The sequence below is a fragment of the Pinus tabuliformis genome, chromosome X, assembly GCF_031772625.1.
Source record: "Pinus tabuliformis cultivar Carrire ecotype Pingquan chromosome X, CPIR1, whole genome shotgun sequence".
NCBI classification, from domain to species: domain Eukaryota; kingdom Viridiplantae; phylum Streptophyta; class Pinopsida; order Pinales; family Pinaceae; genus Pinus; species Pinus tabuliformis.
Window position 1 is genome coordinate 954,999,492 of NC_142308.1, and position 72,089 is coordinate 955,071,580.

At 38.0% G+C, this 72,089-nt stretch overlaps 1 protein-coding gene across 1 annotated transcript; it reads left to right on the plus strand.

Moving 5' to 3' along the window:
- Positions 1-15,447: 15,447 nt before the first annotated feature.
- LOC149142862 (uncharacterized) lies at positions 15,448-57,631 on the plus strand. Its single transcript, XM_089448070.1, has 4 exons — positions 15,448-15,649; positions 16,400-16,587; positions 17,180-17,412; positions 57,206-57,631. The coding sequence occupies exons 2-4, from the start codon at positions 16,419-16,421 to the stop codon at positions 57,404-57,406; spliced, it is 603 nt and encodes a 200-aa protein (XP_089304196.1). The 5' UTR covers positions 15,448-15,649; positions 16,400-16,418; the 3' UTR covers positions 57,407-57,631.
- Positions 57,632-72,089: the final 14,458 nt, after the last annotated feature.

The following is a 72,089-nucleotide window of genomic DNA, read 5'->3' on the forward strand; positions in this document are numbered from 1 at the left end:
ATGCCTTCAAAATGACATCCACTTTCACCTTTATCGCCACCATTTCACTCACATGTTGCAACTCCATAACCATATAACCTTTCATTAGCCACCATTTTCATAAATATATGGGTTAGGATCCTTATTTACCAAAGTTATTTATTGTATGTGTTTAAAGTGAATTTATGATTAAAAACTAGGAAATTAACATCGTTTCATGTATCTATATATGTGGTTTGAGTTTCATGACATGTGTATGTCATTTGGAAGCTTCCAAGGCACCCTTATGTGGCCTCCAATGCTCAAATTCGAATTCCCTTCAAAGGAGATTTGGATAAAGGTCAAAGAAGGATACATGTCCTATTTGGATTGTAACTCTATGAGGTGTCTTATCATTTCTTATTTGGATTAGAACTCTATGAAACACTTAGGGAATATGTGTCTCATTATGAGTTATTTGGTTGTAACTATATGAGGTTTTAGTGGATCTTCATTAAATATGGTAGTTTCTTATGTTTTTGTATAACTAGGAGAGCCTTCTCCTTTGAAGGCATGTGTAAAGTTGGAGAAATGCTCATGTTTTTAATAGAGAATTTGGAGCTTATACTTGGAGATTTGAAGATTTAGTTTTGCTTGCATATGGAGCTTCTTCACTTGCCATCCTCATACACCATTGGAATGACCATCTAATGATTGTGAGATTTAATTGCTTTTATAGATTAAAGTTCATTTGTTTTCTTAGTATTAGTTTTAGAATGGTTGTGTAATCTTTGCTTTTCTAAAAACATTTCAATAGGGAAGATTTATGTATTTTCTAATTGGATTAAGTTTGAGGCAAGGGCTCATAGTTATTTAGTTTCCTTTCATGTTCTGTTATTTACTTTCTTATATCAAACTATCAATTCATTGTATAATTGAATAAAGGATCAAGACAAGAAGGTGACTTCAAATTGGGTGATTAAATGTTCAACTTATGCAATCATTGAGCTGTACTTTTTTTCGTGCTTTTATATTTACTTTTAAGATCCTCATTTAATTGCATTAACTGATATTCCTAAAGATCATTCTAAGAAATTGATTTAATCATATTTCAAGATTGAATGGTTGAATATTTAATACATGCAATTACTGAGTTATTTTCTGCACACTTTACTTGATTTTCTAGGACATTAAAAGTTAAAGTATAAATAGTTGCTTACACATCATCTCAAGAAGGTAACACTTCATAATTGAATGCTGGAGTAACTAAGTATATATTAGTTGTTTTTTATTTCACAAGTTAGTTGAATTTCATTTTCATTATTTGATTTCATAGATTAGATGAATTGGTTTTCATTATTTTGTAGTTACATTGATCTAAACTGAGAGATAATTTCTAGCACATACAGTGCACGCATGATTCACAAGTTTACGAAACCCCCGGGTTGACAAATTAAATGACATGCAATCACTTTGCCCCAACAATGACCCGACAAAACCATGCCACCAACATCAAGAGATCCATACGCCAACATGCAAAGCCATGCATGTCCAAACCAACTAAAAGATCAAACATGCAAAAGGTTACCTGCAAGTATTCCTGTTGACGTGTTTGATCCTGCTTTCCTTCCTTGATCCTTGCTTGCTTTCCCTTTTTCCTTTGCTTGTTTTTCCTCTCCTTTGCTTGCTTTTCCTTTCCTTTGCTTCAAAACTAAAATGGTCCAAGAAAACTCTAAGTGATCAAGGGTGAGAGAGAGAGAGTAATGAGAGAGCTCCAAACTTGAACTTGACAAAAGCCATGAACTGATCCTCAGAAGCCTTTTTATGCATGAGGCCTCTAATTTCTTCATTTTCCATTATTTTCCTTCAATTTCCTCCTCACATGCAACCTGTGACCTTTCACCTTACTTTTCTCATAATTTCCTTTATTTTCATAAATAAATGTGCCAAAAATGTCTTTTTTACCTTTTAATGTCTTTGCGAAAACACACGTCGAATGATGCCCACTGATGAGCCCCAAAAATGGATAATTATTTGGGCTCATTCAACCTCCTAATTCGACTTAATCCACCATTCTCATTAGTTTATTGCATGTTTTTTATTATATTTATGCTAATAGAGTGAATTGGGTTAGTCATTATGCCAACAAGTCTAATGTGCTTTGTGTAACCTTTTTGGTCAATTTGGAGACAAAATGAAAGGTTTAAATGAGCACTTGGCAGCCAAATTCCTGGGAGAACAAGGGAGAGGATTTGTAGGAAGGTGTCCCCTTCATTTATGGGCCCTTATCTCGAATTCTCCACCATCAGCTCGAAGTTCAAAGGCCACCAAATCAATTAACACAAGGGCAGCCAAGCAAGTCAAGTAGGACTGCTGTTAACTGCAAGTTTTGGGCAGCCGAGTCCCTAAAGTTTAGGAGGACTGTTGGGGTCCTCAATTTGCATAAATAAGAGGGCTTGGGGCCTCATTTCAGTTAGTCACTTTATAGTCATTTTGTATTCATTTTGTAGTCATTTTGTAGTTCGATTTTTAGGCAGTAGATTAGCTTTACTTTCAGTACATTTTCAAGTTCTCCTTGTGGACAGTTTTTGGAATGTAACATTTCTTTTGATTAATAAAGATGAATCCAGCTTTGCACCAGCTCTAAATCTCTGTTAGGAGGTTGTAGCTCTTGGGGTTGGGCCCATCTCAAGTGCCCAGTATCTCCTTTGTTTACTTTCATGTGTCTTTGCTGCATTCTTAGAATACAATCTGCTATTTAGATTTAAATCTTGTTTTGTTATTTAGGTTGTTTTTAATGAGTAAAATAGCTTTTCATGCTCAGATTTAGTTGATAGGTTGTTAACAGAAAAAGCTTCAAGAAAAGGTCCATCAAACATCTGTGGTTTCACCTCTCCCTCAGTGGGATCAGGAGCTGTGACTAGGATGACTTTGCTACCCACAAAAAGACTGATTTTGCTTTGCCATGCAATCACTAGTGTTTGATCTTCATGTGTAGAAGTTGGTTACAAGTTCAGACTTTCGTTTGCTTAGTTGCATGAGTTTAAATACATGGTTTCATTGCAGGTCACACTTCTGTTCTTTCTCTTTACTGACAGCTAGCAAATTAGGTCAACGTAACTAGGTCTTTGAATTTACAAGTCTTTGTTGGTTCAGATTGGAAAAACGACTTGCAGAGCACCTGTACCACTCCTTCATCTACTTATTCTCCATCAGCACCATCCACTCCACCCTCTACTTAGAATCCTTACCTCACGTTTGCCACATTTTCTCACATAACCCTAGTTTTTGTACATCATTGTTTCAGCCTTCTTTGAGCCAACTTAGCTATTTACACCTTCTCACCACTCCATCCATCAGTCCCTGGGCCACTTCAGACCCCTATCCTACCTCCATATCCATTCATGCATCTTCCCTCACTCACCCATCCTCCAAATTCCAATTTTTAAACATCTTGTAGAAATTTCTGAACATCCTGTAGAAATTCCTGAAACATCCTGTAGAACCCCTGCAGACTTCCTGTAGAAGCTCATGAATGAGATTTCTTGATAGCCAAACTCTGTGAAACTCTTTGGAAGGGTGTTAGGGACCCCTTAGGCCCTCTCTGAACCTTCCCGACCTCTTCCACGCATTTCCTCTCGCCAATCCACCTCTGCACAGTCAAAAATAGTTAAATTGTATGCATGATAATTGTGACAACTTATTCAAAAATACAAAAAGATGTTTTCTTCAGATAGTGATAACTTAGACACATGCATTTTACCTTCCTAGAAGTCAATGGCATCTCTTTCAGTAGCTTGCATCCTCTTTTTAGCATCAGTAGGGCTAGCTGGTAAAATTAGGGTTTGCTAGGGTTTGCATTTCCTTTCCGCTTTCCAATTTCTTTCTGCAAGTAAATTAACCCCTTTGAGTTAGCTTTCATTCATCAATTAAAAAGCTTCTTCTAAGAGCTCATAGAAGTTGGCTTAAGCTCCTAGTGGACTTGTGCCAGTTGACCAAGTGACGGTTGCGGCAAGAGCTAGTACTTGTGCATACAGCACCGTCGCTTCCAAGTTTGTTACGAACTACCGGGTTGATAAAATTAAAGAAGGGAGTTCCAGGAGTTGCAACATTATTGCTGCAATACTGGGGCCCACCATCTTTTTGGCGTCGTTTCCAGGGAAGCGTCAGAGTATTGGTGATTGCTGTTTTTCTTCTATGTTCTACTACAACCTTCTGCTAAGTAGTTTATTTCATTTCCATTCTGCAATTTCATTTCCGCAAAAGTAGATTAGACATTTCCTGCTTTCATAGATTAGCATTTCAATTCCGCAATTTCAATTCTGCAAGCGTAGACTAGCATTTCATTCCTGCAATTTCATTTGAGCAAAATAGATTAGTTCTTTCCTGCTTTCATTTCAATTCCGCATTTTCATTTCAGCAAGATAGTTAGTTTCAGTTCAATCTATTTTAGTTCTGCAGGTACAAGAAGAAAAAAAGCAAAAATCAACCAAAAAGATTTCCTTTCATGCCTTGTAGGAGTAGAGATAATTCAGAAAAATGATTGCACAACGCCCCCACTGCTTCACACAGCCAACCTTCTCTCTTCTTCGATGGCTGTGATTAAAGAACCCTTAGGTGGACAATAAGACATATCTGAAGAACCTCAAGGGAAGAAGAAGAAGAAACCATTCCTCTGGAGTGAATGGCTACAAGCAGAAATGTTGGGAGCAGTACCTTATCCAAAAATGAATTTGAAAATCAGATGGAAGATTTCAAGAGCGAGGTAAGACAGTTTCTTGCCATGCAACTGGATACCTTGCGGATCCAAAAGAAGCAAGAGGAAGCCAAGAGGGCTTTGGTCATCTTTTGTCCCAGGTGCACTAGAAAGCATCCTAGGAACGAATGTCCATTGCACTCCATAGAAGTGTGTTTTGTTTGTGAATAATACCATCCTACGAATCAGTTCCCTTCCTTGCTTGGACTTAAAGCTGCATACCAGAGAGCCAAAGAAGCCACTGAATCACTCTATTATATGAACCAAAGGAGGCCACATGAACCTAGATCTTACCAGCAGGAACTGCAAGGGACATTCGAGACCTATTATGACCCCTATCAAGCCACTTTCATGCCTTCTTGGGGTCCCCCTGCTCATCCTTCCTGGTTCACACCTTCTCCTTGTTCCTTCACAGATCCATATTATGCCCAACCAGTTGCTCATTCGTTTCACTCTTATGCTCAGCCACAGCCTCAGTGGAATGCACCTCATTAGGGGTGGAGGCCCCAATACAACACTCCTCTCGCTCATTTTCCTCCACCACTTGCTCATCCACAACCATCGCCTCCTACTCCACCAAGGCAACCCCAAATGCCTGCCCAACCACAACCCCATCCACATCCATCTCAAATATACACCCCCACTCAGCTACCCATATCACCATTTCCAAACTTGTCCATTGGAGTAGCTCAACAAAATTGCAATGCTGAGACACAACATGTCCAAATGATTCCTCTTGAGCTCAATGATCTTCACCATAGCTCAGGAAGAGTGTTGCAAAGCAGGGATTACATTGACAACATTGAAGGACCAAAGGCAAAAGAAGATTCAAAAGAGGAAATCAAAGCACCATGGGCTGCACTTGATGAAGAGAAAACATCAGAAGCAGAAATCAAGAAAGCTCCCTCATGGCTACCATCAACCCCTCCATGTAGTCAAGAGAAAAATCAGCACAAAGAGGAAGATGTGAAGGTCATGATAGAAGAAGATATGGAGAATGATCCAGATCAGCAAAAGGACCAAGGATATCAGAGCTATATTGAGATATGGTTTCAGACGGTCACTAAGTTGCAGCAGTACTCTCTTCCTCAGCTATGTTTGATCCCTTCAAAGTCAGATCATTTTGTCTCTGAAATCCGGATAGCTGTCAAAGCATGCATTTCAAGCCGCCACATCATTTTATCTCTAATCTCGATGTGCACATGGCTCCATTGGAAGTATTCTTATACTTGAAAAGAATTTTATTTTTCAAGTAGGGTAAGGTAGAAAAAAAAATGAAAAAAAAAATGAAAATAAGATGAAAATAAAAATCTAAGGTGAAAACCTCATCGAAGGCACCTTAGATTGGCTCATTGATTGAAAACCTCCATGAGGCGGTCAATGGGTTGGGAAAAAAGAGAAAAGAGAATAAGATCTCTAGGTGAAAACCTCCCTTGGAGGCGCCCAGGGCAGGCAATTAGGGTGAAAACCTCCATGAGGTGCCCTAGTTGTTTTTCAAAAAAAAAAAGAAGAGAAAAATAAAAATAAAGCTAATTTCCAATGAATACTTGCAGGTTGCAAGAAGGACATTGCAGGTCAGGAGGATCGCTCAAAACAAAGACAAAGGAAGTTCTATGCCTTCTACAGGAAGTTCTATGTCTTCTACAGGGAGTTTTGTGTCTTCTACAAGAAGCCTACAAACGAGCCAAAATTGATCTCTGAAGAGGACCTGAAGGCCGAGAACCTGTCGATGAGGCCTGAAAGCATCTATGTTTCCATCCCTCACCCTTCTCCATCAATTTTTCCATCTCATTGTGCTTCTTTCCTCAAAACTGTGTGTTCTACAGGAAGTTCCTGTAGAAATTACAGGATTTCTACAGGAAGCTAGAAATGGATTTGAAAAAGGTCTTTTGGCAAACATGAGAGCTTCCTCAAGGGGTTAGAAGTCCTCCTGCAATCTTCAAACTCCCCCTCCATCATCTCCATGCCTGCATCACAACCCAAGCTCAGTTTTTCTTACCATGCAAAAACTTGCAGAATGCTTTGAAGAAAAAAATACATAGAACATAATTTGTTTTTGCCCTAACTTGAAAACCATGCATCCATTTGAAAAACCGTTTTACAGGGAATTGTATAGGGATGATGGCAACATGCCCGAGCAGTTTCAGCCCATTCCAATGCACGGTTTCCAAGAAATCCGCCTCCATCACCGTCAGCCATTTTTGCATTTTCTCCATATCCGTGCATCCATTTCAAAACCTGTTTCATGGGGAGATGCATATGGGTGATAGTAACCTACCCAAGCAGTTTCAGCTGATTCTGATGCACGGTTTCCGAGAAACTGATCTCTGAAATCTTCAGTCATTTTCCATTTTTCTCGAAATCTGTGCATCCATTGATCTCAATTTTGCTATGGGAGGTGCATCATGATGATAGGAACATGCTCAACAAGTTTCAGATCGATCTGATCTATCGTTCGGGAGCAATGGCGAAAACAAGTTTTGGTCCTGTGAAAATTCAGCAGCAGCAGCTTGAGGGTGCAGATCTGAACGTGGAAACGAACTCCTGCAGCTTAGATCCGGCTAGAGGATACCTGCACAAGCAAAATAACCACACATAAGACAGCAAAGAGCTTATAGCACAAAGGATCCATCATGCAACCACCGAAATAGATGCATGCAGCAGCAAAAAGCACCTCATAGCAACCATTTGACTTCAGGTACGTGACTAAAACTTGTTCCTCTATTGCATGAATCTAATTGAAGAACTGCATGAACGAATGGAATGGTGGGGTAAGCCATGAATCTAGCAAGGTTAAGCTGATTGCCTTCTCTAGCACTCAGCCGGAAGTCATGCAGTACACGTGGACAACTGACTCACGTGAAAATTAAAGCAACCAGGAGTGTTGGCCGTTTAAACCTCAGTTCAATTGACGGCAGTGATTACAGGGGGAAAACACACAGTTCAGGAACAACACTTCCAGTTGCATGTGGCCACGTACACCTGGCCACTTCACTCCCTCACCACAAATCACGCTGAAATTAAATGATGCTCGGCTGAAATTCTCACCACCCTCTGTTCAACTGCGGTCAACTGGAGCACGCGTCCACCACGTCCAGATCAGTTAACCGGTGGTCCTCTGCAAGATTCCTACCTGGTTTCTCGAGATTTCTGCCGTTTCTTAAAAAATTCCCGCCTGTCGCGCTCTACAGGTGTTTCTACAGGAAACACAGAAAACAGCCTTCCAGAGTAGAAAAGCCTGGATTTTTCTTCGACAAATGGGAGTTTCGAAGAGAGGTAGGCTCAAAAAATGCCATACCCGTGCATGAAATTTCAAAAGGTGGTAAATTAAATTGTTTGGAGTAGGGGAATTCGAGACAAGTCTGCCATGAGTCAAAAACAACAGTTTTCCTGTGTTGCATGGAATTTCTCGGTTGCAGGAACACAATGCAGAAAGGAGGCCTCCCAACACAAGGACAAGGGCCCCTACCAAGTTACCAGGCATCCTCACATCCACTCCCTCCATGAACACTCATTTTTTCAGGGTTCGGACACAATCTGGTCATGGTTCAACCTTCTACAGGAAGCTACAGGACTTTCTATAGGAAGTTTTGTATTTCTACCAGAAACATCCTGTAGAGCCTTTGGGCAGGCCAGAATCGATTACGGAGAGGGATTTGAAGCTTGAAGTCTGTTGAGGAAGCATGCAACCACTCTTTTCTTCCATCCTCCACTTGTTTCATCTCCTCTCACCACCATTGCCACCATCTAGTTGAATATACCTGCACCGTCATACCAGAACCCTGTTTTCTCAGATAGAAATTTGTTTTTTAAGTGAAAAATAAAGCATGTAGAGGCCCACGCACCTTACCTGTCATCCATGAATGCAACTTTGTTTGTTTCAGCATGCACCCCAGGAGGAGAAATGACTACAGGATGTCCTACAGGAATCCTGTAGTAGCTGATCCGGCTGGAGCACATACCATGGAGACACCAGCAGCTCACATGAAATGAAGCCAGTGCATGCAGCATTCACCACTAGAGAGTCGGGTCTCAAGGTCTTGGAACCAGCATCAGCCAATGGAAGAAGAGCACCAGCACCTAGAAACCAACTCTCAGGCCCTGTTAGAGTACATGGATCGGCAGGCTCAGGCCATAGCACACTTCGAGGATATGGAGCGACTATTGGGGGACAATTGTGTTCATGCTTGCACCTGTAGGTGGAACACATTGTCCCATAGCCTCAAAATCAGGGAATACCACACTCCAACTAGAATGAGGGAGGCCTTGGCATGAGTGTCTCCCCACAAAAAGTCTATGCAGAATCTCCATGCCAGCTGGATAGGCCTCAAGTTAAGTTCCCCTTTGCTTTTGGGATTGTTAGAAGGAGGCACAAAAGAAGAAGAGTATAAGCAGTGGGAAGAGGAAACCACAGCAAAATTGAAGAAGAAGACACCCCCAGCCATGCAAGCCAAATTAGGGAAAACTGTTTCTACAGGAAGACAGAAAACTGCTTCTACAGGACTTTCTATAGGAAGTCCGGGGAAAGGGCTGCAGAAGGAGAAATTGGCCGAGATTTTAGCTAGGGAGGCAGCAGTTGTGTTGGCCACCCTAAGCACATCCCCCAAGCAGAAGGAGAAGTGAAAGAGGGAGCCTTCCATGTATTTTAAGGCGAGAAGGAGCACACGGATCAAAGTGGGCAGACCCAAACCACAGACAAAGGAGAAAATTGTCATTAAGGACACAAAAGCTAAACAAAAGGAGGAGCCTCCTTCAAGGATGTCCATCACCTATGAATGAGGAAGCCAAAAACCTTCACTTGGAGAGAGAGAATTCAGATAATGGACTCAAAGACAGTTCTACAGGATGCTGAGACAGTTCTACAGGAAGTTGAGAATTCTCTAGGAAAAGAAGCACAGGCAGTGGGAAGGAGCAGAGAGAAAAGCATGGTTTCATGACTGAGAAGAGGACATCACTTCAAAAGCTTGGCATGACAGGGAGGCCACCAGGGCCATCAAAGACGAGGAGATAGATTGGTTGCTCAGAGGATGAGCAACACTTTCAGTAACGGGGTGATGATGAGCCCCAAAAATGGATAATTATTTGGGCTCATTCAACCTCCTAATTCGACTTAATCCACCATTCTCATTAGTTTATTGCATGTTTTTTATTATATTTATGATAATAGAGTGAATTGGGTTAGTCATTATGCCAACAAGTCTAATGTGTGCTTTGTGTAGCCTTTTTGGTCAATTTGGAGACAAAATCAAAGGTTTAAATGAGCACTTGGCAGCGAAATTCGTGGGAGAACAAGGGAGAGGATTTGTAGGAAGGTGTCCCCTTCATTTATGGGCCCTTATCTCGAATTCTCCACCATCAGCTCGGAGTTCAAGGGCCACCAAATCAATTAACACAAGGGAAGCCAAGCAAGTCAAGTAGGACTGCTGTTAACTGCAAGTTTTGGGCAGTCGAGTCCCTAAAGTTTAGGAGGACTGTTGGGGTCCTCAATTTGTATAAATAAGAGGGCTTAGGGCCTCATTTCAGTTAGTCACTTTATAATAATTTTGTATTCATTTTGTAGTCATTTTGTAGTTCGATTTTTAGGCAGTAGATTAGCTTTGCTTTCAACACATTTTCAAGTTCTCCTTGTGGACAGTTTTTGGAATGTAACATTTCTTTTGATCAATAAAGATGAATCCAGCTTTGCACCAGCTCTAAATCTCCGTTAGGAGGCTGTAGCTCTTGGGGTTGGGCCCATCTCAAGTGCCCAATACCTCCTTTGTTTACTTTCATGTGTCTTTGCTGCATTCTTAGAATACAATCTGCTATTTAGATTTAAATCTTGTTTTGTTATTTAGGTTGTTTTTGATGAGTAAAATAGCTTTTCATCCTCAGATTTAGTTGATAGGTTGTTAACAAAAAAAGCTTCAAGAAAAGGGCCATCAAACATCTGTGGTTTCACCTCTCCCTCAGTGGGATCAAGAGCTGTGACTAGGATGACTTTGCTGCCCACAAAAACATTGATTTTGCTTTGCCATGCAATCACTAGTGTTTGATCTTCATGTGTAGAAGTTGGTTATAAGTTCAGACTTTCGTTTGCTTAGTTGCATGAGTTTAAATACATGGTTTCATTACAGGTCACACTTCTGTTCATTCTCTTTACTGACAGCTAGCAAATTAGGTCAACGTAACTAGGTCTTTGAATTTACAAGTCTTTGTTGGTTCAGATTGGAAAAACGACTTGCAGAGCACCTGTACCACTCCTTCATCTGCTTATTCTCCATCAGCACCATCCAATCCACCCTCTACTTAGAATCCTTATCTCACGTTTGCCACATTTGCTCACATAACCCTAGTTTTTGTACATCATTGTTTCAGCCTTCTTTGAGCCAACTTAGCTATTTACACCTTCTCACCACTCCATCCACCAGTCCCTGGGCCACTTCAGACCCCTATCCTACCTCCATATCCATTCATGCATCTTCCCTCACTCACCCATCCTCCAAATTCCAATTTTTAAACATCCTGTAGAAATTTCTGAACATCCTGTAGAAATTCCTGAAACATCCTGTAGAACCCCTGCAGACTTCCTGTAGAAGCTCACGAATGAGGTTTCTTGATAGCCAAACTCTGTGAAACTCTCTGGAAGGGTGTTAGGGACCCCTTAGGCCTTCTCTGAACCTTCCCAACCTCTTTCAAGCATTTCCTCTCGCCAATCCACTTCTGCACAGTCAAAAATAGTTAAATTGTATGCATGATAATTGTGACAACTTATTCAAAAATACAAAAAGATGTTTTCTTCAGATAGTGATAACTTAGACACATGCATTTTACCTTCCTAGAAGTCAATGGCATCTCTTTCAGTAGCTTGCATCCTCTTTTTCGCATCAGTAGGGCTAGCTGGTAAAATTAGGGTTTGCTAGGGTTTGCATTTCCTTTCCGCTTTCCAGTTTCTTTCTGCAAGTAAATTAGCCCCTTTGAGTTAGCTTTCATTCATCAGTTAAAAAGCTTCTTCTAAGAGCTCATAGAAGTTGGCTTAAGCTCCTAGCGGACTTGTGCCAGCTGACCAAGTGACAGCTACGGCAAGAGCTAGTACTTGTGCATACAACACCGTCGCTTCCAAGTTTGTTACGAACTACCGGGTTGATAAAATTAAAGAAGGGAGTTCCAGGAGTTGCAGCATTATTGCTGCAATACTGGGGCCCACCACCCACTAGGATATATTTGCCCAACATTAGGCTTGGAATAAGTGTCCCTTAACCGTGGTCTTATTTTGCCTTTATTAACTTTTATTACATGAACTTTTCACCGGGGTTGTTAGATTATAATCATGAACACATTTCTTAAGCAATGAAATGAGGAATACATCATGTGTTTTGATATTAGGAGGTAAGGAAAGCCTATCTGCCACCAGTCCAACTTCCTATAGAATCTCAAACAATCCACATTAGTGGGGTGCTAATTTGGTATAAGTTCCCATTCTCAAGGAACTTCTTTTGGGCTTGAACCAAAGATACAAATGATCTCCTATTGATCAAGGTGGATATTAGTGGCCACCCACCTCTTTCACTAACTCAATGATTCTCTATCTTGGTACTTTTTCTATGGTTTTTTGTGTCCCAAACTTACGAGGCCATTTTGAGGCCCTAAATGATGTTTTTTGGCCATTTAGGGGGTTAGGTTTGACATGGCATACCCTAGCCCTAACCAAAAGTTTTAATCCTTAGATAGTTCTTACAAACAGGCTACTATGCACCACAAATAGACGTTAATGCAAAAGTTGCGCCCTCGGGAGGTTGATGTACAAACTAACAATCTCAAAGCCTGTAAACATTTTGGCGCTTCATCTTCTAGGGTTTGGGTTTTGGACCTCTACGATTCTTTCTTTATGTTAAAAGGCCATTCATTTGGCCTCTTGTAATAACTTTTGGAAATGCATGTAGCCATCATCTCTCTCTCCCTTCATATACATATACCACCATTCTAACCAGTTTATGTTCTACAATATTATATTATTTTATTTATCAATAGAAGTTGTGTTTTCACTATATTTCTATGCTCTCTGTGATATTTCTATATGTGTGTGTGTTCCATTTCCTTCTTTCCTTTCATTTCATTCCTTGTACAACCTGGATCACCTATCTTAAATTCTTTCTGGGTTCTATTTTTATCTGCATAATTCTTTTGGCGGTTATGGGATGCTTTAAACTTTTGTTCGATATATAAGACTTCTTGTTCCATTTCCTTTAGTAGATTAGGTCCAACTTTAATCTGATTCATTGGATGGTCGCAAGTAATTGGGGTATTATGCTTCTAGCCATATAGGACCTCAAACAAGCTCATCTTCAAGGATTCTTGGTAGCTGTTATTATATGCAAACTCTAATGGTATATACTCTTCCCATTTAGCAAGTTTACCCATATCTTCTAGGACTTGATTTGCTCTCTTTGTTTTCCCATCTATCTAGGGATGGCGGGCAATACTAAATGTTAATTATGTTCCAATTACTTAAAATAAGAGTTTCCAAAATCTTGAGGTGAACTTTGCATCTTGAATCTTGACTAGACACTATTACTTTTGGCATACCATGCAATCTAAAAATTTCTTTAATGAAAATCTCAACAATATTAATTGCCTTGTGACTAGATTCCACTAGAATGGAATGAGCATCTTTGCTTAACTTGTCCACCACTACCATTATTGCATCATGTTGCCTTGCAATCTTCACTTCAATGATGCCAAATTCACTTCACATTTCTAGAAATCTTTATTTGCAGACTTTGGGATGATTGTTGTGGTTTTCTTTATATTTCATAACAATCAATAGATGTGAAAATTCTAATTTTGCATTGATTTCCCGCGGTTAGAATTTTTTACAACCACATGGGAGGCATTAGACTTTCTGTTTATCCCTATAATTAGAATAGGTAGTTAGCCTAGCCATGATAACAAGTCTCAAGTATTAGTACTAGTGTCTGACACCAACTTCTCCTTTGTCTCAAACGACTATCATGTATTAAAAGTGTAGCAATCACCTCTTTTATTTAGCAGGACCTCTTTGAAAGCCATAATCTAAGCCACTTGATTTGATTAACGATATGCGTATTTGCTATTTATAATAAAAACAAATCTAGGACTTAGCGAGATAATGATGGTATATTGAGCCAAAAATACTTTGATTTTCATATAAATATCTAACCTCAAAATTCCACTCACGAATACAAAGGAAAACTTACCTTTATGAGCATAATACATTTGAGAGAGGCTTATATTGATGACCCAATCCAACGTTCATGCCACTGTTATGGATATAAACACTAGACTTATTTCTATAACCTTCCACGGAGAACTTGTAGTCATATGCTCTTCATGTATCCAACTATTTGCATTTGTCAACAATGGAAACCACATCCTTGAAATGCCTTAGTTCCTCACATATTTCATTTGTGCGAAACTTGATGTAGAGTCCACCTAAATATTGCGTGTTATGCAAGCCTCGTCTATTTCTAAAATCTTTGTGATGTAGACCAAAGGCCATAAATTCTCCACTACCTTTATGTCTTCGATCAGGTTCTTGTCAGAGGCTTCTCACATGGATTGTCAATTATCCTCCATGAAACAATGAATGAGTTTATGAGTGGGAATCTCCTCAATAATTCTAAAGAATCCTACTCTACCATATTCATATGATACACACTTTACATTAATAATACATCATATGCATTATGCAAAATGGCTTGGAAAACTTCTTTCTTTTTTGTTATAATCCAACAAATTTAAAAATCTAGAAAGAACATTATTTCATGCTATTTAAGTATTTTATGAAGTTTTGCATCATTCTCAAAGCCCAAAAAGAGAAGAAAAACTATACTATCGAAATTTTAACCATAAAACTATGTTGAATACCCCTATTTTATTTTTACTAGATTTTTTTTTTTTGGTAGGTAAGCACCCACAGGGGATTTGAACCAGTGACCTATCGCAAGGAGTGCTTTAACAGTGCACCCATTCACCGTCAATCCAAAGCCCCGTGGACTTATTTTTACTAGATTCACTACCTATGACACGTTGTAAAAAAAACATAATTAGCTTGTTTTATTCCACATCATATTCTTAAAACATCTTAACCATAATTTGACACTGTTCTTCTTGATATAAGTTTCTGGATATATGTTGTGTGCCAGTTTACTAATGTCCTACATTTTGAGTGGTGTCACCACCCATCATCAAGGACTCAAGTAAGCTTTAATTGAGTCCTCATCACCCATCATCGGGGACTCAAGTAGAGTCAAACAAATACTATACATCTATATATATGAGTCAACTCTATTTACTAGTATAGCCCATGAAACCAAAGTGAGAGGAAGATGAATATTTTTGGATGGTGAGCTACCTTGCTCTCAAATGGAAAGAAAAAGAGCTTTGTGAGTGTATATTTCCACAACTAGTAGTCATGTTGATATAAATTTCTGGATATATACTTTGTGCGAGTTTACTAATATCCTATGTTTCGAGTGGTCTCACCACCCATCATCAAACTCAAATAAATTTATATCAACATGACTACAAGGTGCGGAAATATACACTCACAAAACTCATTTTCATTCTATTTAACAACAAAATAGCTCACCATCCAAAAATAATCATCTTCCTCTCGTGTTTGTTTCATGGGATATTCCAGTGAATAGAAGTGACTCATATATATATAGTATTCGTTTGACCATAGGGGTTTTGCAAACAACTTTTCACGATGAAAGACTTTAAATGTGTAATGTATACTAACGTTGGTAATGGTTTTGATTTAATTGAGCCGATCGACATACCACGTGCGTTTACACAGAGTAGCGAGAAGTCCATTCTATGGTATATATGATTCCGATACCAGAGGCATTTTAATTGGGCTATCGGCGGTCGAAATTGCACACCAATCTGTATCTTAAATTGCAGAGTTGCAGGGTAAGAATTCTCCGCGTTTTGTTGTATTCTATGGACTATGAGGATGTTGTAATTTTTTCAAATCAAATCTGTTTACCATGCAAACATTGAACGTCAATCCCCATGGGCATTTCCGGTTTATGTTCATGCACTTTCCCTCCACTTTTTCCCTTTGGGTTTTTATCAAGGGGCTTTTGTTTCATCCTGCAGCATTTAGGCCTCACCATTGTCAGAAAAATTAGTTTTCTGGGTCGTTTTGGTAATTGTAAATGTAAAAGCTAGTATGTGTTTAATGCGAAGAATTAGATTTTCATGCCGAGGGCTTCGAAACGTTCCTTCATGTTTAATGTCTCACATAACTCATTTAGGTGGGGCAGAACAGTTGGGGTCGATGAATTTTAGTAAATGTTTGACGGAGTGTCACCACGTTTCGCTTAGATGTTTTATTTCTACACATTGATTATTTGTCCGCCTAACCAGTCTTTGGCCTTTTCTGAATTTTAGCAGTTGAGTAGGCTTCAATACTGGGTGGTTTTTCTGTTAGGGTTTCACGGAGTTCAGATGGGTTTTGTGGCAATATGGAATCATATATCTGGTTTTGATATGCCGAAGGGAGTCCACATGAGTTTTATTCGAGTTTCATGGACTCGAGATGGGTTTCGTGATGATCAATTTGCTCTATGGTTTTTTAAAATTTAGGCAACAGTATTTTTGATTCAATGACATTCTATCCTCGCTTGACTGTTGTGGAAATTGGGTGCAAATGAACAGTATTAGGGCCCTATTTGCCATGAAGGGAGCACGACCCTGGAATGCTATGGATCCCCTCTCTTCCCTTTCCAGTGACGAAGATGGGGATTCTTCCAGTTCGGATTCAGAGCAGGATGACAAATCAGAAGGAAACCAGACGATCAAGAAAGCAAGGGGGAAAACAGCTCAAGGAGCACTTTCAACTGCTGGTATGTTTTAAGTTTATTAATCTCCTTCAGTGCATTTTCGCTTATAATTCAACTGTGAAACGAACGAAAGTGCCAGCAAGATCCTTCAGAATTTGCTGAGGCTTTGGTTTCCATTTATTGGGTTATCACAGGTGCTAGGGACTGTTACCCATGAAAGTGAAACAATGCAATGTGATTTAATGTGGTGACAATTTTGTTTTCAAGTGCTACCAAACAACCACCTGATTCAAAACCATATCTTGAACTCCTATAGATCTTTACTATGCTCAGAAAGATGCAGGTTTGAGAAAATGGGTCATATGCATAGCCTTCTCAGAAGAACTATTCTGTATTTTGCAACTATGCATAATTTTCTTATACAATCTTTAAATTCCTCCATCTATCCAATGCATTTTGATTCATTGACAAATTTTGTAGAACATGATAACCACTTATCTTAACATTTTTCTGTACCCTAATACCATTGTTTTTCTTGTTTGATCTCTTTGCGTAGTAGGAGTATTGAATTGTCTTGTGTTATTGAAATTGTACATCAGTTAGTTTTTGAAGTAAGTGCCAAGCCTTACACTCTACAAGGTCTTGTCTGTTTCAGGTAAGCATGAAGGAGAGGGAAGAAAATCCACCGTAGACTATGAAGCATTAAGTAGGCATGGATACTATGGTGGGCCTTCAGTTTTAAACGTTCCTCCTCCAAGGGCAAAGGAACCTGTAGAACAGGATTGGTCCTGGTCTGGAGGAAAGCGAAAAGGTGATACGAATCACGAAGAAGAATCCTATGAAGAACGGGAACAAACTCGACGTGCTGTTACTGAGGGTGCAACATTGGTAGGTTTCATCTTTGTAAGAGCTTATTATAATTGCTGATTTATTGATGCAATTTCTTTGAGTGTTTCTATGCTTATGCTTTATGGGTAGATATCTTGCCTATGTGAGAAAAATAAGATCAAACATCAAACGAAAATATAAATTTTAAGACCTACTAGCATAACTAAATCAAAGCAATGAAAACATGCAGTTATAAGTTATGACTAATAGCCTTCTTCCTATAAGAGATTTTTTACTAATTGAGATTTATGCTTGCTAAATTGTGTCCTTCCAATAAGAAAAAATCTATGTTGCATGAGTTTCTGGAACGTGGGAATGTTGGGAACTTGGGTATGGGTGTTGGGAATGGTTAGAGGCTTCCCAAAAATTTACAGGAAAGGGCTAATCGGGAGCGGTAATATTATATAATAAAAAAATTAAAAATAAAAAAATAAAAAAATATTTTTTTAATTATATAATTTACATAATAATCAAAATTAATATCGAATCAAAATATTCAAATATTAAAATCAATTTAAATATATAAATAATAAATATATAATCTCTCTTATATATAAATATATTCTTTGGGTGTCTCTCTCCCTGAGTCTCTCCCTTTTATATATATGCAATATTAAAATGTCAAATTCATTACGACACATGGTGAGTCTTTGAAACAATCTGGCTTAAAAATACAAAGGAACAATTTTACATATGTTTCTCTAGTTATTCTTAAGAGAAAAAGTAAAGCAACTCTAATGTTTAAGCATTGACTGCCACATTCAATATGCACACACAATCTTTTGCGATATATATACATAAACAATAAAAGAAATACTCATCAGCATGACATCCCAGATATCGCCCTTACAGCGATGTGCCACACACTTCCTTAAACCATCAAGAGATTGCTCCAGTTTCTCAATTAAGGATATCAGTGTAAAGGATGTCTTTGGCCTTTCTTCTTGCGAAGGTTTCAACTTAGGCTCATGTTTTGTGGGCAGTTCAACATATTTCTCTACAGGCTTTGTATCCCCCAACCTCAGGGAACACCAGAATTCCAATAAAAACAGTCTTCAAAACTCCTGGAACTTTCCCAAGCTCCCATTGGAGCTCCCGCTGAAAAGAGAACATACCCATACAGTTCCAAAGCTTCCAGGAGCGCAGGAACCATTGGAACGGGTTTCCCAACCCTTGGGAACGGTTCCCGTGTAACAGAGGAAAAAATGTATTAATTACAACTCATGTTTGCTAAATTTTTAATTTTCCAACTAAATATTTTATTGCTACCCATAAAATAAAAATAGATGTTCATTTTAAGTTTGTTGGGAAACCAGTCTGTCAGCCTGTGATTTAGCGGCAAGTTGAAGTGTTATAGTTCCTTAGGATGTGTACCGTCTACAGCTTAGAAGAAACACTATTATCATGTTCTGCACTGGAGAAAGAAAATCAGAATACCAAGATCTGTGTTAGATGGGCTAGGCATAGATTAATGGTGATTTATAGACTGGATAGTGGCCTCAAGTGAAAATATCTTTGCTAGTCTTTACCAAAACATAATGGCCATGATTATGTTCCCGAAAAAAATGCTGCATCTATACCTGAACAGCACCCACTACAGTTCAAGTTTTTTGCTCTTGATATCCAAAAGATTTTTTCCACATCCGAAATGAGATATTTGGTTGGTTTACGGTGAGATATTTGGTTGGTTTACGGTTTTTGGTTTCCTTTCTAAGATTCTTCCTTACCAATAATGCACAAAGTTGTTTTTTACAAATTGATGATATTATGGCAGACAAAAACAATACATTGATTTTTTTTCAACATCTGGGACCTAGTCACGTGCTCAATGAGTTTTTAGGTCTTTTTGGATCTTAACTAGTTACCTGTGTCCATTATTTGTAGGTTTTCTGGAATGGAGTGTTTGGTGCATGCATGTGGGTGTCTTTTGCTTGAACCCCCTTAGAGTCTTCCACTCCAGGATCCACAAATCTGCATGCTAATTCCAACTTTTTTGAGTCCTTGCCTGCTGTAGCTTTCATGTCATTGCTTTGAGTCACAATGTCAGAGTTTCCTAGATCTATTGGCAGGGTGTGTAAGTATATCCTCTATTGTTGTTAGGTCCTAGTTACTTCATTAAACTTTGATGATTGCTATTTTGGCTCTTGTAAAGGACCAAAGACATTTACAGATTTTATTTCATCACCATCTTGGTTTAGGTTTGGAGATTTTTGCATAGCGAGAGGGTTCTTAGCTATGAGTCAGTCCAGTGAACTTACACACACCCTACCAATAAATGTATTTACACACACCCTACCAATAGAACTAGGAAACGGGGTTCTTTCTGAGCTATGAATCAGTTCAGTGAACTTTCCAGAGGGGTGACTGTTTGAGGGTTGAGAGACTCTTCCAGGGGAGGATCCTTCCCTATCGGATGGTGCTATTTTGTGATTCTCTTCTACCACGTGGGGTTCTTGCAGCTTTGTTGTTTGGTCTTGAAAGCCATTGATTGTACAAACCTTGAGGTTACAGGTGACTCATTTGTCCTACTTCAAACCTTCCTCTACATGTAAATGTAGCGTTTCTGTAGTCAATTTTATGGTTCCAAACATAAACCTTTTCTACTAGTTGGAGGTTGTGTAGTAGGCCTTTAGAAAAGCCCATGTCAACACATCCTAATAAAGGAAGTCAATGATATGCCTCTTCATTTTTGTTGTTGTAGCGAAAGTAAAATTTACAAATACCATTCTCAATTGCGCTCAAGAATTTGTATGACTAGTATTGGAGAGATTGGGTAGCCATATTGTCAAAAGAACAACTAAAAAAGGAGTGAAGGTAGGGATCATGGTTTCATGCGCATGCCAACTTTGCCCCAAAATTAAGACCCAAGTTCAAAACAAGATTCTTGTTTGAGTTAAAGTCAAATTTCACTGTGAAGAAACCTATTGCACAAAGGTGGATAAAAAGTTCCTCTTGGATTAGAGGCTTCTAGGTGTGAGAAATCCATTTATGTGAATCAAGAAGTTGGGGCTAGACCCTGTTGAATTGATAGATAAGGCTATGTTGGAGATAAAAAACTATTTGCTCAAGTGCTTTATTGCCCATGGGAGTGAAGGGGATGGATGTTGTCTTTTTCATAATATGAGCCTGAAATGAGTGGACTAAAGATTGACTACTCACCAAACTTGAAGTAGCAAAGGTGTTCTTGAAGGATTTCTATGGGCAAGTGGGAGCAACCCCAAGAGGAAATCTCAGCTTTAGGAGCATGGCATGTGAGAGAAAAGAATAGATCGATGTTCGATTTGCATTGAGTTGCAAGAGGAGGAATTGCTAGAGAGTGTGGAATTTTGCTGCAAAAGACATGGTGTCGCCTACAAATTGCTTTGCAAATAGGCTAGCTGTGGAAGGGGTCACTTTTCCTTTGAACCTTAAAATCCATTTGTATTGACTTATAAAATTGTTGCTGTAGTGATTAGTGCCTTGTTTTAGAATGACAAGAAGGTGGAGCCATTTCCTTTTTTTCTTAGCTCCAACTCTTAAGAATTTTATGAGAATGGTTAAAATTCCATTTGTGTCACTTTGTGAGAAAGAAGAGTAGAAGTAAGGGAAATACAAGTAATAAGGATTGTTAATAATGCAAACCAATCTTCTAACCAAAGAAAGATCTCCATTGGCCCATGCCTTCATTTTATTTTTGATTTTTTTTCTATGGTGTTGTGCCATCTAATTTGAGCACAACTAGAGGTTTGATGGGATAACCTTGGTATTTGGAAGAGAAATCACCCTTTTTAAACCCCAAGATATCGATGATTCTTTGATTGATTCATATTGGTCTTTAAGAAGAAGAGTGTATATTTTTTTAGGGTTGATCTAGGCCAAATTATACCTGAAAGACCTCCAAAATCATTTTAAAGGCTCTTGCTTCTCTTATATTGGATTCTTCCATTAACATAATATCATCCATGAATTGGAAATGAAATATTGGCTATACACTTGAAGCTATTTTTATTCCTCTATTAACTCTCTCCTCTCTAGATTTGACCAAAGACGTGAACAAAGATTCCATAAGAGTAAGAAACAAGAAAGGGGATACTGGACATCCCTGTCTCAAACCTTGAGATGGCTTAAAGAAAGTTGAGTGGGCACCATTGATGAACACTAGAAAGGAGGCTATAGAAGAACGACTAGACACCCACTTAATCCATGGATTTGGGAAACTTAACTTAGAGAACAACTCTTGAAGAAAACCTTACTGTATTTCTTGCCTTTGCTAGGTCAAATTTGATTGAACACCATCTTATTTCTAGTAAAAGGAGAGTGGATAGAGATTTGATGAATTGCTTCAAATTCCCCTTGTTTTTTGGAAATGATAATGTGCAACAAAGGTTTCAACCTAGAAGTAAAGGTCTTAGTGATAATTTTGTACATTGAATTATCTGTTGTAAATAAATATGACTGAAACTATTTGAAAATATGAAAATTTATTCGGAGGAAGAAAAGTGAGGAAAGCAAAATTTATTGCCTTAAGCATAGTTCTAGATTCTTGAGATTCCTCCACCACATTTAGGAGGCCAATCTAGATAATGTCCCGTACTATTTGAAATAAATCATCTGAGAAATCCTTCAGATTAGGGGCCTTTCATTTCTTCATAGAAAAGACTATGTCATGCAATTCTTGCTCACTATCTGGTTTCAATATTTTGTCATTTGCTTACTTAGATACAAGTTGTGGACTTGAATAAAGGATATGACTCTTTTTAATAGGATTTTTATGACCTTGGTTTGATAAGAGGATGCTGAAGAGGTTGAATGCCTTGGTGCACATATTCGCATGTGCTTCCATAGAATTTTTTGAGTTATCCATGATCTTAGAGATATGGTTTAGTTGATCATCTACTAAGGCATGCTTCATGGAATAATCTAAAGTTCCTATCCCCTTATTCATGACGTTGTATTTGAGGTTTCTATTGATAAACAATTTCTTCCTCATAATTTTCTTCTTATTTAGATATGAACGTAGTTTGTCTTTGAAAATATTACCAAAGACATCTTTATTCTAGATCGCAAGCTTGTTTCATAGGTATTGGAGTTTCCCGTGCAAGATAAACATCTTGGATCCTTAGGATACAAGCAATATGACAGCAAGTCCCATCGCCAACTCTGGCTTCTGGAGTTTTGGTGTTTGGAATCGATTTGCAAGTAGTCCCATTGGTGCTCAACTTTGTATTTAGTGCATCACTCATTGATTTTAGACATGAATATGGGAGGGGATGACCACATTTGTTCAAACATGAAAGAAATATAAGTAGGTTTTTCATCTTTGGTCATTTCCAAAGTCACTAACCAATGGTATGAGAGAGCTGCTCTCAGAATAAAGGATTCCATGTTGAAACTGTTATCCAACTCTTATTAGCTAGAAAGAAGTCTAGCCTTTTGATGACAAAACTCCTTGCCATGTTTCCTGTTGTTCCATGTGTAATTGCCATTCATGTTACAATATCTATTAAGGCATTCTCTTGGATAAAGTCTAAGAGAATGGCATTATGATGTCCATGATATCCCTCCTTTATTTTCATGAGAGCCAAAAATTAGATTGAGGTCTCCCCCACCACTTCATGGTAGATCATTCAAGATCTCTTTGTTCTTTGGATAACTGATTTGAACAAGGTGGTTTGAGGACAACGGGAGTTGGACCATATGAATTTGTAAGGTAGAAAAAGCAGTTCCATGGTTTGAATCTAACATGTAGCATGATCTAAAAATAGCTAGGATGAACCTCCAATATTTCAATTGGTCCACAATTGAACCAAAATGTTATGCCTATGCTCTTTACCCGCTAGATCTAAGTATATAGTTTCAACTTGCTGCGAGATTACCTTCCTAATGTGTTCCATTTTGCTCCTAGTTTTGGACTCTTGAATAAAAACACAATGAAGGTATTCAAGATCAATTTTCCTTCTAAAGCTCCTTTGTTTTTTACTAGGGTCCATTCCCCTAATATTCTAAGAAAGTCTTATTAACTTATTAACTTATTAACAGGAGCTAAAGATGCTAGGGATCTTGATAAAATGCCCTAGTTGGACTAAGATTTGGGTTTTTTCATGAAGTCATTGATAGATTTTTGAGATTCATTGGCTAAATTTATCATTGCCTCTTCTCTTTTCTCATTATTAGCCTTGTGCACTTGCTTTTTTGCCCCCATTATGAACTAGATTTGTACTAACACCCCTAAGGCTAAGGGGTGTTATTAGGGTTTTGTTTTTGATTGTAATAGGAGATACCTTTAAAGGATTCACATATGAATCATCTGAATGATTGGATTAATGTGAGGGTTCCTCATATCGAGGTCTAGGGCTTGTTGATCTCAAAGGATAGATGATTTTTCATTATAGGAATACATGCTCACCCCTTCGGGATTTGGATTATCTTCCTCCATAGGTGCAATAATCTTTGGGGCATCCTTTCCTCTTGATGGTGGGATCTATTTCAACAACCCTTGAATTGCCTCCCAAGTTTTGTTCTCTCCAATTTTTTTTGTTGAATGAAGATTTTCAATTGGTTCAAATGAAAAAAACTATACCTGCTTTGACTTACCTACGTGTTATTGCCATCTATGTTTTTAGCCATTTTGAGATCTAAAACCATAGCATAAATGAACTTCTTTTGAGGTTTGAAGGAGAACTTGCTATTCAAATGAGCATAGTCATGGAACATTTTCCGTTTGAAAGGCATGGCCTCATAACCCATTTATTGGCAATGTTCCTTCTCTCCGAGCTTGATCAAAATGTTCTCTTGGATTTACCTATTTAGATGTAGATTAACACAAATCCTTGCATATTTTGTCATTTTTCTTTCCCGGGTCATTTTGAAGAATTTGATATAGGTGCCCAAGTCAACATTTGTTAGTTTGAACTTTGAAGCAATACTTATTCCAAAACACGAAGGGCGAGAAGGGAAACCTTATCCAAACCAAAGTAATGGTAGGGGCTTTTGTATGTGGATCAAAACCTATTGACCAAAGCCTCATAAAGAGTCTTGCACGGTTTAGGAGCCATGGCCTTGAGTTGAACACTTTTCTCTTTCACTCTATAATTCAAGAATGACCAGGAAGTAACCATGACCCAAAAGAGAGAGCATGAACCCTCCTTTGGGTTTCTACTTTGCCATGATACAATTGTGGAAAGTTTTTTTCAAAGGCTAGATGCCCATGTATTTGTAGATTAGGCTTCTAGAACTAATAGCTACCGATTGTTAGATTGAGCCCCTAGACAATCACAAAGTTTAAGATCACCTTTTATGAGTTGTCATCTCAATCTACTGATGAGTTGTTGTCATTATCCATTGATGGGTTGTCAATGAGATCTAGAGATGATCAAATACATGTACATATATTGACATCATCGGATGAATACATGTGTTGAGAATAGCTTAAAGCCTTTCCCACTTAATTCTTGATTCTTGTCTTGTGCTCTATTTCTTAACATGGTATCAAAGCCTATTTAGTACAAAGGGCCTTCCATGGTAGTTTATGTATGAGAGGTTCATTGTGAGTAGTCTAGGTTGAATGCTTCTCCATGGTAATGATCCATGAGATGTGTAGCCAATGATACTAAGATGAACATGCATCAAAACAAGAGAAGGCACACTAGTGACATCTTCAAGCCAAGCAAGGTTGTGTAACTCTCTTTATGCTTTCATAGTTCTTCTTTCAAATTTAATATGCTTTGTTGTAAAATCACATGATTTGATGGGTTTATTTATGGCATGGTTTTGTTAAAAAATAAATTGAAGTCAAAATATTCATAGAATCTTTAGCTCGAGGCCGATATGTTGTATCTATAGATCTCTTATAGTCTATAGATATTTTTCTATTATAGATCTATTGTAGAGAATGTGGTGTCTTCCAACACTAAATTTTGTTAGCAGTCAGATCTATTTGTAGTCTATCGTTTTATCCTCCATGTGAGTCACCAATCACAAATTCTAGTAAGTGGTTTAGCTCTAAAATCACTTCACTTAGTACAAAGATCTCTAGTTATGTTTTGTAGAGACAATTATCTACCGGTGAAACCCTTCACAGGGTTCAGATTGCCCCGTATCACATAGTTAGGAGATTCCCATGAAGGGAGAAGATTGTTATGCCAACAAAATCGTGTAGCTTCTAATAAGTAAAAAATTGAATTTTGAGAACAAGAATAAAACCATGTAAGAATATGATCGAAGTCACAATAATATCCACAATGAAGAATGCACAATGAGAGGAACTTAAGAAGATTATTCAATGTCATCATTACAATAACATTTGCCTCTTTTATAGAGCTTGCAAGTGATTATTAGATCTAACTACTTATTCGAGAAGTGGTTGAGTGATTATCTCAACCATCATTTGCCAATAACTCGATGCATAACAATGTGATATTATTATAGAAGTAAGCCTGGTAAACTAACACCCCCTCTTAAGGATTACTACATTTAAAACAAAACTCATTGAAAGCAAACACTCATTGACACAACTAAAATTAGAAGTTGACATTGTTTAGAGTCTGTCTTTGAAAACATTGGTTGGACTAGTGAGACTCCTTTAAGCGACTCTCTATTCCACTAAAAGGTATAGTCTTCTAGTTGTGATGCAAGTTTCCTAGCATAAGTGGACAACATTAGCACTTGAAATGTCCTGTAACCCTTGTAAAGGTATGATGTTTAACTTCTAGATCTCGGATCTCCCTTGAACTATCAGACAACAATCCACACATGCATGTCTCATAATCCCAATGAGGTATGGTTTCTCCCATCCACAATCATCTTGGACTATTGAACATCTATTTGTCTTCCACTGCATCCCTTATTATCTTCAAAGTTTGTGCTTTATTAAAATGCAAATTCTTTAGCAGAGCCCTATCCATGCATCCAAATTATCTTTAGTAAGAGATAAATTTGCTAATCCTTTAAGCTTCTCTTTAAGAAGGCCACTAACACAAAATTTACAATTAATTGATGTATGAAGCTTCCCTTTAATAAGATCACTGACATAATTTTATAATTAATTGATGTATGGCCTTTTTTTTTTGGTAAGAACTAAGTAACCTTGTAACGATTACCATGAATAGACTCCACCAACGATTACACTTTTTTATTTATTAAATTTTAAACCCACTTAAACAAGTGGATATTACTACAACAGGCTTATGCCTTCATTCTTCCTTACCATCCCTTGAAGGGAGCATGTAATAGGCCTTTGCAAATCCCAAAAGAGGAAGTTCTAGAGCAATTGACTTTGCTTTCTTGAGTCATCCAACTCTGAAAGGAGAGGGAAGATGGCTATGTTACTCCACCACAAAAAAATTCCTGAGCATAAAGTGAGCGTGTTAAAAAAAACATCTTCGGAAAAAATGCGATCGATCTTCACTCATCTGACTAGCTCTCAGATGGTTAAATGACTAGCCCATCCTCATCCACCCCAAATAGTTAGTTTACAGCGATCCCACCCTCATCTATAACAACTTAAGGCATATATAGAGAAAAGACTTGAGGCTTGTGCCAAGAAAGTTACTTGATGGATCACCAAAACATACATCAATGCTTTTAAAGTCAAATGAGGGATGCACATGGACATCGATTTTTTTGGCCATTATATCCTCAAGCCTCTTGTTGTTGTCATGCATAATATGGCAAATGCTTGGAGCCCACCTACATCCACGACACACGTGAGGCTCTAATTGAAACATATGCAAAGTGTTAGAATAGGAGATCCATAAGGCTAAATGTTGAAGGCTGAGAGAAAATGTATCGCAATCTAAAGCCCACAAGTGAAAGCATGGGTCCTTTCTAATAAGAGTGAGTGAAGGTGGTAATCTAGTAGGTAGAAAGAGGATGTAAGCATGTGAAAATCAAAGTGCAGAGGGTGAGGTGAAAAGTTCGTCGATAGGATTGTATGTGAGGCCCAATCAGAGATTCTGACAACACCTAGGTCAGAGTGGGAAGTGAGTGGGGACTATAAATAGCAAAATCATTGCATTGAATATCTTCACATGATAGTTGAAATATGGTGAAATTGCTACTCTTGATCTTTGAATCTGGCAACTCCTTGGAGGTTGACAGACATGACAACTTTTATGTATATAATATATATTATATTCTCCTTTCATATGATTTGTAGTCTTATGACTCAACATGCAAACACAGTGATTTGGCTCCTGTGGCAACTGAGATACCTCAACAATGGTGTCCTAGCTCTTTAATCGATATGATTTTTTGTCTGGTGGCTTCTTTTCTATGAGGGATCTATTCTGGCAACGCTTTGATACCATATAAGAATAAGACTATGGTCACAATAATAACCAGAATGGAGAATTAACAATAAGAGGAACTTCATAAGATATTCAACATTAGCTCTAGTTCAACATTGCAATAATGTTTGCCTCTTTTATAGATATTGCAAATGATTGTTAGATCTAAGTTCTAACTACTTATTTGAGGGGAAGTGGTTGAGTGATTATCTTAGCGTTCATCCAACAATAACTCAGTGCATAAAAACTTGATATTATTACATAAGTAGGCCTTGTTACCGCTCAAACTAGTAGGGTTTCTATGAGGGGATCCTACAGAGCAACTACTAGGTCAAGGGGCAACAATAGAGTGATAGCCCACTGTCACCTCAACTAAGGCTCCCTGCTCTTTACAGATTTTCATCGATGGGAGGAGACTCGATATAAGGGGAATCACTAAATGAATGGATCAATAAGAGGATAAGGAGAGATTCCAAAGGCTTATTCACAAGAGAGACTCAATTATATGGCTTTCTTGCTTGAAAAGCAAGGTGATATACTCTCTAGGAAGGGCTAAGAGGATTACTGAGGCTAGAGTTTGCAAGTATATCTTGCCAAGAGGTTTCCTAGATCGAAAGTCCTTTTGGAGAATTGGCCTCTATGTGATCTTTGTGAAAGTAGAGTTGTAAAGTTGTGGGACCACAAAGGACCAAATGGACCCAGAATTAGGTCAAGGCTATGAAGTTGATCAACCAAGGAAGCACTTTAACTAATTATGGGAGAGAAGAGGATCAAAGGACAAATTTTCTTTTGAGGGTTGAGTACATTGATCTAAATGGGGACACTAGCCAAGGGAAGCCTAGGGCAAGCTAGGGCTTGCTATATCTCGAGATCCCACTGTCGAAATTGCTTCAAATTTGGAGGGCCTCTATAGGAAACGCTAGTGCAATTATGGGCCAGAAATCGAGGTGTTTTGATGGCTACAATGGAATTTATGTGATGCTCTAGGTGACTTATTAAGGCTAGGACTAGAAGGGGAAGGAGGCAAGAAAAATAAGCGTTTAGGTGACCACCAGTGGATGGATTAGTGCCTTGCCTTTGGGAGAGATGGAGTCAAGATTAACTTGTGATTTGGAGAAAACTATACCCGATCAAGGAGGCATTTAGGCAACTTTGCATGGCAATTAGGGCATGAGAGCAGCTACCTAAGGACTTTATACTTCAATGTGCAATGTTTGATGACTTATCAAGATGTATTCAACAAAAATAATCTATAGAAACATCCACCCATTCATACATGACACATGCAATGATGGAACATGTCAAAAGATCAAAATTACCACAATTTTGCGTAGAATAACAGTAAATTTCAGACCTAGATAGCGAAAATCCCAGCAACATTCTGTGACAAAGTAAATAACAAGAATAAACATGAAACAAGTCACTTACATGTATAAATGAGTATATCCAATCATCAAATTATGCTAATAATGAAGCTCCAAGACTAAGAAGATAGAATCCAAACATCAAAATTCATCAAACTCGTCCTCCAAAAGGGAATGCAAGATTCTCCAAGTAGCTACTAAACCGAAATCCAAGTGATGATGAGAGAAATGAATCACCTCTCATCTATTTATATCAGGGTTGCGAAGGAGCGCCCCCCCTGCCCTCTCCCCACATGAACCCGCTCCCAATTCACGTTACCAGGATGTTTGAGAGTGGTCCCTGTTGTATCTCTGAGATGATAATGGTCAGCTATCATGCCAGAGCATCTAAGATAATTGTTTTGGGGGTTTTGTTTTAATTTGGAGGACCAATGTATGAAACAGATGTAACACTGTAATGCCTAACCTTGTGAATAATATTAATATCAAAGTAGAGGGCTGCTATAAAATTTCACACAGTGATATAGCTTGTATGGTGGCGAGCAGAAACAGAGAAATAATATGATTATCACAATTTTCAAATTGAAAATTAAATAATCATAAGTATGAAAACCTTTAAACTATGTTCAGAAGGTTTAAGAGAATATGCTTAAGCTTACAAAAGATGCTGATGATTTATTGATTCAGAGGGAATTAATTAAACAAACAGTCCATTAATTCATTCTCTTTATAGATTATCACTTCAAAAGCTTATAGGAATAGATTGAAACCCAATTATTCCTACCTAGTTATCTCTGTAAGACATAAGAATATGAAGAAAAACATAATGAGTAATACTGGAAAAACTTACAGGAAACACAAACTGTGTAAAACAGAATTCAGAATCCTTTGCTTTGTATTAATGATCTAGAAAAGTCAAGTACATCAAATGTTTAGAAATGCTTCTTCAAGGGTGCAACCCTTAATAACTCGTGAAGAGAGTTATTTATACAATAGTAGAACTAAGAAAATATCCTAAACTGTTTTTACAAAAATAGATTATTATAAAATCAAAATAAAGACTGCTAGTTGATCTGGCACTATTTTGATGCTGCGCTGTTGGTGACTATCGTTGAAAAAACTGAAAATTGTTGAAGCTGGCTGATTGTTCCTCCAAAAGCTGAATGTTGTTCGATTTTCACGCTGGATGTCATATTTACTGATGACCTTTCATCTGATACACTTTGACTTGTATTTCTTTATCTGTCTCCTCTGTGTAGTTTTTTACAATGAATGCTCTATCACTTGCTTTTACTTTTACCAGTCACAGTAAATCACATCATCTGGTATCTTTTACTCTTATCTTGCATTTATGTCTTTAGTAAAAGTGAATTTCACTAAAGACATGTTTGACTTCATGTGAAAATGTGATACGCTGTTGGTGATTTATCTCTGTTTTAACAGTTATTGCGTCTGTGTAAATGATTTCTTTTGCTTCGTGTATAATTGTCTTTTCCTTCTAAATAAAGCCTTTTGAGTAGATTTCTTTACGAATCTTGGAGTAAACAGGTTTTGGAACTAATATCAAAACTGTTTATTCAAGCTTCTGGCTTTCTAATCACTTGCAAAATAAAAAAATTTATTAATAAAAACATAGGTTGGCAGGGAGGTGATAATGGTTTCAGGGAACAGGAAAGTCTGTGGACGGAGTTCAGAGCGTGTTCGGGAGGTAAACAATGGTGAAATTGGGTTGCAGATGCTCAGGGCGGTGCAAGCAGGCTTAGGCAGCTTTTAGTGAAAACGAGTGAAAAGAGTGAAAACAAGGGTCTTTGGCGTTTTAACGGGTAACGACTAGAATTGGCACGAAATTTCATAATGAACAGTGGATGGTTTCGGCCCATGCAGGGAGGCAGTATTAAGGTTCATCGCACCACTTTTGGTAGTCGGGCGGTTTTTCCATGAGAGCACGCGAGTTCACGTAAAGCTGCCACGTAATCGAAAGGGGCCCAAGAAAAACCACGAATCTCGCGTGCTCTCGGGTGGGTAAAGCTCGGAAAAGAAATCAATGCGATATGGATGCGTGCCATCAGATCTGGGGGTGCAAGATCTAACGGCTGTCACGCGGTGGAAATGCACGGAGGGAAATCGGGCGGAGATTAGCAGGGCTCAAGGATAATTACAATGGATTTGTAATTAATTAATGAATAAAGCGGGTTAAAAATATAATGAATGGGTTTATGGAGTGGGACTAGGGTTAAATGCGGCGGGGTTTGTCAACCGCACCAAGGTGGTGGGTTAAAAGGTTTTATATATCGAGAAAATATGAATATAACAGAGGTTTATTAAGTAATGCGGGGGGGGGGACACAAAACTTAGAATATAGGGGTTTTATGGGTTTTTTAGGCATATGGCGGAGTTAATTAAGTAATGCGGGGGATGATTTTCAAAGGGAAATGTCTAGGGAAAAGGGTTAAAATTAAGGAAAAAAGGTTAAAATGAGGGGAAAGGGTATTTTTTCAAGGGGAAAGGGTTTCACACTAGGGAAAAGGGGTTTTTGGGTAGGGGAATGAGTTTGGAGGGTAATTTGCTAGGAAAATGTGTGAAACCAAAGGGCAAGGGTGAAAATGAAGGGAAAATGGTATTTTCATAAGAAATGATGGGATAATGGGAAATTAGTAAGTATGTGGTGCGAAATGAAATAAGGGGAAGTTAATCAAATCAGCTAGTGAACATCTTTTCACTTTCATAACTTCTCATGCACACTGAAACATTGGATCAAGCATGATAAATGTGCTTATGCTTTAACAACCTTGTATTTCTGCAACCTTTTTTCTCCCTACCCTTTGCTTATCCTAACATTTTCTACTTATTTTTCAGAGTGCATTTAAGCTAGCAACCCAATATTTCTTTTCTTTAATAATCTACCCCTATACCTTATTCTCTCCATTGGCTCAAATTAAATTGTTGAGCCAATTTTATTTTCTACCTATGACAATCAATTTAAAACAAATCCAATTATGATTAAACTGTATAATTGGATTAAATAAACTAGTGTGGCATCTAAACAAACTGTACACAACTCTTATTTTCAAAAGTGAATTAGAGTAAAAGTAGTGGCATTTAGATTTGCAACACTTTCAGAGTTTATTGCTTTTTGCTTTTCTCTCTAACCTAACATTTTATTTTTGCCTTCATTTTTTAGGGCATTTATTCTAACATTTTCTTTGATACGGACATATTTATCAAAATACTTCCTAACATTTTTATTCAGTATTTTTTTTGTTCATATCCTAGCTTAACATTTTTTGAAAAATATTTTCATTTTTTGGACTAATTTATTTTAACTTACCAAAACCAAAAAATGCTACAACAGTTCCGACTTCATTGGATTTCATATGGAGAAAGTAGAATTTTAGATTTCATTCAAAATCCAAGAGACTTGTCAATTTTTCAGGATTGGGGGGATTGCAATGTTTCCATTGGATTTTGTCATGTATTAGGGTATGGAACTCATATTTAATCAAGAGCACCAATCCTTCTATGTACCTTGATGTTAGTGACATTGGTTGTCGAATTCCTCTATCATGACCTTACTAAAAATGTACCCATCTCTCAAACAAAATCTTGACTTGACATGCTATATATATATATATATTTTTTTTTTTATCTTATGTTAATGCTTAGAGGGTGATTTTAATGATAAAGATCCCTATACAGATCCAGAGGCAATGACAAAGATACCTTTGGATATTAATGCTTAGAGGGTGATACTAATGACAAAGATCCTAATTTTCCAACAAGACTAAAAAATTAGACATTTCTCGTGGCGGCAATAGGTCCAAGCATTAGCAATAGATAATAGGTTTACTTGTCTTTTCTAGTTTCTAGTAGTTTTTATAACTATTGTCTCTTTCATATTTATTATGATATTTTTTGTAAACAATATATGATAATTTAAGTTTGAAGTTGGCAATTATAACTCATTGGTAATGAATTATGAATATGATGCTTCGCGAAAGTTGTTTCATTTCATTTCATTTTATAACATTTCATTTCATGTTAGATATTATTTGTTGTAATGGCTACACTTAGCTTACAAGTACAACTTTGGTGATCAATGATGATAAATGTTATATATTGAATTTTGAAAGCTTGAAACTTTAAGATTGATGAATCATGAGACTCAATATGTTGTATGTTACTATGTTACTAACTTGCGGACGTGGTTGATGAAGATTATAACTTCTAGATGATTGTTTTTATATGGTTCAATCGATGTTTTTTATGCTTTTTATATCTAATTCATCATTCTATATGCTTTTGTTGACATATATGCATCAAAATATAATATATATATATATATATATATATATATATATATATATATATATATATATATATATAAAATGGCTCCCCGAATCACTCCCAAACCGGGAGCTTCTGAAAATGTCGCTCATGCTCCTACTCCAGTTCCTCGTTTTCGCTCCCGCTCCCAAGTAACTTTGATATATACAACTCAAAGGGGATTCGATTTGCCTAATTAGCCTAATTTAGCCCCAAATAATAAAATAATACATAATAATGACATGACTTGGTGACAAGCCTACCGAGATAGCTCAATAATACAAAGAATAGCCTCTTAAGAGGGCAAAATAATGAATATAATGAGTTGTTGGGCCATTGAGAAGGCCTAATGAAGTCCAAAGTGTGCCATGGTTAGAGAATGTACTCCAAACATAGTGGACAAGGGGTTGTTTTCCAAGCAAGTCATTGTGGTGCTCCCAAGTGGGTGTGGGGGCACCAGGACATCCTCATGGGTCTCCAAGTGGATCGATAATGACTGTAAACCATCTGTAAGGACTAGGATGATGACATAAGCCCTCCCTTTGTCTCCTGAAGTGAGACACATCCTCATTTCGACCCTGGAACCTCTGCCAAGTGTGTGGTACAAGTGTGAAGTTGGCTGGACATGGTGAACTGGGTGCATCATCCTCATCCAAAAACGTGGAACACAAGTAATCACCGAGTGGTGTTGGGAATCCGTGAAGTACTCTCTGTTATGGTGGAGGCCCGTGGCTCTCAATGCTCACCCTACAAGTGCCAATGTGGCCCTCTTGAGGGCTTGAACCCATCCCCAAATGGAGACCCACCTCTAATTCTGTATAAGGTCCAATGCGTCCCCTTGCCCTTAAATGCAACAAATCATTAGAATAATCAAGTAAAAGAGGTTACAAATCATGGAATAATGGGGCACTTCATGGTGGCATGCCCTTCCATAATGGGCTTTGGCATGTACAAGTGTCTCCAAGCTTAATAAGAGGGTTAACCAAGGATCCTATTAGATGGTTTCAACCTTTAAAGGGGTGACATGTCCATGGTACATCCATCAGGTGGTAGGTGGCAAGTGATATAGTGATGGAACATAGTGGGGATCAAGGGAATGCTCCAGGCCACGTGTTATGGTACAAGGGTAGCTACAATGAAGGAAGCTCACACTTGGGTATACGAGTGTAGAAGGGAGAAAATCGTGGTACATGAGTTACCCCAACCTTTGTTTTTCTACCCTTCTTCATATGCCTTTTGCCTTTGGTTGATTAGTCTTCATAACTTCTCGGGGCTCAGGGGATGAGAGCATGATGTGTAGGATATAGTAGTAGGTACCCCCTTTTAAGGTGGGGCATTTCATTGCCCACTAGGGGTTGGGACAATCATGGGTTCCTTAATGTGGAGGGGGCTCATCTAGGGCCCATAGGAACCAGGGTGATGGCCATAAATAAGGGGTAGAGCTCATGTTTGGCTTTTGCCCATGTGCTAAATTTGTATGTCCCAACCATCTTTTGCATTTTGTGGTACATTTCCTGTTGAGAGTGGCCAAATTATGCTTTTTCTTTTCTTTTTAGTTGCATCAACCTCCAGGGCATCGTTCCAGGCTTGACCCAAGGTGTGGACAAGGGGAGGGGGAGGCTAACCCTATGTGGACCCGGATGGGAAAAATGATGAATGGGGTTAGAATGTGCGGAAGTGATATAAATGGTGTCGAGAAGCGGGACCACACAACCAAAGTCAGGATTTCCCATGTAGTGTCAACCCTAAAGCTAATAGCCAATAAAGGAGATCCCACAGGGCTCAGATACAAGGATAACCACCAAATTGGGCAGAGGAGACAAGAATACAGACCTAGCCCACTCTTTCCGCCGAATCCCCCCACCAATCCATGGCCAAAAGTGTCCATGATAAGTAAGGAAAATTACTCAACTATACTAATGAAAAGCCATACCTTCAGGGTTGGGAGGCCCACCTTCAAACATATGATCATAACAAATGGGCGAGGGACCACATGGCTGGCTCAGGTGGCGGAGATAATGGCACATCGAGCTATCTGGTGGCTGCAAGGGGCTGTTGGCTGCCGATTGTGGACCATCTAGGAGATTTTCTTTTCTCCTATGCATACTACTAACAGGTGGTGGATAATAGGCCTTATAATCCAACATGTGTCACCAATCACAAATTGTAGTAAATGGTTTGGCTTTAAGATCACTTCACTCAGCACAAAGATTCATTCAACACAAAGATCTTTGGTTATGTTTTCTAGAAACAATGATCTACCAATGAACTCTTTAGAAGCTTCAAATTGCACCAGATTGCACAACCATGAGATTCACATGAAGATTCTTATGCAACAAAATTGTGTAGCTTCTAATGAGAAAAAAGTCAAGTTTCCTTGAAATTTATAGAGTTGGTTCACATCACGGTTAGTGTAGTAGATTGTCTTATGTTTGGGGTGCTAAGGGTGCACATGTTCGAGCTACATAGTCTTATGGACATGAATATGAATCATGGGTTTTGTGCCTCTTTCATTATTTCCATCTCCTTCATCTTCTTTTGCACCAAGTGCCTTGTTTAGCTATACTCTTTGTTCACAATGGGTTTGTTCAACCTCGATGCCTATAGCAAATGCCATCGTTGGATCCATATCCAAACCCTTATTTTCTCTATTAAAATTTTCATCTTTATCGCCTTTTCAAGAAAGAATTCAATGGTGAGTATATGTACAGAAGCAACATCGGTACGCTGAATCTAACGACTAAGGCTAGTCTTTATTGGGAGAATTAATTGAAGATTGATTAAAGGGTAAAATGGTAGCTCTTGGTTTTTGGATTCTAATTGTGATGAATTCTATTCATCTTTACAATTACGTACTCACAAGAAAATGTTCTTGTGTTTAAGTCATAAAAGTGGTTTGTTGAGAGAGTTCCCTTGAGCTCTTGTCTTGTGAAAGAGCTATTGTTTCTTGGAGGCCAAGAAGATAATTATCTAGGGTTAAAATGCCATCTGCATAAAACTTACCAAGGTTGAAAGCTACTTTTCAAGGAAGTTGTTTAGGAACTTTGAAACATTGAGAACTTTAGAAGTTTGTAAGGGCTTTGCTTAAATATCAATTGCTAAATATCTCATGTTCCTATTCTTTTGGCACATATAATTTATCGTCAATTGTTGGCTTGGAGTTGATAAAAGGTTAAAAAGGGTTTTTATACCCATGCTTTTCCTTTGAAGAAATTGCCGTTAAGTGCTAAGAGCTAATTGTGTTTGGGAAATTGTCATCGCAAAAGGGATACTTATAATAAAATAACTTTTTTTTCCCTTCTTGTCTTTGACATGTCTTGAAGTCAAAATAAGGGGGTTTGAGGACATTTGTACTTATGTGTGATTTACAATATTTTTCTTGGATGCTTGTGATATTTTATCTAGTTTTTGACACATTTAATTTGGCAAACAATGCACACATGGTGGAACAACACATAAAGACTTGATCAAAGTGGCACATTAGATGAAACATTCTCAAAGCAATGCGTAATTTCATGTAAGAGGGCAAATAATTGTTTGTTCCTCTAATAGCATGGAGCATTGCCAAATATTCAATTGATCCATGTCAAGACTAGTTGTAGGAGTCTTAAATTCAAGTGTCTTGTGGGTCAATAATTTGTCGATTCCTTGAATTTGAAGCATAATATTGTCATTGAACTAGGTCATTGATCATATAAATGGTGGACTTGCATACCCTTTCAACATTAAAGTCAAAGTCAATTATACGACCTAAAAATGGGCAATGGAAGAGTTGTTTTGGTGATAATGGGAAACCTGCCTAAGTGCCTCTAGGGTTGCAATTGATTTAGGGACTTATCTTTGAGTGTAGATTTGGGAGGTAACAAATTGGTGCTATAGACGGGGACAAAGTCCAATTCCCATGATTTAATAGATTAGAACTAGTGATTTGACGTGGGCATTTCTTAGTGATTTGATGAGGGTATAATTTTCAAGCCCTTATTCTGATATGGGGACTTCATGAAGGAATGAAACCCTATTGTGGAATTTTGAAGTGAACTTGTTTGTAGAGGTGAAGACATTTGATAGATTTAAAGGTATTTGATTATGAAGAAAAATAAGTAAATAAGTATGGAATTTCTAGAAGGATATAGATGAAAGAATGTTTGATCCTTCATATTTCTCAAGTTTTGTGGAGTATTTGAATCAATTCTTTGATCCAATTTGGGACAATCACAATTCAATGTTCTTTGGAATATTGACTATTGTGCGAGATATTACATTTTTCATTCATTTCATAATTCAATGTTATCCATGAGGATGTCATGATGAAAATGCTTATTTGTTCCATGAAAGATGAAGCATTGGAGGGGTTCTATGATTGTAGTCCAAATGAAATATCTTCATTTGCAAGTTTGATTAGAGCATTTCACAAGCTTTGGGATGTTGGTTATGTAGAAAAAGAAGAATCCTTTGAAGACTATGCATTCCATCTCATTTCGGAAGAAGCGTCCTATTAGGACATTCTAGTAGCCATCCTCATGGATTTTGAGGAGGGCAAGTTGTTTGGCAAGGTATGCCCCTTTTCAAAACTTTGAATTCAAAGAGGATAAAGCTTGTTGAGAAGCCCTTAGAGGAGCACAAAAATGCAGGCACTTCTGTGACTTCATGTGATAAGCATAATGGTAGGGAGGAGGATGAAGATTTGGGAACTCTTTTTATGATTGGGAGACATAAATGGGATGTGGATAATCAGTTTCTTCATGTAAATCCCATCTGTCACACCAATAGTGAGGAAAATATAAATTTGCACTTTCCATTTTCAATCAGCATTGGGAGCCACTTCATGGAGTATGGAGAAGGCATTTCTTTTGATATTGGATGACCAAAAGATGTTGATGCATATTCTATTGCTGATCAACATTCATGTTTCATCATCTATGGGCTGATTTCTTGTATGAACATTTTCATAATATTACACATGTAGAAATTTTCTGACCTTTGATATCTTCAATGTATACTGTACAAAAAATTGGCAAAAGGATGTATTTTTAGGGCTGAAATATGTTTGGGGAGCAACATATTCACTAGCGTATTGTTAAATTTGGCAACTAGGGCCAAACATCACTTTGGACAACTCTTATGAGATAGGTGATATTTTTCTTGGATTCCTCTTTCCGAGAGTTGTAGGATTGATCTAAAGATCATCCATTCTATGAAGCATCATAACTGATAGATTGTAGGCTTGAATGTAAAAATACACGAGGTATTTGTAATAATAATTTATTATATATAAAAATGTATAAGTGATGTTCAAATGTTACAATGAGGACCCGCATATCTGCCTAAGCAGGTGTCCTTTCGTGACTGGGCATGTCTTTTAGACATGCCTTTTCACTCAACTTAATGACTATTTAACATAATCAATCTTTGATTATTTAATATTTACATTTATTTTATTTATTTACTTGTTATGAATTATATTCATAACATTCTGACATGTACAACCTTGTAAAACCTTGTTGCTAGAGGATATGATTGGTGATTTTTATGGCAACAAAGAAGGGCAATTGTTGGATCGTGTAGATCAATCCTTGGTAGTGCATGGGATTGACTTGGAGCTTAATGATGGGTTGCCCTATTCATGTTGGAGATGATTATGTACCAGCCCTATCCAACCTTAGATAGAGAAAGCATGTAGTGGCAGATGTCAACTTTGGTGTAATATTGGTGTTTTCTATTGTCATTGTGAACTTATTTTAGTTTTCAACTATACAGTGATAGAGATTCTAGTCTATCTTTGTAGGATGCTTGACATAGCATTGTTTTGGCTTGTTGCCAAACATAAGGGGAGATCTAATGTTTTTATGAGATGACATGCTGGTTGCATTGGTTGTTTGATTTCACTTAGCATTAGGAAGAAGAAGTTCGATGTTCAAGAGCAATAGATTTCATTTATGCTCCCTTTGGAATTTTGGGCTCTGGGCTCGTGATTATATTTATAGTGCCGCTTGAGAATGAGTAGTTAGATGGGCATTATCATTTTTTTTAACGAATTGGGATTGAAGACATTTTGTATTATGCAGCAAGGATGTAAAGTTTTTTTATCCATATCCTATCATGGACAACCAACCCTTTGATTCAACTTGTAGGCACAACAAAGTTTTTGAAGTCTCTTTCATCCCACAAGGCATTGCGATCCCCATATGGAGCTAGATTGTCACCCATTGAAAATACAAAGTTCATTTTGCATTTTTTGAGGGTCTTTCTTTTCTCACTAAGCATAGTAGAAGACCTTAGAGATTAGTAGTAGTTATAGGTTGATTGGAGATTTTACAAAGTCACATTGTACTAGGGGATTCTATTATTGCACATTTGCTACAATTCAACAAGGAAGCATTAGGGCATGATAAGGGACAAGAAAAGGCAAGAAGAGGAACAACCTAGATTGGATGAGGCCATGTGGTAGTGGTAGTGCTTGTTTGGTCAAAGGAGGTCACTTAATGAGAAGCATTCCACTACAAGACAACATTTTGGTTGCTTAATCACGAGTCTACCCCTTGTAGTAGGCATGCCATTTAAAGAATATTAAAGTGATTTTATGGAGCTTTCCACATTATTCTAGGTATGTTCCACATATTTGGAGGCATGTTCTGCCTTGAGACATTTGGGCAAGGCCACTTAGGTTGAGGCATGTTCTACATATTTGGAGGAGTCCTTTGCATGAGGAAGTGCCATGTGGCATAGTTGACACTGTACAAGCCCATAAATAATGAATTAATTCATACTCTATATAATTTGAAAGATGGCAAGTGGATCCATCCAAAGGTAAAAGAGGTCGCAAGTCAATAGTTTGACCTATAAGCTAAATGAAGATGAAATGGAACATCATTTGCATTCTAGAAGAGGAGCAATAGGGTTTGGAGCGCTCTCCAAGGGGGTCTCTAGGGTTCAAGGGGCCTTAAATCACCTAAAGAAAGTTTAAAGGAGGTGTGCCCCAAGTTGGAGGACACTTATTATGGATGCATGAAGCCTTAATTTGGGGTGGAGGTGTTGAAAATATAACTAGGGTCGGTCTCATAATTGTTGTTTGGCTCATGACATGATGTAATTCTTATGTATTTGTGAAAGAGAAGAAAAGAAAATTATTTTAAAGATCAAAGAAAAAGTATTTTTATAAGCATGGGTTTCATGCTCAATTTATTATATGTATTGGTCAAAGCACCCATTGAGTGCCTCTAAGTTTGTGTCATGAGTCATAGTCGGCCTCATCTCCTAGCAAGTCGGCCTCATTGAAGATGATTCGACCACACACGAGACTATATATAAGAAGTGCATTCGACCTATTGAGGATCTATCCAAGAAGAATAGAAGCCAAGGAAAGAAGGAAAAAGTCTGAAATTTTATCATTTTTTAGTCACATGTGTGAGAGGACTGAGGTAAAATTGCGAAGGTGTAGGCCAAAATTTAAGAAGTTGAAGAGAAGGCCAAGACCCTAGTAGACTTGATTTGAAGTGTTTGACTTGAGTTGACTTTGAAGAATTTGACCAATCTATCTTGGAAAGCTGATTTGGTGGATTGGAGAAGGTCTTATTGTTGGTCCAAGGGTCTTGGTTGTCTCATTTGAATTGATTTTTGAAGAAGTGAAGGAAACTTTGGTTGGGTTTTCCCTTGGCTGAGAGCCTACACACTGTGTCATTTGTTGTTTTAATCTTCATGCTTTTGGTTTTGATAGTTTCTTGATGATAAGAAGATAAAAGAAGACATAAAAGAAGTTAATAAGAATTCAAATACATCACAAGTAATTATCAAGATAAGAAAATATTTCTACCTTTTAATTTTCTAACATAGTATTAGAGCACAGGTTAAGAAAGGAAAAAAATAACTTGTAAACCATTTGCTCTCTAGTAAGGGTTCAAGAAAGGATTTAAGGAGAAAGAAGATAAGTTTTTGGACTCTTGAACATTTGTTTGGTAGAAAGATGTCTTGGAGGTTTTGAAAGAAGTCTTGGGACCTCCCTTGAAAAAGGTATTGGATTAGTAAGCAACCCTTTGGAAGTTCAATAGAAAACCTTAAGGAGATTAAGTCCTCATCATAAGTGACATTATCCAATATATCTATGGCACCATCTATGAAATCCGAGAATAAACTTCAAGGAGCTTCTAACTTTAGAGCATCGAAGACAAGGATGGACCTCATCCTTGCAATAAATAAAGTATTGGACTTAGTACAAGGAAAAGTGAAAGAACCAACTGATGATGCTAGAAAGGAGAAGTGCAAGGAAAATGACATTATAGCCATGAGTCTAATTGTGGATGGAGTTAAAGACAACTTGATTCCCTACATATTCACGCTAAATACTTCAAAGAAAATATACGATGCCCTCTCCAAGTTATTTACAATCAAGAATATTGGACAAGTGGCAAGTCTAAAGAATGAACTTCGAACTACCAAAATGACCAAAGATGATACAATATCTTCTTACTTTGTAAGGATTGCCCATATAAGAGATGAAATACTAGTTGATGAAATAATCCCTGATAAGGAGCTTGTGATTGTTGCCCTACTAGGACTACTAAAGTCTTGGAATGCCTTTGCAGCTGGAATTAATAGTTGGAAAAATTCTCCCTCCTTTGAGGAAATGTGGTCTGCCTGTACTCAAGAAGAAGCTTGTCTTGCCTTGATAAGAGGAAAGCAAGAAGATGAAGAGAATACCAGCTCAAATGCTTATTCTGCTCATTTCAAGAAGAAAAGAGTAAATAAGAAATTTAAAGGGTCAAAGAAAAATCATGGGAAGATTGACCTTTCTAAAATAGAATGCTATCATTGTCACAAGATGGGACACTATAAGAACCAATGTCCTGAGAATCCTAAGAACAAGCAAAGAGAAAGAGATCAAGCCACAATTGACACTGATGAAGACCCACGAAGGAAAACCAAAAGCGAAGATTCAAATGTCAAAGACGTATTCTATTAAATCTTAAGGGATGTTATCCCATGTATATCCTTTGTTTATAGTTTAAGTCATTGATTTTAGGTCTTATAGAACTTTCCTTTATGATTGATCAATATCTGAATCAATAAAAGATCAAGAAGGAACCTCTACTTTTTACAAAAGATAAGTATTCTGTTTTCTACTTCTTTCATTACATTGTTAATAATTTCGTCTATGTATCGAGCGTCATTTTGATAACCCTTTCTTTTGTGTTTTCCTTAGAAGAAGGTTTGCAGATATATTCTAAAGAATGCTTGCAAAAGAAAGGATTATGTCTAGATTCAGAAGGAGACTCTCAAGAAAGGCTTGAGTCCTAAAAGAAGCTTTGTTGCAGAGGGATCCCTTCAAGGTTTGTAGAGGGAGCAACTCAAGGTATGTTTAAGATTATAAAATTTGTAGCAGTTCTCCATTAGGATTTTAAGGTATGATCATTTTGTTTTTAAAATTTCTTTATGTTAATGACTCTCTCATGTCTAGGGTTTTCCTATGTCATGAAAAGTCTTCTATTGTTAGGATGTTTGATTCTTATATTAAGTCATCTTTTGTAGTATTATCTTTTGCTATTTGTTCACTTTGGTAAAACCCTAGCTTTTAAGGGTTTGTTGAAAGTATCCAGGGTTCATGACAAAACCCTAGCAAAAAGTTGATGTAAGAGCCAAGGGAATTAAAGTCAAAACCTAGGTGTAAATGCTTCCGCTATGATTGAAACCCTAACAAGGTTTAGATTTTGGGATATCTTAGGTTTGGTCCCTTATTGAAACCCTAGATTGATAAAGTTAACTTCATCCTCTTGTACATGTATAGCTTGTGTTGTACTTGTTAATGAGATTTGTAGGTACAAAGTTGTAAAGTTGTAAGCCTGCGTCATGCTTGATGATGACTTTCTGATGATGATGAGCATGATGGAAAGAGGGAGCTATAGAAACCCTGATGACATTGAAGTTTACATTGATGATGGAAAGTTGAAGTCAAATTCTGTGAAAGGAGTGATGTTCTAAAAGGTCGAAGTTCTCTAATGACGCGATAATGCAAGAAGAAGAGCATGTGTGGCTGTAAGAATAAAATAATTGATGATGTACTTATCTCTCTAGTTGAGAGGGAGCTTGGATATATTTCCTTTGTGAAGGAAACTGTGTATTCTCCCTAGTTGAGAGGGAGGACATGATTCTCTACTTCGCGTGTCATGCACTAGGCCAGGACTAACCACTGTACATCTAGTGAAGGCCATGAGGAGAGAATGTTGACAAGGTTGGTATCTTGGCAGTTAGCCTAGACGATACATAGAACTTTGCGAGGGAAGATATCTTGGCCTAGATGGTACCTAGAACCTAGTTAGGGATAGTGCCTTGGCCTAGATGATAGCTAGATCACTGTAAGGGAGGACATCTTGGTATAGATACCTAGATCCCTGTGAGGGAAGTTATCTTGGTCTAGATGATATAGAGATCCCTGTTTAGGTGGATATCTTGACCTTGATGATGTCAAGATCTTGAGGGGGTTGGTGTCTGGGCTTAGTTGATATTGAGATCTCAGTTAAAGTTGATATATTGGCCTAGATGACACCTTAGTCCTTGATGGGATGGTACCTAAATCCCTTGTTTGTGTTGGTGTCTTGGCCTAGATAATGTTCAAGAGATTTGTTGGAATTGATATATTGGCCTACATGACATCGAGATCTGTGATAAGTAGGTGTCTTGAATGACACTGGGGTCCCTGATGAGTAAGTGTCTTGGTAATTGACACTTGGATCCTTGAATTAGTGACTTGATAGGACACTCAGATCCTTGAATTAGTGTCTTGATAGGACACTCAGATCCTTGAATTAGTGTCTTGGCAGGTAGCCTAGATGACACTTGGATCTTTGATGAGTTGAGTTAGAACCTTGCAGATGGTACCTTGATGAGTTGATACCTGGGCATTTTTGACCTAGATGGTAGCTAACATTGTATATGTTGTTGTACTCTTCTTAGAACATTTTAAATTGAGATCAACCTTTTATCGATTAAACAATTATGAATACCTCCCTAGTTAAGAGGGAGTGTTGAACATGCAACTAGTGTCGGGCTTCATAATTGTTGTTTGACTCATGACATGATGTAATTCTTATGTATTTGCAAAAGAGAAGAAAATAAAATTATTGTAAAGTTCAAAGAAAAATTATTTTATGAGCATGGTTTTCATGCTCAATTTATTATGTGCATAGATTAAAGCACCCATTGAGTGCTTCTAGGTTTGTGTCATGAGTCATAGTCCTTGTCATCTTGTAAGAGACCCTTCTTGGGCTTTTTGTATCAAGAAATAAATTTGTTTGTGTCAAAATTGTAAGTTAAGCCTCCTCCACCAAGTCGGCCTCATCTCCTAGCAAGTTGACCACACAAGAGACTATATATAAGCAATACATTTGACCTATTGAGGATTTATCGAAGAAGACATTCGATTTGCAATCACAAGCGAAGAAAGAGGTTCAAAATCATAGAAAAGAAGGTCTATCCCTTTGCAAGAAGAATAGAAGTCAAGGAAAGAAGGAAAAAGTCTAAAATTTTATCATTTTCCTGTCACACGTGTGAGAGGATTGAGGTAGAATTGCGAAGGTGCAGGCCGAAATTTCAGAAGTTGAAGAGAGGGCCGAGACCCTAGTTGACTTGATTTGAAGTGTTTGACTTGAGTTGACTTTGACTAATATGACTAGTCTATCTTGGAACGCTGACTTGGTGGATTGGAGAAGGTCGTATTATTGGTCTAAGGGTCTTGGTTGTCTCATTTGAATTGATTCTTGAAGAGAAGGAAATTTTGGCTGGGTTTTCCCCTAGGAGAGGGGTTTTGCCTTGGCTGAGAGCCTACACACTGTGTCATTTTTTGTTATGATCCTCATGCTTTTGGTTTTGATAGTTGCTTGATGATAAGAAGATAAAAGAAGACATAAAAGAAGTTAATAAGAATTCAAATACATCACAAGTAATTATCAAGATAAGAAAATCTTTCTACCTTTTTGATTTTCTAACAGGAGGAAGGTGAAAGATTCATTCACTACAGACATGGTTGGAAGTGTGGGAGGAATGAGTTAAGGGGCATTTCAATGTGACGTTCTTCATCTTTCCTTTTCATTGGGTTGAGTTGATGGCTGAAAATTACTTGCACAAATCTATCACTACAATCTTTGAAGAAGGGCATGTTTACTCCAATGAGAAGAGTCTAGGGTTGAGGTGAAACCCTCCCTTTGTCTCGCTGTAATAATTGCACTTATTGAAACATATTTGTTGTTGGAGTGTCCTAGTTAGATATGTTCACTTTCTTGAGTGTTTCCTTAGCTAGGGTTGAAGGTAAGTGTGGCCTGTTTAGGTCCTCTTGGTCTTAGGGTGAAATCACACTTGAAGAATGATGTATTGTTGGTTGTTCATTCAATAAAGAAGGCTTCTTACTTTTGTCTACTTCAATTATAGTTTATACGAGGCTTCCATTTACTACTTTGTTGATTTTGTACTTGTTGCGAGGAGCATCTTTGGAACAACTAATTTTCTGCATATTGAAGTAGATCCATGTGGTTAGTTAGAGCATGTTTATAACAACCTAATTACGCCTCCTTCCATAGTATTCAAACCCTCTTTATTATGGTTTTGACTACATTTCCCCATTGGATAGACACTAGTCTTGGTAAGCCAACGTCCCTTTGTTTCTAAAGAAGATCATAAACATTCTCTTTTAGGGTTTTGATTGTGTCATAAAAGAACTGGGCTAAAGCAATGTATTAAAACTTTCACTTGGACTTAGCCTCAAAATCGATTGAGGGTCAACTTAGATTTGACTCAAAATCACAATGGCTTGAATCTTATGCCTCGGTTTACTAAAATTTACATAAAATATTAAATTAGTATTATTATTATTATTTTTTTTTGAAAAAAAAAACTAACCAATTAGAGACAAAATATGCAAAATTTGCTAATGTATAACTATATACCATGTTAGAGTGAATACATCAAAATTGCAATGTGAGAAATAGATATCTAAAACAAAATACATAAGCAAGGAGACTCTAAATGGCCTCTATAGTCCGAGAAACAACATACCACAACAAATAATTACAAATCATCAAAATAAACAACTTTGATATCAAGGTTGCCTCTTCTAGGACAATCATTAACACCAATGATATTTTTGAGGCATGTTCTTAAGGGGTAGATTTTGTAAACAAATATATGAATCTAGGCCATCCCCATGTTGGTTCTATATCCATCTCTAATGGCAACCCTCTCTTGCTGACAAAACCACAAATGCTTGATTACATTTGTAGAGAGGAAAAACTACAACATAACAACTACCAGCCATGATCCTAGTGACCCAAATGGGGAGGATGACAATGACAATGCCTTAAGCAAAAAGAAACAAAGGATGTTTTGAATCTAGCAAACACTATGGACCCTAAGCAAGGTTAAAGACAACAAGGTAATCCAACTAAGAAACTTAAAACCCTTAAAAATTTGGCTATGTTAAAAAAGAAATAAAATTAAAAATGAGTTTTCCGTCAAACTATGCACCACCATGAGGAAATAGACTGACTCGACAAGTAGGTACAGACTTAATGAGTTGGATTGATTTGGTACCGAACCAATTGTTGTGTATTGACCTAGCCAATTTTGTTACTTGTACCAAACCAGTCCCTAAACTGATTTCAAGGCCGAGTTCGTATGGTTTGGGGTCAACTCAGTCAAGTTTAAGTCCAAGTTGACCAACTTTTAAAACACTAGCCTAAAGTGAGAGGAAGATTTGCTATGGTTACATAGATTACCTTCCTAAGCGCCTCTAAGATTGCATTTCATTGAAGGACTTGAATATCTTTGAGTGCAAGTTTAGGAGGGAACAAAGTTCTTTAGGGTTCCCCTGCAACCCTACTTCTCTCCTTTCCTCCACATGTCACAAATGAAATAATCACAATCTAGTAATCTGCAATTAATTGGTGAGGATCACAAAATGATCAAATGGACGATAATAGGGCAATAATTGGCCAATCTTGGTTCACTTGTAGTGTTAAACAATATAAATGTTTAGCTGACTGCATCAAGATTGAAGAGAGATTATTCCATCTCTCTCTCTCTCTATCTATATATATATATATAGAGAGAGAGAGAGAGAGAGAGAGAGAGAGAGAGAATGGTATCTTGAGGCTTTTTTTGCATCTCTCTCTCTCTCTCTCTCTCTCTCTATATATATATATATATATATATAGAGAGAGAGAGAGAGAGAGAGAGAGATGCAAAAAAGCCTCGAGACATAACCAATTTATAATACCGTTCATGAATTTCAAATTTGGGCATACCATTGTACACAACATATTCAATATTCAATTTTATAAAACACCATTGTACACTACATCAGATGTTCATTACAATAAATTTTAAATCAGGCTCTAAAATGGCCTTTAGAGTCCAAATATTGTCATTGATAATCAAATCGCTAGTGTTTACACATTTGTGACTCATGGTATGTTGGTGGCAGGACTGACACGCAAAAAGGTGTTTTGGTCCTCCTTCGTAGGCATTTTGCTAACTTTGTACATCCAAAGTTCAATTCACTCATTTAGCATTTGGTTAGGCCTGTGCGAGCTTTTAGTTTCCTGGTCTTGCCAATTCTCTCGCAGTACAATATATATCCAAGTTGACCTAGTGAAAGCCTTTGCCTCTAGAGTTGTTGGTCCATAGAAGATTCTGCATGGCCTTCTCTAGCTCTGGGTAAGCCTTCATGAAGGGGACCAAACATGAAGAATAATAAATATGGTTGGTAGCGAAGTCTTTAGTGCATAATTGAAGTTTAGCCACTTAGGCCATGGATTTGGTGATCCATTTTGCTTTTTTCTTCTCGAATTTCAACCCTTTACACAAGTACCTGCCAAAACTGTTGGTGAACATTGTAAAGTAGATGGAATGCCAAGAAATTTAAAGATGCGGCTTGACAGAATCCATGACCACCACTGACATCCAAGCCACATATGTATTGGATTTTGGCTTTGTTTTTAACTTTGTAGCACCAGGTACTTTACCATTGTGAAATGGAGCCAGAGATGTCATAAAGTGTTTGTAGACATTCTGGTGTTCACTATTATCCCTGGAGGTCTGTTCTTCCTGAATGGTGAGGAATGAATCATCAACAAGGGTTGTTTTGAGTTGTTTGATGCATTTCCTCTATGTTTTTCCCCTTTGGTGGTACTCATTAGTAAATGCATAAAGACAAGATGAACTAAAATATCTACAATGTGTGAAAATTTCGCTACCGAAATTCTATTGTAGCAACTAAAATTAATTTTTCTAACTGATAAACTGCTACGGCAACAACGAATTAATCACACTGCAATTTTCACAAATAAAAATACCGCGAAAGATGAACTGGAAACTGAGAAAACACTGGCACACACATACAAAATTGTGACATAGTTATTTTGGACTAAAGTCCTCGGAAAAACCCAACTTGCGAAAATTGGCGCAATAGCTGAGGGCTTTTATTATTAAGTAGTAGTGAGAAATTCTGAGTACAATAAATATCGCCAAACTGGTGAATCTATACAAGGGAAATATTGGCAAAAATTCTTTAAGGGAAATTACCCTCTTCGAGCAATCTCGACATTATCTGACCTTTGAAAATCTAGCTGTCCAACCAGCTCTGTGCAGGCCATGCGTCACCCTAGCGCAAACCCTTTCACACTCCGCCTAAATCAAATGCCAATCTGGCCGTCTTGCCTGCTATTGACTAAGAAACTGTGTCTCCGACACTTTGGAAAATATTCCCAGTCTCTGGAACTGAGAACGAGCTCGTCTTCAGCTCTTCTTCACAACCTCTTGGAGAAAATCTTGTCCTCCTCTTTCTGACTCTTCGGAACTGGAAAACTTCCTTCGGACTCACTGTCTCCGCCCCTCTATCTTTGCTTCCCTTCTCTGGCTCGAACTCTTGCTGCAACTGCTACTACTCTTTGGAGAAATCGAACTACCCATGGAAATCGATCTCAAGTGTCACAAGTGTGTTTCTCCATCTACTCATTGACTTCTTATAATCTCACTGTGGGACTCCAGTGACTAAGATTAAAACTTAATCAAATGGTTGAGATTATTTCCTAGTTGATCCGTATGAGTTTCTAGAGAATTCGCACCTTTCTCAATTAATACTGATTAATCAACCAATTTTCCTAAGTTTAGAGTTAGGAAATATAAAAAAATTGGTTAATAATCTAATTAAGACACTTCAAGGTGGAATTTCTTCTGGGTTTTGGAGAACTACCGTGTTTTAGCTTCTCCACAAAGTTTCGAGACTAGAACACCTCTGATGCTCCAAAAACTAACACTCCCTCTTAGTGAGGAAGGTGTTCCAGTGTTGAACTGCTCCAACACCCTGTCTCTGCATCATCCTCTGTACATGTTGTTGATGTTTGGCCACTGTGAGTGCCTGCCACTGCCCACCAACCACTACGCAACTCTGATGTTGCGTCTGTACTGTTGCTGACATTGCTATACTACTGCCAAATCTGCATCTGCACTGCAACTCCCACTCATCTGTCGCTGCTGCTACTGCAACTAAGAGGCATTCGAAACACTGAATCAACTGTGTCTCTATGTTGCACCTCTTCTGAGCATCTGATCGATACTAGCCTCTGCACTGTCCACTAAGAATTTGCGCTGCTGCTAACTTTGCACTGAGCCACTTGCTCTACTGTCAACACTGCATCTGTGCTCCTCAACATCTGACTGCAACTAGCTTGCAACTGTCACTCGGGAATTTGACTTCATCAACTAACACTGATCTAGCATGCTACTGAATACTGTGGGCCCCTGTAGCAAGGTAATGATCCATGAGGACACCTCAATGGACTTGCGCAAACTTTTGCATTGCTCTCGGACTATAACTCCATATCACCCCCACCTCACTCTTGGAGATATAGCTGCAATCATGTCGAAATCTTCCTCCAACCTAGAGGACAACTTGTCTATCTCAGTGGATGTCGCCGCCTGGTCTTGCTTCTCCTGCTTGTCCTTCTTTCTGAGAGGACACTGAGTATTGTAGTGGTCAAACTCGCCACACCTGAAGCACTTGACCTTAGATAGCTCCTTCTTCTTCTTCTTCTTCTCCCCCTGTCCTTGACCGAGACCCTTTGATGTAAGGACCACATTTTCCTTCTCTTTCTCGCCCTTCGAACCCTTACTGCTACTTCCGTTGATGGAGCTCTTTCTTAGAGCTCACCTCATCTCCTTCTGCTGCAGCTCTGACCACATCCTATCCCACCTAGGTAATGTGTCTTGTCCCAAGATGCTTTGGACAAAGACTTGCCACTCCTTTGAGACATTGTTTAGGGCTAAACACATGAGCTCTGTAGGTTGAGGCGCCTCCCCAACGACTGCAAGCGGATCCTGAATTTCCTGAATTCTGGTGAGGAACGAATCTATGCCTTCACTCTTTTGCATGCGGATGTTTCTCAACTTCTCTTGCAGGAACATATTCCGCTGCTCGGAAGGATTTTGATATATCGGAGTGTGAGCATCCCACATCTCCTTGGCCGTATTCTGGCCAATATATGCAAGACTATATGGTCCCATACTCCATCCAAGATCATCGCTTCGCCTTTGCCATATGTTTCTTGTATTCCTTCAAATGATTTGCATCATTCAGTACTGCCACAACATTATGTGCATAGGTCTTCAGACCAAATTCATCTAGCAGGAAGGACACCCTAGCCTTCTAGATGACATAGTTGGAGGTTCCCTCCAACCTATCATGATCTCTAAGCCCAGTTGTGGCCATCTCTGAATCTAGAATGGAAAACCCCCTCTTTCACCGGCTCAACTACTGAATCTGCTATTCGCACTCTCTTTTGGAGTGAGACAATCTGCTTGCAGTGCAACTGGAAATTTGAATTTCTAGACTAGAAACCCCTTGAGAGAAATTTCCCTTTGCGCGTGCACACTCTTCCACCTCGATGTTGATTCTGCTCTAGTGAACTGCTACAAAACCCTTCTGTGCCCAAACAAGGATTTGCTCAATGAAAATTATTGAGATGTTGCCCCCTCTGCTTGCTGGAATCACTCACACAGGGAAGCCAATTTTTTCTGCCAATTCTACACTAAAAAACTTAAATTGCCCAACAATTCACACTGCTTGGCTAGGCATTGCGCAGCCGCTAGAAATATCGTCCTGCTGCTCCCTCTAAACAGTGAAATTTTCTGCTTTCGCTTCTGAGCTTCTCGTCTGATCAAAATCATTCTGATACCATGTGAAAATTTCACTACTAAAATTCTATTGCAGCGAGTGGAATTAATTCTTCTAATTGATAACTTAATTATGCAGTTTATTGCTACGACAACAATGAATTAATCACATTGCAATCTTCACAAATAAAAATATTGCAAAAGATAAACTGGAAACCGAGAAAATACTGGGACACATATACAATATTATGACACAATTATTTTTTGACTAAAGTCCCTGGAAAAACCCAACTTGGGAAAGCCAGTGCAACAACTGAGGGTTTTTATTATTAAGCAGCAGTGAGAAATTTTGAGTACAATAAATATCACCAAACTGGCGAATCCATCCAAGAGAAATACTGGTAAAAATTCTCTGAGTGAAATTACCCTCTCTCTGAGCAATCGCGACACTGTCTGACCTATAAAAAGCTAGCCGTCCAACCAGCGCTACGCAAGCCCTGCGTCACCCTAGCGCAGACCCTTTCACACTCTGCTTGAATCAACTTCCAATCTAGTTGTTCTGCTTGCTGCTGGCTGAGAAACTGTCTCTTCGGCACTTCGGAAAATATTCTCGGCCTCAGGAACTAAGAACAAGCTCCTCTTCAGCTGGATCAGATTGCTCTTTTGAGGCTCTGCGCCAGCGCTACGTAGCCTCCTGGAGAAAATCTCAATCTCCTCTTTCTGACTCTCTGGAATTGAAAAACTTCTTCAGCACTCACTGTCTTTGCCCCTCTCTGTCTCTGCTTCCCTTCTCTGGCTCTAACTCTTCCGGCAATTGCTGCTGCTCTCTGGATAAATCAAATTGCCCAAAGAAATCGATCTCAAGTGCTACAAGTGTGTTTCTCCATCTACCCATCGACTTCTTATAATTTCACTGTGGGACCCCAACGACCAAGATTAAAACTTAATCAATGTCTAAGATTATTTCCTAGTCGATCCGTGTGAGTTTCTAGAGAATTCTTACCTTTCTCAATTAACACTGGTTAATTAATTAGTTTTCTTAAGTTTAGACTTATAAAATATTAAAAAATTGATTAATAATTAATTGAGACACTTCTAGGTGGAATTTCTAAAAACGATTTCCGAGTTTTGGATAACTCGTGTTTTAGCCTCTCCACAAAGTTTCGAGACTAAAACACCTCCAATGCTACAAAAACTAACACAATGTTCATATAAACTTACACAATGTTCATATAATATGTGTACTGTCTAGTACTATACATTAGATATATAAGATGTACTTATTTAAAAAATATTATTGTGTGTGTGTGTGTGTTTATATTTATAATCTTTCTTCCAATTTTGTTGTGAAAGTTCTACAACCAATCAACAACCATATATTAGTGTGTTGTGACAGGGATGTTGAATAATGATTTCTTATTTGACATACCAACTATTTTGCAATTCTACACTCATTTTAAAATATGCTTCCCAATTTAATTCTCTTTTTTCAATATAGTGTTGTTCCAAGTTAATTTGATAGGAAATTGCTTACAAGATAATTGTAAAGTGTTTTTTTTCAATGGTGCCATTTTTGCGCTGAGAGGCGCTCTACAACTCAATATGGCGATAGGTGTCAAATATAAACATTTAACATCTAATGTCAATGTCGGCCCTAATCAAAAATCGATATAGAGGTAGATGTGTAGGCATAAATGTTTAACATTTAACATTTATTTGTCGGCTCAATTAAAAAATAATAAAATGTTAAAAGTAATATAGAGCGAGTATGGTGGAGATGTAGTGTAAACATTTATATCTTGGGTCAATTAATAATAAAAAGTTAAAAGTAATAAAAATGATAAAATTCAATTTGGTATATTATAATTTTGTTTTGCAAGTCAGGTTAGCCCCCTCCAACTCAAGTTAGAAATTATGCTCTAGGAAAAATTGCATAGACAATTTTAAGTTACATTGGCCAATGCTAAATTAATAATTGTTGATAGACAAATCATCCTATAGTCTTCTTTTGACAATAACTAATAAATTAAGATGTGAAGTGGATAAGTAAATTGCTTGCCCAACCAGAAAAACTTGCATAAATTTTGGTGGGTAGTAAAAGTCTACACATTTACAATTTTACTTCTTATTCCTAGCCATTTTTATGCAAAGAATTGCTTAAATTATGGTGGGAAGTAATTGATGGTAGATATGTTATTTACTTGAGTATACTTTATTTTCAAGTATTTTATTTCTGGACGGTTTTCCTGCAAAACTTAAGAATAAAAAATCACTACACAAATATCTAAAAATCATGCATTAATATTGTAACCATATCCATAGATTATGGCATGAAATATAAGCCAGTTATCCACATGACATTATATTGTGCAAATGTTGCGATAAGGCCTTCAAGTGATGTTCCAATCAATTTATTTTTCGAAAGTAAACATTATAATTTGTATTCGTCAATGCTAAACTAATAGAGATCAACAAACAAATTGATTATTAGAGTCTTGCTTTGACAGAGACTAATAATGGTTCCATAACCATATTTAAATTTAATTAGTAAGCACATAAAAACTTATAACTAACAATAAACTTACAATACAAGAAGTTTTTTAACCATGGATATCCACCCCCACTTTACCATGGATATTATTAACTTGTAAATACGTTTTGTTACAGTACCATGGGCCAATACCATGGTTTATCAATACCATATGTTGTAAAACCATAACTCATTTCACAATAAAAAATTAAAATGTAAAATATTTTAGGCATTACATATAGCATTGATTACATAGAGTGGAAATTCTCCATCATATGGAGAGAGAGAGTGGGGGGGGGGGGAGAGAGAAGGAGAGAGATAGGGAGGGAGATAGTGACAACGCTGGAGGGCAGAGAGAGAGTGATGGGTAGGGGAGAGTGAGAGGGAGATGTAGGAGAGGGGGAGAGAAAGATGGAGTTGGAGGGGGAGAGAGAGGGAGAAGAACAAAGACATAGAGAGATAGAGTGACAAGATAGAGATGGAGAGAGAGGGAGAGAGGAGAGGAGGGAAGATAGAGAGGAGAGGTGAGAGAGAGGGAGAGAAAGGGAAGAGAGAGAGGGAGACATAGGATGAAGGGGGAGAAGGGGGGAGAGAGGGAGGGAGATAGTGATAGAGTTGGAGGGTAAAGAGAGAGAGATGGGGGAGAGAAAGGAGAGAGAGCAAGGAAGAGAGAGATGACTTGAGAGAGAGGAGAGGGATGGAGAGAGTAGAGGAGGGAAGAGAGAGAGAGGGAGAGATGGATCCAAACTAGATATGGTATGTGTATATAAAAGCCTAGATCCATCTTAACCCTTGGACCTATCAAGTGCCGAGAGGGATCAAATCTATTTTCACTTTAAGAGAGGTTTGCATCTCAAGAGATTTGATCCCTCTTGGCGCTTGAAAGATCTGGGGTTAAGATGGGTATAGGCTAGTTGTAAGAAATTATGGATTTTACGATTATTCTGGTTTAATGGTTGGGGTTTTCCTTTTCTATCTTCATACATTGCTATATTATAGTTTAAAAGGAAGGTTGATAGTTGTTTGGTCTTGTCATTTGTAATTGGGTTGAGCTAACTTATATCAATTGTACAAAGTTGGGAGTTGATGGTTTGAGTCTCCATGCTGAATCTTTGCATTCAGTGTTGCACTGTTCAAATTTACACACTTTTATCATGTGGGATTTGGATTGTTATTTGTGGATTTATCGGTTGAAGTTTTCTTTTTCTATCTTCACAGGCATGCTAAAACATAGCTGAAAAGGTTAAAGGTTGATAATAATTTGGTCATGAATTTATGATTGGGGAAGCAAACTTATATCAAATATATGAAGTTGGAAGCTGATGGTTTGGGTCCCTAGGTTGAATCTTTGCGTTCAGAGTCGCTGTTGAGTTTACATACTTTATCATGTGGGATTCAGATTGCTTTTTATGAATATATTGTCTAAGAGTGCCAAATTTTTTTGAAATCTAGGAAGTAACAAATTGGTTCCTCTTTTTCTGCCTTCCTTGGAAGGAACCCAAAAAGTAGTTGACTGTCACAAGTTTCATTGAACTACAAGCTTGAGGTTTGAAATTTGCCGAACCTATTTTTTGTTTTTTTTTTTGAGTTGACCAAGTCCATAGTTCAAGCTCATGTCACAGCTCAAGTCTGTAATCTATCCTTGCAGTTTCCAAGTCCATGATATCATTTTTAATGTTTAGTGATGTTGATTTCTTATTATTTTATGCTATATTTCATATTAAAGTGTATATATATATATATATATATATATATATATATATATAATATGTTGCATGTGTTTCTGGAACATGGGAACATTGGGAACTTGGGTACAGGTGTCGGGAATGGCTAGAGGTTTCCCCAAAATTTGCAGGAAACGGCTAAGCGGGAGTGGTGATATTATATGATCATTTTTTTTTTTGTAATTATATAATTTATATAATAATCAAAATTAATATCGAATCAAAACATTTAAATATTAAAATCAATTTAAATATATAAATAATAAATATATAATCTACCTTATATAAATATATTCTTTGGGTGTCTCTCTTCTTGAGTCTTTCCCTTATATATGTATAAAATGTTAAAATGTCAAGTTCATTATGACACATGACAAGTCTTTGAAACAATCTGGCTTAAAAATACAAAGGAACAGTGTTACATATGTTTATCTAGTTATTCTTAAGAGAAAAAGTAAAGCAACTCTAATGTTTAACTATTCACTGCCGCATACAATATGCACACACAATCTTCTGCCATATATATACATAAACAACAAAAGAAACACTCATCAGCATGACATCTCAGATATCGCCCTTACATTGAGGTGCCACATGCTTCCTTAACCCATCAAGAGATTGCTCCAGTTTCTCAACTAAGGATATCGGCATTAAGGATGTCTTTGGCCTTTCTTCTTGTGAAAGTTTCAACTTAGGCTCATGTTTTGTGGGTAGTTCAGCATATTTCTCTACAGACTTTGTGTTCCCCAACCCTAGGGAACGCCGGAACTCCAAAAAAAAGTAGTCTTCACAGTTCCGGGAACTTTTCCAAGCTCCCATTGCAGCTCCCACTGAAAAGGGAACGTTCCCATACAGTTCCAAAGCTCCCGGGAACGCGGAACCATTGGAACGGGTTTTCCAACTCTCGGGAGAGGTTCCTGTGTAACATATATATATATATATATAGACGAACCTAATGACGAACCTCATCAAAAGTTTGAATACGAACCAAACCTAATCATTGCTGAACCCAAACCCAAACCTCAACTGTGTGACTGAGCTGATATCCATGGAACATCATGATACTGTTTGTCCCCGTCATGTTGAGACTGTTTTATTTCAATTTAATGCTCTAGTTTAATGCACGTTGCATCGTAGTGATGTAATCCATGGAACATCATGATACTGTTTGTCCCCGTCATGTTGAGACTGTTTTATTTCAATTTAATGCTCTAGTTTAATGCACGTTGCATCGTAGTGATGTAACCCATTGGGAAGGGTTTTTTTGTCTGCGATTTCAGATTTTGTTGTAATCATAACTCTAAGCTCAGTATTATTAGTTGTGGTCTATAGATTTAAGACATATTATTGACAACAGTCTTCTCACCGATGCTAACAACTACTTTCATTCTTGTTTGTGTTTACGTTGTCTTCTGATATCACTATTCCTTGCAGTCTGCTGCTAAAGGAATTGCTGAGCACAATTTTGCAAAGAAGCAAAGGACAGAGCTTGCAAATGAACAGAAGCGTCTGTCTTTCTCACAGAAAGAGAAGAGGAAGAGAGACCTTGGACAGGCTAGTAGAGGGAAAAACTATGTGGAAGAAGAGAAGAGGCTTTTGAGAGATCAAGGGGTCTATTCTGGGTTTGATTCATAACAGTGACTTTGAGCTTAATGCACAGACTGTTGAGATCATTCCTCCAGAGCCCTGATGGTTTGTCTGTGTACATGCACCTGTTACGGGTATGTACCTATCTGGGGAAGTGGGTCTTTAACATCATGATTTTGATGAGATCTGTTTCCATTTGGATTTGATCGTAAAGGGCAACATATGTATTTTAGATTTGTATCTCAATTGCAACTTTATCAAGTTTTTGTTTTCTCTCTTATCTTTCTTGTGGTCTTTGATAAGGTATATCAATCTAGATGAAGGAAAAATGCCTCGTAATGAATAATTTTAATATCAAAATGAAAATAGTTAATAAATTTGAAAAATGAGTTTCTAGCCTCCAATGTTTTTACCTAGAAGATTGTATTCAGTCTTTCGATGAAGGTTTCAGTCCACATCTGTGTCACGTTAAACACTATTCAATCATACGATGTTGGTTTCATTGCACATCTGTAGTCACTTTCAAAACTGTTCATCTTATATGCGCGTGTACCATATATAGATAAGTTTAGAGGCTTCTCCGAAATTTGTCAGGACAGTCTTTTAGTCAAGTTTGGTCATGAATTGTTAATTAAGTTGCATAGCATTGTTGTAAATATTAAAAAGACCATCGAAGAATCTTGTGGTTCCTGGTACTGCTATTTCAATTTGGTAGCATTCCACTTATGATTGAGTCAATGTCCTGTCCCAATTATACAGAGTCTTTTTTTCGAGGCCAAACAATCACGATATTTGGTAACAAAATATCCAGGTGTACATTTACTAGAGAAGAATGCTTTCACAGTACGTGGTATTTTTGCCTTGTATCTGTATGAAAGATACATTGCAAACCGAGAACAGGTGTTCAGAAAATGTTATGGCAACAAATGTCCATTATTTACTGAAATTTAATGTTCCAAATCACATCGTTTTTTGGTCACATTAATTATCATCTTTCAAAGTTTTTCTTCTTGAATTTATCATGTATCCATTTGCCTGAACTGTCTTTAGGGGTTTGTCAATGTTTTTAACAGCCATTTCTTTTATCATTTGAATTTCACGAGGAAGATGTTATGAATGAGGTACTTGATTGGCAACGATTATAATTTTAAAGAGGGCATGACCTCAGTCCCTGCTTTTTAGGAACGCTAATAAAACATTCTTTATTAATTCCATGCAACCAAAAATCATAAAATTGATGTTGACATATAAAATGATACTACCATCGAACATAGCAAGCTTAGCAAGTATTTGTTGTAGAAAGGTACCCAAATCATGCAATCGCCTAAAGTTTTATTGGTAATATCTGCTTGAACTGGATCTTTAGGAGTTTGCCAATGTGTAACCAGCCATTGCTTTTATCGTTTGAATTTGACAGGAAATACATTATAAATGAGAAGTCTGAATTTAAAGTTAGAATCTTTGATTGGCAACGATTATAAATTTTAACAAGGGCAAGAGCTGATTGCAGTTCGGTCCTTGCCTTTTGGGAGTGCTAATATTTTTTGTTTGTTGGTTTGACCCACAAGTAAATTGAACCTTGAATTTCATGCTTTACACAATATTTCATAACATTGTGATTGCCATATAGAGCTTCCCACTGTGGGCTGGAATGCTAAAAAAAACATTTTTTTCCTCAGAAAAAAGCGTAATTCTATTATCGATAGGAAATAAAATTACATTCTGTTGATACATGTCGAGCATGTATTCATATGATATCAAAAGCTGCTATTCCTGCTGATGTTTACAGCTTTGTTTACATACAAAAATCTGTGAAAACAACTATATAGAGTGCTGCATAGAAGTCCTTGAGGAGTATGCATATGAGATAATGTTACGAAACCAACTCACAAAAAGATAGAAAAGATAGATCAATGCCTTAGAAGTCAACCTCTTCGAGGGGGCAACCTCTTTTACATTATACAAATGAACAATTCTTGCATGCTACAAATGACAAGGTCTCCTTTCTATATATAGGAGTCTAAGGGGTCATAATATAATCGAAGCCGACATAACAATAATAATTTAAGGGCACAATAATTACAATAGTAGGCTTCTAGGGGGCACAATAATAACAATATGGGGACTACATGGGCACAACAATATAATAAGGGGGTTGTACTAATAACAATAAGGGGTTACACTAGTAGTATAGGGACCTAACATATAAATACAAAATATTAAGGCGGGGCTGTGTGGACAACCCATTTTCACTGTTTTGTAGCTGAAAATTGTAAAGTAAGAGCAGAAAAAACCCATAAAGTGTTGTGCTGTGCCTTCAGTTTGAAATATCCTCTATAAAGAGTCGATGATAGAACTCTTAAGCCTTGTCCTCATGATACTCTGTAATCATCCATGCCCCGCGAGTCAATGGAATAGCCTCTTTAGAGAGGGTGTTACAATAAGGGGTTACACTATTAGTATTGAGATTTAACATGCCCCTCTCTTTCAAAAAGTGTTGTCCTCAACACTTGAGTAATTCTTGATGCTTCTATATAAAATTCTTGCCCTTCCATGTGGAATTTTCAGCAGGTAAGTTCTTCCACTTGATGAGATACTCTGAAATTGATCGATTTCATAGCTGTCAGGTTCTTGTTTCTTTGACTGCTCCAGGCTCCAATATGATTTTTTTTTTCTCGTCAAGTTTTGGCAATATTGTTTGAATTGAGATCTTCTCCAACTTTTGAATGAGTGGCCACACTTCTTCGTCCTTCTTCCATTCATACCTTGCTTTATTTATCCAATCTGGTTGGATAATAGAAATAACACAAAACAATGCTTCCACATCCTCATCCTTTCTTGAGAGTGCCTCTGCGACAACATTTTGCTTCCCTTTTTTGTAGATGATTTCAAAGTCATAACCCAACATATTTGTGACCCATTTTTTTTGTTTTTCTAAAGATAATCTTTGTTCTAAAAAGTATTTAAGACTATCATGATCCATTTTTACCTTGAAGGATCTTCCCATTAGGTAAGGTTGCCATTTCTTAAGTGCATGTAGTATCGCTAACATTTCCTTCTCATAAATAATTTTTTTGAGATGTAGCCGTACAAATACTCAATCACTTACATCAAAACTTCTTTCACTATGATGTTGATCTGCCCGTTGTTTCATTCAATTCTGCACCAAAGTGGTGCTATCCTTTAAAAGTTGGAGAACTTCTTGTTGATGCTCGATGTGATCTTTCACTGCTTGAATCTTTTTCTTCTTGATATGTCCTATCTTGAGAGTTTGAGGAGTCGTAATTTCTTCCAATGCTTTACAAGATATGGTTGGATTCATTTCTTGATGTTCAATGTGATCTTTCACTTCTTGAACATTTTTCTTCTTGATATGTCCTTCTATCTTGATAGTTTGAGCAGTGAATTTCGGCCAATGCATTACAAGACATGGTCGGGTTCATTTCTTCTTTTTTCGACGTGATTTTTCACTCCTTGAACCTTTTTCTTCTTGATATGTCCTTTTATCTTGCGGGTTTGAGGAGTGGTAGTTCTTGTCAATGCTTTACAAGATATGGTTGGATTCATTTCTTCTTTCTCTGGGGTTGGTTCCTGGTGTATATCCTCTTCTTTTGATGTTTCTTCATCCTCTTCATAATCTATGTAAAATAATTTTTTCTCAGCACACTGATGACTTTTAATGTATTTGCTGTCACAATTGTAGCAAAGCATTTTTTCTCTTTTTTCTTCCAATTGTTCTTGTGTAAACCTTGTAGGTTGTGGAAGGCTAAGAGAAAAAACACTTCCATAATTATAGTCGTGAGTGGTGGGATTCTTTGTTTCCCTAATTCTGCTTTCAATTTTTCTTGCCAACTTGAATGCCTTCTCCAATGAATCAGGTTCCCAAAGAGGAATTTCATGTTGAATGTTATCCTTTAAAGTCCTTATGAAGACATCAATCCTTTGCTTCTCTGGAATATCATTTACTCTTATATTCAATTTTTGAAAGTCCTCAATGTGCTCTGCCATTGAACCCTTTTGTTCGAGATTTATCAATTGGCTAAAGAAGGTGTTATTCTTTATATCCTCATAATGTGCTATCACTTCTTCCGTGAAAATTGACCAAGTGACAAGTTTTTTACGAGAACAAAGCTCTTTATACTATAAAAGTTGATTTGGTTCTAAATATAAAGATGCAATATGTACCTTTTGTAACAGTTGAACTTCATGTAGATCAAAATATTGCTCCATCTGTAGTATCCAATTTATCGGATCCTTACCATCAAACTTCCTCATATCGTCTTTTCTTGATTTTAGGAGCTTGATCTTGAAACAACTGTAACTCGATAATTTCAGATCTCCAAGTACTGAAATTGCATCCTGTAGTGTCCCTCTGAGTCTTCTTTCTAACCTCACAAGTCTGATCAGAATTTGATTCTCCAAGAAAGAGTTATGCCCAATCTCCTAAAATGACTTGATTATATAATGTTTCAGTAAAGTGAACTTGTATGACATGCCACGTGTCACTTTTTCGACCTTCGGATCTGAAAAATATACACAGAAAACTACAGTCTGTCCTCTTTTTGTAACTTCTTACGAAATTTCAATTTGTTGCTCAGAGAGAAAGTTATGACGATTTTCCCAAGGTCACCTATTTAGAATGTAATTCGGGAGTCTGCAAAAACCCTAACTTCCTCAGATTATATCTTTGAAAATATAGCGAGAAAAGATCTGAGATTCAGACCCGAGCTTCACCAAGATTTCAGCTCAAATGGGTTTTAATTTCAGAGTCTGAACCTTTGTAGAAACAATATTATAGCGAAAATTCCATGATGACCTGTTTGAGATGAAATTCTGGAGCTTGCAAAAACCCTAACTTCCTTAGATCATATCTCCAAAAATATAGTGAGACAAGATTTGAAATTTGGACCCGAGGTTTAGACCGATCTCTTCTCAAATGGTTTTTTTTTAGCTTCTGAAACTTCATAGCGAAAAAGTTATAGCGAAAATGCCACGATGACCTGTTTGGAGCAGCGAAACCCTAGAATCCAAAGCTCTGATACCAAATGTTATGAAACCAGATCACAAAAAGATAGAAAAGATAAATCAATGCCTTAGAAATCGGCCTGTTCGAGGGGCAACCTCTTTTACATTATACAAATGAACAATTCTTGGATTATACAAATGACAAGGCCTCCTTTCTATATATAGGAGTCTAAGGGGTCATAATATAATCATAGCCGACATAACAATAATAATGTAAGGGCACAATAATTATAATAGTGGGCTTCTATGGGGCACAATAATAACAATATGGGGACTACACGGGCACAACAATATAATAAGGGGGTTGTACTAATAACAATAAGGGGTTACACTGGTAGTATAGGGACCTAACAGATAAATACAAAATATTAAGGCGGGGCTGTGTGGACAACCCATTTTCACTGTTTTGTAGCTGAAAATTGTAAAGTAAGAACAGAAAAAACCCATAAAGTGTTGTGCTGTGCTTTCAGTTTGAAATATCCTCTATAAAGAGTCGATGATAGAACTCTTAAGCCTCGCCCTCATGATACTCTGTAATCATCCATGCCCCGCGAGTCAATGGAATAGCCTCTTTAGAGAGGGTGTCAACAATGGAGTTGTCTTCCCTATAGATGTGATAAATAGAATGGGATGAGAAGACATACTTTAAGTGGTTTATGTCATTCACAAGAGGTCGAAGTCGTAGATTATGACATCAGTTGTTGCCTCTTGTCCAATTTATAATCAATTGAGAGTCCCTAAAAATCTAAAGAAATAAAATGCTCTGTTCATGGGCAAATATCAATAAGAGATTGAGTGCCATGAGTTCAACATAGTTATTAGAACCTTCACCCAATCCTTTTTTCATGTGAAAATAATGATTGTAGTTAGTGTGGAGGACCGCACCACCTCCATAGATTATCGGGTCACCCTGCGCTGCATTATCGAAAAAACCCCAAGGTTTGGTCTTGTTGATTTGGGGAGGGGGAGTTATTCTGGTGCGCGTTATTAGTGATGGCTTTGGTAAGAGATCTAGGATGGCCAGGGATTGAGTATCAATGGATTACAAAGAGGTCACACTGATGTTGAAGATTACTTTATTCTTGGCTAGCCATATTCCTCAGCATGACAGCAGAGGGTGAACAAAGAAGTTTTTAGATCCTTTGTTGTTGCACCATGCTTGTTAGGTTTCCATTATGTTTGGTCCAGACAAGTGACAAGCTCAACCTAGCTTGATAGAGAGGAGATACTAGATGGATTTGGAGTAGGAGCATTCAGTCAACAAGTGGGAGGCAATTTCATTAACTAATTTGGAAACACTACACCAGGCCGACCCTTATTTTTTTTGTCTCCTGCGTAGGAAATCCTAAGTGGCGATTTTGTTTTCCAACGCACACCACATAAACAATTGAGTTTTGGCTGGGTATTTGAGTTTCCATAGATGGCACCACTGATTCTCCAAAGGATTTGATATTTGGTCTAAAATGAGGGAGATAGAGCCTTATTTTGGGGTGTAGAACTTCAAAGCGGAGAGAGTCCAAACCAGTTCGTCATGATCATTTGTGATACAAATATGGGCTTCATTGAAAGCATGAATGTAGGTGGAATAATGTCTTTTGAAGCGTCATGGTAAATTCAAATGGTTTCTAGATAGCCATTGTTGATCTCTGCGTGGATTTTGATGTGGAGGTACAACTTGATTGAGAGTGAAGAACCCGTTCTCATGTAGAAGGCATATTAGATCCTCAGAAAGGCGACAGGCATTGTTTCTTTGAAACCATTGATCAATTTCCACAAGGGTTCCTTGACTTGTGCCTTAATCAAAGGAACCAGAACAAGTTTCTTCTTTGGCATGCTCGATCTCCTAAAAAACAGGAGTCCAGGATGAGTTATGAAGCAGTTAACCAATGTGTTAAGATAGAAGGTCGAGTTATTTGTCCTCTAGTGCGAGTTATATTGGGAACATGACGAAGATTTTGAGTTGGCCTCCTAAATTTTAGGAAGGACGAGTTAACACTAGCAGTGAGTCTTTGCTAACTTTTGAACCACCAGTTTGACTTACCTAATATAGAACTTGCTCATCTTAGCCATTCAAATTGCTTAAAAAGGAGGAGTGAAGGCACATGGTTGATCATTGTTTTGGTGAGACCAAGAAATAGGAAGCATGAGTTTGTGCATGGAGCTTGCGAGAGAAGGAGAGGCTTGTGAGAGTTTATAGAAGGACAAATTCCTTGGGTTAGGAGGCAGGGATCAAGGTACAAGCAAGGGTGTTTCAGTGTAGTGTAAGCAGAGGGAACATGGTGGTTCTCTAATGAAACTTTATTGTAGATCCATTGCTCATTCTTCTTCAATAATAATTCTCAATAACAAGTAGAGGGTTTCCCCATTTGGGTTGCCTAGACAATTTTGTGTTGTTGAATTGTGTGATTGTGCTTCTATTTCTGTTCTTATTTCGTTGCATCTAGTAGAGAAACAATGTTGGTATGAGAATAAATTAGATTTCGAATTGCTCATAGTAGCAAATCAAAATTTCAGGGATTTTCTACATGGTATCAGAGCAGGTTCAGAATAAAGGTAACACATCCAAGAGCAACTTGTCATAGAGAAGGACAAATATGTGTTATCTCCTTTTGTGTTTGGAGGGCCGAGGCTAGGTAGAGAGTGAGTTTAGTGATTGTTCTAGGCAAGAGGTTGAGCAATGATCGTTGTGTTTGAGCCGAAATATTCTCTATATGATTTGGAGCAGGGCTAAAGTGTTGGACAGAGGTATCTAATACCTGTTTTGAAGCTATTTAAGGAGGTCGAGATACCATAAATTACAACGAAGAAAAAGGGAGGTTTGCGTAATTTTTTTTGAGGCAAGAAGGGGTAACACATAGTTCTATAGGAAGCCTTATCGAGGCCAAATAAGACCTCAGATGTATGCTACAAAATAGTGGAGTACTTGAGGATAGGGACATGCCGTTCCTTAAAGGTATGTTTTGTTCCTTCATGTTGATGTTTTGCTAAGTGGATGTTGTTCAGGTGGGGCAGTTTGTTGGCATCTTAAGCACAGGTGGAGTGCTGCTAGTAGGTGCTTTGTAGCCATAGAGAAGATATTGTGAAAGACAACAAGAGTGCTAGCAGTGGTAGAAATATTGAAGCCCAAGAGTTTGTAAACATTGAAGGACTAAAGGAGCAGTAAAGTGGGCAACCTCCTAGCCCTAAGTACAATTTTTTGTGAGGGATTACAGGCTATTAGTGGGCAAGTTTTAGAGAGATCTCAGGGGAAGCAAGATGGCTTACTAAGGGTTGAGAGAAGATCACTATTTAGAGGGAGCATCGAACTTTGTTCCACTGAAAGGGAGGATCACGATAGTGCTGAAAAATAATGGGGTGGGAGAGTACATCAAGTAGGGGATAACGCCAGCTCAAACACCTCAACAATTGGCCCAACATAATAAGAATGATAGCAAGGCCAGGAGGATCATTCTAGAAGGGGTCAAAGATCATATAGTGCCTCATATCCATGAGAAGAAGATACCATTCTAGATGTACGATACAATCCTGAAGTTGTATAAGAGTACTAGTGATACCAGGGAGTTTGCTCTTAAGGAGAAGTTGAGGAATATCTAGATGAGCAAGGATGAGCTCATCGTCCCATATTTTTCAAGGTTCTTAGGTACGAGATGAACTAGGCGGGGTGGGCATGGTTGTATCTGATCATGATTTTGTGAGTTTTGCCTTACTTGGACTTCACAAGTCGTGGAAAGGTTTCCAAGATGTTGTTAGTGGGAGAGGGAACTTTCCAAATTGGGAAAGGTTTTGGACTTACTGCGTACAGGAAGATATTCAAAGAGGAACCATAGAAGAGAGATCAATTATGATAGAGGATGAGGAGAACTGTGCCCTCACATGCAAGAATAACAAGGCTAAGGGCAAGAAGGGCCAAGGAGAGGCAGAGTCTAGTGAGAAGGGAAAGAGTAAGATCAAGTGCTTCAATTGCCATGAGTTTGGACACTACGCTTCTAAGTGTCCTAATAAGGAGTCCAGTAAGGATCATGTTGCTGCATTAGCAGAGGTAGATGCATTTTCTGTCCAGTTTGAGAAAGATTTCTCATTGATTGCTTGCACAACAAGCTCAATGATAACAGTACTTGGTATATTGATTCAGGAGCATTCGTCCACATGATCGGGAGCAAGAAGAGTTTCAACCACCTGAAGGAGAAGGACATGCGGTTTCAGATCGAGCTAGGAGATGATGGTTAGCATGCAACTAGAGGAGTTGGTACTGTCAGCTTTCATAGGGAGACATGTAATCCTCTTCATCACAGAGATGTTCTCTATGTTCAAGGATTGAGGCAAAATCTTGTTTTGGTAGCCTACTCTTGAGGACAAGAGATATGATATCATCTTTAACAGAGGTAAGGTGTACCTCTGGCACTTAGCTTCTAGATGTAAGAAGCAGATAAGTGTGATGGTGAAGAATATCTACAAGTTGCAGGTAGAGACATATGAATTCTTGAGTAACAAGGCAGGGAGTTTTCAGAATAAAGAAGTGGTGGTTGAGCGAGAGCATGATGGAGCTCTCAAGATGGAGCCTCAACTAATATCTCAGTCTTAGTCTTAGCTAGTTGGCAGTTGGGTTGACCAGTAGGATGATGATGATGAGGACCATAGCCCAGGGCGAGTGGAGGCAACCACTTAATCAGAGACTTCCAGTATAGGGAGAGTTTGAGCCAAGTGGACAGAGGATTTGGTTAAGGGAGATTAGAAGAGAGTTGAGTCTCCCAACATCAAGAAGCAGATACCCAAGTACATAGGGTACATGGCACTTATGACTAAAGTGGTGGACTTGCAGAGTATTGTGGGAAAGAAGAGGTCTTTAAAGAAGGTTTTGCAGAGGATGGCAAGGAATCCTTCTAGTTCAGAATAATAGAGAACATGGTAGTGGTGAAGACAAATCAAGGTGGATGAATTTATTCTAGGAACACCTTCCTCGCTAAGGAGTGTTGAAAATAGTAGCGAGAAAAGGTTCCTTGATTTATGCCTTAATCAAAGGAACCAAAACATGTTTCTTCTTTGGCATGCTTGAGCTCCTAAAAAATAGGAGTCCAGGATGAGTTATGAAGCAGTTAACCAATGTGTTAAAATAGAAGGTCAAGTTATTTGTCCTCTAGTGTGAGTTATATTGGGAACATGACGAATAGTTTGAGTTGGCCTCCTAAATTTTAGGAAGGATGAGTTAACACTAGAAGTGAGTCTTTGTTAACTTGTGAACCACCAGTTCGACTTACCTAATATAAAACTTGCTCATCTTAGCCATTCAAATTGCTTTAAAAGGAGGACCAAAGGCACATTGTTGATCATTGTTTTGGTGAACATGAGTTGGTGAGACCAAGCAATAGGAACACGAGTTTGCGCGTGGAGCTTGTGAAAGAAGGAGAATGAGCCTAGGAGAGGCTTGTGGGATTTTATAGAAGGACAAATTCCTTGGGTTAGGAGGTAGATCAAGGTACAAGCAAGGGTGTTTCAACTATGGTATTGTGAGAGATCCATTGCTCGTTATTCTTCAATAATAATTCTTAATAACAAGCAGAAGGTTTTCTTAGTTGGGTTCCCTAAACAATTCTGTGTTTTTAAATTGTGTGATTGTGCTTTTATTTTTGGTCTTATTGCATTGCATCTAGTAGACAAATTTTGTGTTTATATGAGAATAAATTATATTTCAGATTGCTCATATTTTTTTTTGTAGGAATTTACAGGGTAAGTTCCTCAGAAAGAATACCAAAAGGACACCGCTCACAACCAGATCTCAAATCAATACACCAGTATTTTTGACGTGGTTAAAACCCTCAGAGTGCAAGGAGGGAAACAGTCCACGGCCTGTCCCAACGTGGGTACAAACAATTTATTAATCAAAGAATGAAAATTTACATAAGCTTCTCTCATGCACGGATTACCCGAACAATGACCCTCCATGCGCTTTAAATAGAACTCATGGACCAATCGGGTGTCAAGCCACGGATCAAGTGTCGGTAATACCGAGGTGAGAGTGAACCGTCGGATCACTACATATCGTGACCGTCGGATTGTAAGTTACAAAATGTACAACGGTAAAGAAACACACTTTACCTAACTCTAACCTAACTCTATACTAGACCAAGTTGAACTTAACTATATCCTATGTGTCGGAATATCCTAACATCCCCCCTTAAGAACAACTTGGGATATGATTGAAGGATTTACAAATATGACACAATAGGAGAAGGAAGGAGGCACTAGAGCCTATCCCCCCTTAGTGACAACTTCCTGAACTCCAAGCATATATCGAAGTTTAGTGAACTTCGCCTCTGTGAGAGCCTTTGTGAAGATGTCTGCAACCTGATCATCCGTTGGACAATATTGCACTTCAAGAACATGGTCATGAATGAGCTTTCTGATGAAGTGCATGTGTAGTTCAATGTGTTTGCTGCGCTGATGCTGGACTGGATCTTTGCATAGCTGAATGGCACTTTGATTATCACACCAAAGTGTGGTTGGATGCTGCTGCTCAAAGCCAAATTCTGATAGGATCTGACGAAGCCACAAGGCTTCCTTACTAGCTTCCACGGCACCACGATACTCTGCTTCTGCTGACGAAAGAGAAATGGCAGCCTGTTTCTTACAAGCCCATGTAATAGGTCCTGAACCAAGAGTGAAGACATAACCGGCAGTAGACTTCCGATCATCAAGGTCACCAGCCCAATCAGAATCAGTGAAACCAACTAACAGAGGAGTTGCTTTGGCACTGTAATGAATCCCAAACTGTACTGTACCTCGAACATAACGAAGTATTCTTTTAGCTGCTTTCCAATGACTTTCACGGGGGTTTTGCATAAAACGAGCAACAAGGCCAACAGCAAAGGAAAGATCAGGACGAGTATGGGTTAAATACAAGAGTTTTCCGACAAGTTGACGGTATAAGGTAGCATCAACTTCAGGAGAAGTACAAGAGACTGAAAGTTTGACTCCAGACTGAAAGGGAGAAGGGGCTGGCTTACAGTCTTCCATGTGAAAATGACGAAGAATATCACAAGCATACTTGGACTGGGAAAGGAAAATACCTTCTTGGGATTGCAAGACTTGAAGACCGAGAAAATAGTGTAAGTGTCCTAAGTCTGTCATTTCAAATTTCTTTTTAAGGCTGGACTTCACATGGTTTATAAGGTTGGGATCACTACCAGTAAGAATAAGATCATCAACATAAAGAACAAGGATGATAAGAGAGTTGCCCACTTTCTTGGTGTAGACAGTATTGTCAGAATGACACCTAGAAAAGCCAGATTCTAAAAGAAAGCTATCCATTTTGGCATACCAAGCCCGAGGAGCTTGCTTGAGGCCATAAAGGGATTTCTTAAGTCGACAAACGAGGCTGGAGTCTGTTTGTATGAAGCCAATGGGTTGTTCCATATAGATTTCTTCCTGCAAGTCCCCATGCAAGAAGGCAGATTTAACATCCATTTGATGGACTTCCCATTTTAAAGAGGCAGCAAGGGAAAGAACAAGGCGGATAGAGTTCATTTTGGCAACTGGAGAGAAGGTTTCAGTGTAGTCAATGCCTTCAACCTGTGAAAAGCCCTTAGCAACTAGACGAGCCTTATGTTTATCAACTTTCCCATCTGGTCCATACTTGGTTCTGTAAACCCATTTGCATCTAACAAGTTTGCGTCCCTTTGGTAGAGGAACAAGATCCCATGTATCATTTGTCATCAATGAATGATATTCTTCATTCATAGCTGCTTCCCAATGTGGATGGCCTGAAGCTTCTGCAAAAGTGTCAGGATCATGATTTACTGGAGCTTGAGCCAGTAAAGAAGAGGCTCTTTCAAACTGAGAACGTGTACGTCGCTGATCTGTAGGATCACCGGCAAGATCACCTGCTGCATCCCGAGTAGCACGGACCCATCTTGGAAGTTGAGGATCCTGAGAAGGTGGGGGAGGATTATCATCCTCGCTTTCATCATCAGAAGAAGAAATGTTTTCAAAGATAGAAGAGATAGGAAGAGGTGGCACATCCGCCGGACTAGGCTCGCAGGCCGATTTATTTTCATCAAATTTTACATCTCTTCTAATGATAACATTTTTGGACTTAAATGGAATAAGTCTATAACCTTTTACATCTTCAGAATATCCAACAAAAGTACATTTCTCACTCTTAGGTTCTAAAGCTTTATGCTTTTCATCTGGAATATGGGCCCATGCTTCACTTCCAAACACACGAAAGTGACTTACATCTGGTTTAATGGAACTCCAAGCTTCTTCTGGAGTGATATTCTCTAGAACCTTAGTAGGAGTGCGATTGATTATATAATTTGCACAATTAATTGCTTCGGCCCAAAAACTAAGACTGAGTCCTTTAGATTGCAGCATACAATTAGCCATTTCCTTTAAGGTGCGATTTTTCCTTTCAGCTACACCATTTTGTTGTGGAGTGTATGGAACAGTATGTTGCATTTGAATTCCATTTTCGGTGCAAAAGTTGATGAATGCGTTTTTAACATATTCTCCACCATTATCAGTTCTTAGCTTAAGAATGTGATGTCCAGATTGTTTTTCAACAAATGCTTTGAAGGCCAAAAAAGTGCTAAATACTTCGCTCTTGAGTTTTAAGAAGTATACCCAAGTGCGTCTAGAGAAATCATCAATGAAAGTTAAGAAGTACTTGCAGCCAGAGAATGAAGCAACAGGAAGAGGACCACATAAATCACTGTGCACAAGCTGTAAAGGGGCTGAGGCGTGCCAAGAGGCACGTTTGTCAAAACTGTCCCGATGATGTTTTCCGAGTACACATCCGGAACAAACACCATCTTTGCAAGATACCATAGGAAGACCTGTCACCATATTTTCTTTACATAGATGCTGAAGGGAGCGATAGTTTAAGTGACCAAACCGCTCATGCCAAAGTTTGCTCACTTCATCATTATGAGCAACAAACACTGAGGGAAGATGGGATGACCCAAAGTTGTGAAACTTATACAACCTTTTGGAATCATCAGCAAGACCAGTAGCTAGAATCTGTTTAGGATCTTTTAGATCCTTGATTACAACATCATGAGGTGAAAATTCAACAATTTTACCTTCACCTGAATGAGTTATCTGATAGACAGATAGAAGGTTGCAGGATAAGTTTGGAACACATAATACATCATTGAACTGACCATTGTCTAGATGAACAGTTCCAGTCCCTACAACATTAAGAGATCTATCATCACCAACATATATATTTTTGGTGTTACAATCATTTAAAGAAGAAAACATGGCTTGGTTTTTGGCCATGTGACAAGAGGCTCCAGAATCAATGAGCCACTCATGAGAATGAGAAGAAGAAGAAGATACATTTAATGCATAACCAGACTGAGATGATTGACGATGACATGCAGAAAGTGCCGTTCTGGAAGTTGAAGTTGAAGTAGGCTCCAGATGGATGTTATGTTTCTTCATTGCGGCTTCCAAGGCTTCCATCTTCTTAAAGCATTTAGATTCTAAGTGGCCATCTCGATTACAAAAGTTACAATGTCTGTCAGTCCTCTTCCATTTGTTTTTATTGGTCTTGTCATTTTGCTGAAATGATCTTTCATCTTGAGGCTGAGTTGGTTTAGGACCATTCCTTTGAGGATAAGACTTCTTAGGATTCTTTGAATTTGGTTGCTGCTGGGCGGCTAACGCTTTCGAGGAAGAGTTTCCAAGATTAAGAAGACCAAGGTGT

Coding starts and splice junctions, on each gene's coding strand:
- LOC149142862 (XM_089448070.1), top strand. CDS start 16,419: ATGAAGGGAGCACGACCCTGGAATGCTATGGATCCCCTCTCTTCCCTT. Junction 16,588..17,179: donor AGGAGCACTTTCAACTGCTG/GTATGTTTTAAG, acceptor TGTCTGTTTCAG/GTAAGCATGAAGGAGAGGGA. Junction 17,413..57,205: donor TTACTGAGGGTGCAACATTG/GTAGGTTTCATC, acceptor TATTCCTTGCAG/TCTGCTGCTAAAGGAATTGC.